This window comes from Callospermophilus lateralis, chromosome 18 (assembly GCF_048772815.1).
Source record: "Callospermophilus lateralis isolate mCalLat2 chromosome 18, mCalLat2.hap1, whole genome shotgun sequence".
Lineage (NCBI taxonomy): Eukaryota > Metazoa > Chordata > Mammalia > Rodentia > Sciuridae > Callospermophilus > Callospermophilus lateralis.
In genome coordinates, this window is record NC_135322.1 from 516,475 (window position 1) to 587,496 (window position 71,022).

Consider the following 71,022-nt stretch of genomic DNA (forward strand, 5'->3'; position numbering starts at 1 on the left):
GCCTCCTAAGGCTTCCCCCATTCTGTGATTGTCAGGGCCCAGTTTTGCTAAGCAGTTCGTTCTCATCCTCAACGCCAACTCCTTGTCCTTTAAGCAGTCTCAAGACTTGTTCCTGGGAGCATCCACATGCAAGAAATGTTTGTAATGGAGCTGTCTCCTTCAACGGCATCAATGTGTATTTTATTGTTTCTTTCTTTCAGGTTGGTGGTGTGGAATAGAGGATGAGGAGGCAACTTCTGAGCAGAGTGTTTCTGTAAGAGGAAGTGTCATAGATTATGACTCCCAAGTCAGTTCTCTCTCTCCAAGAGACCAACCTCTGTGAGATGTGTGGCCTTATCTTAAAAGACATCCTTCACTTGGCTGAGCATAAGGAAGCATACCACAAGCAGAAAATGTGCATGTGTTGAGCATGTGAGAAACAATTCTATTTCAGTACAAATTTTCAGCACAAGAATCGGCGTATTGAAGAGAAGCCATTCAGAAGTGATATGGGCAGAACCTCATTTGTGAAGAACTGTAAATTCCATGAACCAGGAAGGCCTTTATACACAGGGAGGTTGGAAGTGATTTCCTGACCAGCTTGGAATTTCTCCATCAACAGTCTTCTTCCTGTGGAAAAGTCAAATAGCAAAACCAAGTATGGTGCTGCCTCTCACAGGAGAAAGCTCATTGTAACTGGGAAGAATGTGATGAAGTGTTCATCCTCAAACACACACTTACTTGTTCAGCATTAGAGAGTCCTCACTAGAGAAAGATGTTACATGTGCAGAGAGTATGGGGAATCCTTTACCCACAGCTCCAGTCTCATTAGATACCAGAGTACACACTGGAGAAAGACCTTATAAGTGCTCAGAGTGTGGCAAGTCCTTTAGCCAAAGCTCTAACCTCTTTCAACATTGGAGACTTCACACTGGAGAAAGGCCTTATAAGTGCTGTGAATGCAGTAAATCCTTTAGCCAGAGCTGCAGCCTCAATAACCATTGGAAAGTTCACCCTGGATAGAGGCCTTTTGAGTGTGGGGAATGTGGGAAATCTTTATCCAAAGATCCAACCCAATCACATCACAGAATTCACACTGGACAAAGGCTTTTTAAGTGTAGTGAATGTGGGAAATTCTTTAGCCAGAGCTCTGCACTCCTGCAACAGCATAGTATTCACACTGGAGAAAGGCCTTATGAATGTGGGAAATTCTTTACCTACAATTCCAGTGTTCTAAGCCACCAGGACATTCACACTGGATGAAGGCCTTATTAGTGCAGTGAATGTAGGAAATCCTTTGGTCAGTACTGCAGCCTTATTCTACACCTGAGAGTTCACACTGGAGAAAGGTCTTCTGGGTGCAATGAATATGGGAAATCCTTTAGCCAAAGGTCTGCATTCCTTAAACACCACACAGTTCATGCTGAAGAAAGGCCCTATGAGTGCAGCAAATGTGTACTTCAACTTCAGTGACCATAGGAGAGTTGACACTGGAGAAAGGCCCTAGAGGGTCTTAAGTATGGAAAATCTTAGCCAAAGCCCTGGCCTCATTCAACACAGATTTCACTCTGGAGTAGGGCCTTATAAATGTTTTGAATATGAGAAAGCTATCAGCCAAATGCCTTTCCTCAGGTACCACAAAGTTCACATGGGGAAGACACCTTAATGACCTGGAAGTGGGGCGCTTTCTTGTTTAATGCAATGACACTGGAGGAAATCCCTTAGGATGCCATTTGCTTGAACTGAAGCTGATTCATTCACACGTCCACATTGATTCCAGGTGTGGGGGAAGCTTGAAGCTTTGTGCTGCACTTCTAAACCTGTCCAGGGTCTTTGCCCAAGCGTTAGTCACCTTCAGTACTGTAACTGAAGCCGTGTGGCCTCTATCAGGCGCCCACAGTGTGTGTTGGTACTCCTTTTGCATAGGGAAGTGGTTAGGCTTTGCTTTCCCATCCCAGAGCAGGATTTGTGAGATGACAGCATTCACTCCCAATGTGTTAAGGTCTGGGTCTGACTCAGGTTTGGCCCCAAAGACCTGTTCTGAGTCCTGCTTGTGAATTAAAAGATGGACCATGTTTTCCAGAGATATTGTCTTTCATGACCAGTGATGAGTTTTGTGGCCTTTACCTGACCAACCTGAGAAAAACCTGCCTCTTGTTTCTCTGCTTTGTGTGATGATAAATTTCTTTTTAAAAAAATTGTTTGTAGATGGACACAATACCTTTTTTCGCTTATTTATTTTTATGTGGTGCTGAGGATTGAACCCAGTGCCTCACACATGCTAGGCAAGTGTGCTACCACTGAGCTATAACTGCGGCCCCGATGTCTTATCTCTTAAGCCACCTTTAATCTTGGGAGCCCTATTCACTTTATTGAGTGATTTGAAAACAGTAGAGTTCTGTCATAATGAAAGCAGCAGCAGCATTTGAGAGCATTCCACATGTATGCCTCAGGGTATTATGGCAGAAAATAATTCTTCTGTTTGGGCCTGATTTGTGTTTCTCCCCAAGCCTCCAAGGAAAGCACCATGGACCTGACTTACAGCCTGGCTACTGTGGTACTGTGTGGCTTCTGAGCTCACTTGGGAGGTGTGACAGCCTTCAGTACTTATTTGAAATTTCAGTACAGTGTGAAATTTGTTCACAGGTGTTATTGTGTGATTCCCTTGAGAGAAATCTCTTTCCCTCGTCCTGCAAAGGAGCCATGAGTCCTAGGATAGCACCAATAGTTGCAGTGTGGGGCAAGGGGCCGTGATTGTTACATGAACACTGGATTAATAGGTAGTGGAAAGGGGAAGGAGCAGGTTGAGAGGGTGGGGTCAGGGCCAGTGACAGAGGGGATCGGGGCACTGGGATGCAGCTCAATGGCTAATGACCCCATGGGGCTGTAGTGGCTGGAGGGAGGGACAAGGGTGATGGGGCATTGCTTTTCAGGGCCTATCACCCCATCCAAGATGGCCTCTTACAGCTCTCTTCTCTCTTTCTGTGTGGGCATGGTGTTCCAAGCCATGTTTGCTCAAGCCCTCGGGGCCAGGCTGGGGCATGGTGGAGTCCTTTGAAATATGCTTGTTTTCCCCCACATATGTGGTCCTGTTGAGACCCTCAATTTTGGAGGGAGCCTAGTCACCAGGACTTTCTGTTTGGTAGTTTCTGCCCTAGAAGGGCTACTCCCCTGTCCTAGGTCCAAATGAAAAGTTATCGTTCTGCCTCCCCACCTTCATCCCTTGGAGTCAGCACTTTGGCCTCTTCTAACATGCTGTCCACTAGTTTCCTATGTGTGGCTTGGATGGATTACTTCTCTCCAGGACATACCTGGACCCAGGGTCACCTTGGGCATATAAGCAAGACTGGAGGTGTGGGAGTCTTATGATTGTACTGTCTGCATTTGAAATGCAATCTTTGAGGCAGGGAAGGATTCTGAACGAGCATTTGACTAGTCTGATAATTCAGTGACAAATTTAATTGGGGAGAAAGCACAGAGAAGTAGTTCCCTGAGTTTGCTTGTTTTTGCTAACATCACAGTTGCTATCTGATGTGGCCTCAAGGATGAGCTGGTACTTGACTTAGCCTTAGACTGGGAGCAGACATCTGAGCAGAATGAACTTGGTGAGTTGTGGGAGGAGATGTCCCTGGGCCCTTGGCGGCAGACAGCAGCTTTGGAAGCCCCAGTCTGACTTCACTCACCTGGCAGAACACATACTTGCTGATACACTGAGGCCTCTGAGTCACATCTGGATGGGGCCATTAAAAATTGAGAAGTGGCCCAGTCACCAATTTCAGGGACTCTGATGACACAACGGTAGCCAAATGGCACCCAGCTTTCAATGCCATAAAGAATAAGCAACATTCTTGGCACGAATCTGATTTCTTTACTGAAAATGCACTTTGTCACCACTCAGTTGCCAGCAGAAGGTGCCTGCCAGCCTTCAGAGAAACCTGAAAGTTCAGACTGGAGCTCTGAGAGAGGCTGCCTGTTCAAGTCTACTAAGGAGCAGTGTTGTCCTGCTGGAAGAATACTCCCTGGACCTCATTGGGCCATGGTTGTGTGAACCAGCAGAAAGCAGCACTTTCCTAAGCAAAATAGGAAGGAAATAAAGAATAGAGTATGAAGCAGATAAACAAAAAAACATATCAGAATGTGAAACCAGCAGTTTGTGTAGCAACAGTGCACTGGGCTCTTCATCAATAGTGAAGAATGGCAAGGAGACGAAGAGAGTCACTGTCCCTAATCTCCTGCCCAGTGGACTCCTGGTCATTGCTTAAGTAGAAAAAAATGGATTCTGAACTGGATAAATTTTTAGGTTCCACATTCCTTTTACTTTCTTGACCTTCTCAAAGAGGATACCATGCTGATTTGAATTGTGTGCCAGGAGCTGCAGAGCAATGCCTCAGAAAGAATTCAGAAGAATTCATCTGGTTCTTAGTAGTCTTTCTCATTTTTGCACATAATTGAAAGTGGCCATCACAAAGGATAGAATTCTAAGTTGAGGAAGATGAACTAAAGACCAGAAAAAACTTATTTTTAGGTGTGACTATGCATCAAAACATTAGAAGTAATGCTGGGTGCAGTGGTGCACACCCATAATTCCAGCTACTCAGGGGCTGAGGCAGGAGGATTGCAAGTTCAAGGCAAGCCTCAGCATAATTTGTTGCATAATAAGCAACTTAATAAGACCCTGGATAGGCATGTAGCTCAGTGGTAATGTGCCCCTGTTGTCAATTCACAGTGTGCGCGCATGTGCGCGCACACACACACACACACACACTTTCTAAACATATAGTTTGAGTAAATTATACCTCAAACTATTTTAAAGATATAAAAAAGCTTCTTATTCATTTCACTATATTTCATGATTTTCTATGCACTTGAGCTTTTTTGTGCCCACTATATAAATATGGTAGAAACAATACATTGGTGTGCTACTGATAACTTTCTCAAATTCCATGTTCTGCAGTGACATCATGTGACAAATGGAAATTAGCCTTGATGGGAGATTTTACATCAAGGAATGTGGCAAAAAATTCAAACAAATGCTTGATTTGTACTATGAATTATCTAGAATTAGAAAATGCTGGAGAATATGCTAATAATACAAATTAAACTTTAAAATATATGTAGATGTGATCATTGCATTGTGTATAAGGCATATACACAAAATTAGGCACTACACATTCAGGATTGCAGTTAAAAATTCACATTATTGAAGCATAGGGTCTAACATCTTTGTATTTTTTTCTATCAACTTATTTATTGATAAAAAGGGAATATAGCTAAAACTCATTTTTAGTTATACAAAAGTTATGAATATATTTTATCAAAAACATGCTGGTTGTAAATAAAAAATGCTCAGTATAATAAAACACCAAGGAAATGGTACTAAACTACATTATTACACTGCTACACATTTACTATTAAAAAACTAACCATATCCAGTGGATATGAAGAACCAGAACTCTCATACACTGCTCATAGGACTCCAAAGAAAACAAGCATGTGAGATCAGAGTTCAGCAATTGTTAAAAGGTTATACATTCACCTACTCTGTGACTCAGGCGTTAACACAAGAAAGAGTAAACACATCCTAGGGAAAGTGTTTGCAGCAACTTTATTTGCAATAAATCTAAAACTTGTTGTAAACAACAAAATATCTATGACCAGATGAATAAATAAAAAATAGGTTATAGCCATATAACCTCATACTTCTCAGCAATAAAAAATATCCAGTCATCCTCATGTTCCTATTGATGGGCAGAGTCACAGCTTTGGGGACAGGAGTACCCAGTGTTTCTTCTTTGTAGCAAAGCCACAAACCTTTTTCCTTTCTCTTAAAATTAACAAAAATCCCACCATATAAGCAATACTGATAAATCACATATATGCTGTTTGAATATACCCAGGGGAAAAAGCATGAGAACTTAAAATTATTTCAATAACATACAATTCCAGGATATGAATGAATCTATTGTTGTACAGGTGAAAGTCTGAATTTCTTTGTTTTTGAAAAATCAGGATTGACAATGTTGACTCCATCACCTTTCTCCTCGTGCCCTGGGGGACCTCTTGCCTCAGTGGTAACAAACATAGCTAAGAGGTGAAGACTGTTTCCTCTGGACTTGGCAGGAATACTGCCTGCTCACAGAGGCCATGTAAGTGGACCAAGATCTCCCTTCTTAGAATCCTTATTTTCCTGTCTGCACAGTATAGCCTTGAGATGAGCAGTCTCTGACAATAACTTCAGCTACACAAGATACAGAGTTCTGGAGGTCCTAAGTATTTCTGACCTGCTCATCTTTCATAGCCAGGGTGACTGTAACATTGTGGATACCCATGTATAAGAGGCACCTTCCAATCAGTTTGTGGTAGTCTCTCCCACTACCTATTAATCCAGTATTTCTGTAACAACTATAATCTTACAGCTTGTGATGCTATCCTATGAGACTCAGAATGTCAGGGCACACAGATCCATGCAGGGCCTGACAAACAGGTACCCCAGCCAATACTGAGCTTGAGGCAATATCCCTTTGAAAAGGAAAGCATCAGATTGTCACTACCTCTCCCAACTTCAAACAGCACCCTGCAGTTTTTCCTGGAAGCCTCAGGCAGCAATACAGAAGGCCCAAGCCAGAAAGAGCTGTATTCTGCCATCATTCCACTACCCTCCCTAGGGACACAAAGTTTGGGATCCCAACAAACTTGTTCACCCAAAAGATCCCAATTGTTTTCAAAGAACTACATTCAGTAAATAGAATTCCCCCAAATAACTGGTGCCTCAACCAATAAAGATATTATCAGACAACCGGAGCAATGAGACACAGGTGGTTCCCACACTTGGTGATTCTGTGGTTGGAAAAATTCCATCAAGAGTCACATGAAACCAACGATATTTCTGAAAAAGGTCCACCTTCCTAAGTCAACAGCAGTCCTTGTGGCATGGGCTAACTCATCAGAGAGAAATAGATGAAAAGGGGATGAATGCTTAGCCTACTTACAAATCCTTTCCACAGACAGGAGAGCCCTGTTTCACTGGGGTGGGTGAATGGTGCATACTGTGGGCACCTTCCAGGAGGTAGAGTTAAGCTTTCAGTGGCATGAATTTGGCATGGGGCCCAGGCAGATTAATGAGTGCAGCCTAGCTCCCACATACCTGGAATGTGAGTGGATGCTTGGATGTATGTGGTCCTATTCAGGCAGTGGCACCACCAGAACCCTTCAAGAGCTGGTATAATGAACAAGAAAATAACATATCCATGCAAATCAAAGGTATATTTCTCATATGAACTTTGTGGTATCCATTGAGATAAGGCTTTCAGCTGAATGTTTTCTCAAGTTCACTGTTCTCACAAGGACTTTTCTAAGGTGAATTTTCAAGTTTGTAGAGATTGGATCTTCAGCTAAAGGGTTTTCCACATTTCCCACAGGCCTTTATCGAGTATGAATTCGCCTGTGTTTAATGAGGCTAGAGCTATGGCTAAAGGATTTCCCACATTCGTTGCACTCATAAGGTCTTTCCCCAGTATGAACTCTCTTGTGTTTAATGAGACTGGAGTTTTGAGTAAAGGATTTCCCACATTCACTGCACTCATAAGGCCTTGAACCAGTATGAACTCTCTGGTGTTTTTGGAGACTGGAACTATAGGTAAAGAATTTCCCACATTCACTGCACTTATAAGGCCTTTCTCCAGTGTGAACTCTACGATGCTGAAGGAGTGCAGAGCTCTGGCTAAAGGATTTCCCACATTCATTGCACTTAAAGGGCCTTTCTCCAGTATGAACTCTCCTGTGTTCAATAAGGCTGGAATTTTGACTGAATGATTTCCCACACTCACTGCATTCATAAGGTTTTGATCCACTATGAACTTTCTGGTGCTTTATGAGACTGGAATGATATGTAAAGAATTTCCCACATTCACTGCATTCGTAAGGCCTTTCTCCAGTGTGCACGCTCTGGTGTTGAAGAAGTGCTGAGCTCTCACTAAAGGATTTTCCACATTCACTGCACTCATAAGGCCTTTCTCCAGTGTGAACTCTCTGATGTTTGATGAGGTTGGACTTGTTGCTAAATAATTTACCACATTCCTCACATTCATGAGGTCGCACTCCAGTGTGAACTCTCCGGTGCTGAATGAGGCTAGAGCTCTGCCTAAATGATTTCCCACACTGCCCACACTCATAAGGTTTTTCACCAGTGTGAACCCTCCAGTGGTCATTGAGGCTATAGCTTTTGCTAAAAGATTTCCCACACTCACTGCACATATAACATCTTTCTCTAGTGTGGGTTTTCTGCTGCTGCACAGTTGTGTGTTCAAGGCTGCATGTCTTTATGTATTCTCTATAGTCAAAATGAGTTTTTCCATTGTGACAGACAGTCCCCAAATTACTTTTGCCATTTGACTGTTCCTCAATGCAAGTGGCTGGTTGATGGAGAAATTCTGAGCCGGCCAGGAAGTCCTTCCCAACTTCTATGCAGGCAAAGGGTTCCCTTGATTCATGGAATTTGTACCTCTTCATAAATAAAGCTCTTCCCACATTGCTTTTGAAGGGATTCTCTCCAAAGTGCTGATCAGTGTCTGCAGAGAAATACAATTGTTTCCCAGATGCCCCACACCTGTACAGTTTCTGCTGACAATGTGTTCCCTGTTGGTGATGAGTTATGTGCAAAATGTCTCTCAAGACCAGGCCATACATCACACAGGGAGGAGCCTTCTGAGGAGACAGACCTTCATTTGAAGTCCTTACTTGGGACACATCTTCTAAAGAAATATCCTGCTCAGAAAGATCCTCCTCATTCTCCATTCCATGCCAACAATCTGAAAGCAAGAAATGCTAGTGAACTGCTAGTGGGAAGGGGCAACTGCTACAAGCCAAGGAACAAATCCATGGGATTGTTTGTAAGACAAGGGAGTTGGGTTCTGGTTGAGAATGAGGGGCTCAGCAATAGTGGGATATAAAGATGACAGAATGGGGGAGAGTTGATGAGGCAAGGGACACACCATGTGATGTGACAGAAAGAGAAGAGGGAGAATTTGAAAGTTTATCCTCTGCAAACAACTTCCTGCATAACCTTCTCTGCTGATGATACCTAAGTGCTGTATGGAATGGTGTATCCAGGCCCAAGAAAAATATATGCCTTTAGTAGAGCAGCTGGCCTTTATGGACAGTTTAAGGACGTATGCTTATTTCATGACACAATATATAAAGGCGAATGTTGGAGAGCACTGTAGAAGTGGGAGTTCAGAAATGTGTAAATTAGCTGCAGGCTGGATATGAGAGTAGAAGTGACAAGTAGTGGAGCTGACAAATTAACAAAGTATCAAAATGACAAAGGAAAAAACAGAAATGAGCTCCAGCCACTGGCACTGGCACCAAAACACTACTCAAACAGAATATATATCTGCTACGATGCGAGCACAGCTTTCACGTCATTTTCTTAACCTGGGGCAGTCTTCCTCTCAGTTCCTCTTGATGTTGTTTGTGAACCAATGAGGACTATTTACCTCAATTCCAAAATGATACAAAAACATGGCACTTAGGGATACAAGTACTAAGGGAAAGATGGGAAACAAGAGCAGCCAGCATTGACCCAGAAAAAATTTAGCACACGATAGCCCAGAGAAATAAAACAAATATTAGAAAGAAAATTTCAAAGAAAGGTCTTGTAAGAATAGTACAGTCCCTGTAAGTATGAGCATTTCAGTGGCATGATCCCTGGTACAGGCAGTCATAAGGAAACATTGGTTAGAAGAAGGAAGTAGAACCTGGCGCACATAGAGGTGTTAAAGCTGGACAAAGACATCGAATCATGGAGAGGGAAAGAAGGCAGGATGCAGCAACGTGATTGCAAGACTTCTGATCCTGAGTCTCTCCTTGTGAGGCTACAGGGAAACAGGAGTTGGGGATGCTTAGGCAAAGAGAAGCAGTACACATCTCAATCCTAGTAACCACAGAACCTACCCAGGGAGCAGAGAGGGAAGTAGAGCCAATGGTCGTGTGTGAGGACAGACCTGCCTCTCAGAAAAAGGACAAGAAAACAGACTTGCTCGGGGCTCATGGGTGGGTGTCAGGAACTTACCCAGGGAAGTTATAAGGACCAAGTTCTCCACCATCACATCACGGTACAGGCATTGTTGAGCCTGGTCAAGGAGATTCCATTCTTCACAAGAGAAGTGTATGGCTACATCTTCAAAAGTTATATTGCCCTGCCATAATGGAAGAAAATCAAACCACAAATAGTCCCTTCCCTGAGGACACACAATCCATTCCCCCACATATTTATCTCATGCCCATTCCATTCCCAAGTTTCCAATTGCCACTGTACTCTTATGGGTTCACTGATCACCAGGCACAGCATCAACAACAGGCAGGTGGACTGATAACTTAGCCAGGGACCTGGCACAGAAGTATCTGCCCTTGCCCCTTTGTACCCAAGATCATGTCAGTCTCAATACAGGACCCCAGGACAGTCAGAGTTACTTGCTGTCCAAGTCACATCATTCTTTACACTACACATCCCTCATAACTAGAGATACCAAAGTCTCATGGCCAAAACAACTTCACTGTCCTACACCACATCTTCCTGATTTCCTTACCTCCTTCTCTTCACACCATTGGTGAAGGTAAATTCTCACCCTAGGTTTATGGGGATGACCAAACATACAATATCTGATACTGGATAGATTGAAGACAATCCTTGTAGAGGACGATGTATATCACTTAAGACTACATAGAGGTGTGGTCCAGAAAAATTGAACCAGGGGCTGTGGGATGCAATTTTTTTAGGACCAAAAGGGTAAGATACTCCCTGGTCCCTTCAATTGATATGTTTGGGTAACTACGTGGGCTGGTAAGGAGGTGAAATCTGCTACAAAGGAATAAGCAGAAATTATGTCTGGTCCCCTTCATAAAAAGAATTGCTGTGTGGAGATACTATTAGCTGGAGAAGAGTGAGGAAAGGAACTTATATTCAGTTTACTTGATATCATCCGAATTTTACCAGCTGTCAGGACACCACACAACACTCTCAGTATGCTTGACAAATATGAACAGGATCAAAAACTGCCCTGCACTTCTTATAGTTTCCACTAGTGGTGGCAGACAAGGTTATATTAAGCCCCCTGCCTGGCCCCAGACTTAGCCACACTGGCCACGTGTTCATCTCAAAAACTCATGACCCTACTCTACTCATGTCTGTACCAGATATCCAACTTTTCTCTATATACCTAACACTTTAAGATCTGCTCCACTCTTCATTCAACCCCGGGCCAGTGACTCTCACAGACAGATGTGATTACATCTGCCCCTGGCTTTATCTTCCAGGCAGAATGAAACACTAGGCCCCACTGAAGTCACTACCTAAAATCCTAGCAATTCCACAGATTGGACACCAAGTCCAGCCAAGTGTCATCTTGCCTCAAATATACCTATACCTCACAACCACCCCACATCCATTCCTCCTGTGAAAGCCTATGCTACCTGCAAAACATCCTGTTTGCTACCTCCTACTTTCATGGCCACTCACCTCCTTTACCTCTATTCCCATAATGTATTTGTAAAGCCGATTGCCATCAACTGGAAACTGAACCAAGAGGCACTGTTCTTGGCTCCATTCAACCCTGCCCATGCCCCCTATGCCTTCCACCATGAATCCTCAATGTGACTCACAGCTCACTAACTTTAGTCCACAACAACCACATTTTGGATGTCTCCACTGTCAACCACTTACCAGATTTCCACACCAGCGTATTCAGCTCCCCACTTAATTCTACCTCTCTGGTGGAAACAACTCTACACTCTTAACATAGCCAAATCAAAACTCCTGATGTCCCAGTGAATATTATTATTAATACCATCTTCTCCATCTCAGTTAATTGAAACTGAATTCCCTCAAAAACTACAGGGTCATTCCTGAATCCTGTTTCCTCAATGTCCAAATTAGAAGTTGCCTTTTAAAAGAACTTCACATCCAAAATGTAATCTCTAATGGTGGCCCATCAGCCTCATCTGAGTATGGCCCTAGCCTCCACCCTGATCTTCCTTCCCTCAACCCCTGTCTGTTCTCCACTCTGCAGAGGGACGGAGACTAGTAAGACCTCTGACCCTAACTTCCCACTGCCTCAGCACAGTCACCCAGCTTTGCAGGCGGACATCACAATCCCTACCCGTGGCTCCCCGAACATTCCCAGGTCAGGTTCCCCTCCACTCATCCGCAACCTCCAGGTGTCCGTTCTAGGGATGGCCTCCATCAGGTCCTGGCGTGGCCTTAGGACCCTGGGCTTGGAGTTTACCCAAGGTCCCACACCCCGGACTAGAAAAGTGGCACTGAAGTCTCGCGAGGCAGGAGGCAGGCGCAGGCTGGCGGGGCCCAGCACTCCCTGAGGAGGTTCCTTAAGCCACGAGAAGGGGCAGCCTGACTTCCGGGATGGTGGGCCGGCTCCCCCTCGCACCCCTGGCCTTGAGATGGGGGCCTGGCTGGCTGCCTCCCACCTGGTGCTCACGGCCGCCGGACTAAGCAATACGACCCCGCGCCCCCACGAGCTCGTCGCCCTTCCACCGGTTCCTCCTGTGAAGTCGCTTCAGAGAAACGTCTGAAACCCTAACAGAAGGCGAGGCCTCTAAGCCCCGGGCCGCGCCGGCGGCTGGTCACTCCGCCCCGTCCCCACAGGACGAGGCGGGCCGCCCGCGGGGCCGCGCACGCAGCGGATACCCCCGCCGAGGCCGCGGCGCTCACCCGCGCGGGGTCCCGCGGCGCGGCCGCCGCCATTGCACTCTCCCCCGGCGGGCGCGGTCACGGCAGCCCCGGGACTCTGCGCAGGCCCGCGGGGCGCCCTCCGCCCCCGGGCCGGTGCCTCCACCCCACCCGGCGCTGCTGGACACACCCGAGAAACGTCAAAATGGCCGCCTCCTAGGAAACGCCGGAAGTCCCGCCCTCGCGTTATGCGTTCATGGAAACGCCCACTTCCCGAGCTGTCATTGGCTCAGGCGTAGCTGCTCAATGCAGAGCCTTCTGGGTAATGCAGTTTCCTAGCTCCAGAGGTCACTCATAGGGGTGGTGATCATTTGGAGTTCAGGCTAAGCTCCAGGAACCAGCACAGAGGAAAGGACTCCTCCCTTCTGAAAGCGGAAGGGGCAGTAGCTGGTAGCCCAAGTGTTTGGAAACTTAAAATTTTAAACTCTGTTAATGTTTATAGCAGCTCAATTCACAATAGCTAGACTATGGAACCAACCTAAGTGTCCCTCAATAGATGAATGAATAAAGAAAATATGGTATATATACTCAATGGACTATTACTCACCTTTAAAGAAGAGTGAAATTATGACATTTGTCAGTAAATGGTTGGAGTTTGAGAATATCATGCTAAGCAAAATAAGCCAATCCCATAAAACCAAAAGTTAAATGTTTTCTCTAATATGCAGAAACTAATTCACAATAAGGTGGGGGGCACTAGGGAAGAATAGTGTTACTTAGGTAGAGGGAAGTGATAGGAGGGGAGGGGATGTGGGGATAGGAAAGATAGTATATTGAAACAAACATTATTACTTTATGTATATATGTGACTGCATCACCAATATGATTCCACAACATGTGCACTCAGAAAATTGAGAAATCATATACCATCTATGTACATCAAAGTGCATTCTACTGTCATGTATAACTAATTAAGACAAATTTAAAAATTAAAAAAAACTCAGTATGCACCTAGAAGTCAAATTTATTATTTCAGAAGCTCCCAAAGGTTATGAATTCAAATACATATTTTATAGAGTCATTCACACAGAGAATGTGTGCCCTCCTTGGGAAGCTTAATAAAAATTATTGTATTGCAATTAAAATGCTTCATCCTGAAGCACTGAAGTCAGTTGGTCAGCTTGTGTGCTTTCTGTTAGGGGCAAGAATGAAAATAAAGAGTGGGGCTGGGGATGTGGTTCAAGCAGTAGTGCGCTCACCTGGCATAGGTGTGGCCCGGGTTTGATCCTCAGCACCACATACAAACAAAGATATTGTGTCTGCCGAAAACTAAAAAATGAATATTAAAAAATTCTCTCTCTCTCTTTAAAAAAAAAAAAGAGTGGCATAGACATGCCTGTATATGATAGAGGAGGAATTTGAGGCCACACTGAAGCAGTAGTACAAAAGTGGATTTGACTGTGGCTTGCACAGAAAACATCTTTCCTGCCTACACAGTCAGTAAACAGTGTCCAATTCATTGAGCAATGCTTTTTTCCACTTAAAAACTCTTACTTGAGATCTGAGACATAGTCACTTCCTTTCAGAAATCTAAGATTAATCTCAAAAAAAAGAAATGCTCTTTTTCTAAGGGAAAATGAGAGATGTGGTGCTTTTTAAGAGGGTCAGTGAGCATACATTTGAAGGAAGTGAGGGATGAGCTATGTGTGTATTTTGGAATGAGTTACAGGTAGAAGAAGCAGATGAGTGGGTGATCTATGTGGTGGAGATTTCACAGGACTATGTAGCAGTGGAAGGCTTGAGACTCCACTCTACTGAGCCTTTATCTGCCTTGTCCATTGCAGAGATATTCAGGGCATGTGGCTTAGAATCCTTGGCTTTGGCCCTTGGGACCTGCACATGTACACTATTGTGTTCGCTAGCCCTGGAACTAGACATCATCACCTTTCCTACTGCAGTGATTCTCCTAGTTTGATTCCTGGATGTTCGCCATCAATGTCACTAGAAGACTCAGTGGAAATATACATTCTCAGTTCTGAACCCAGACCCAGTGAATCAAGAACTCTGTGAGTCAAGTTCAAATGTCAATTCACTGAGAAGATTTTTATTCATTTAATAACTCTTACTTGCTATCTGAAACACACTTTAACCGGTTTTTAGATTATTTTGTTGAGCATTTAGTAAATTTTATTTTTTCTGGTGTGATTCCTGCAGAACCAGGTGCCTGAATTTCTGTAATTAGCAGGAATTCTGTATAAAGCTACAAGGAAGAAAAGTGATCTATTACATATTTGTTTTTCTAATAAGTTTTTCAATTGTTTATTGAAAGGATACTACACTATATAAACTTATACAATGGAATGTCAAAAGTCTCAGATATATCTACATTCTGAATAAAAATGTTAGTAGCATTGTGTCTGCACATGAATCCATTTCTCTCTGTGTGTATCCATATTGTTAAATGAACAGGAAGTCATTAGTCTGAGATTGTCTCTCTACTCTCCACATATAATAAACTACAACCTAACTTAATACACAAACAAACCAAAAACCTAAGCTACAGGTATCACAATGGCCAATCACATGCTGTTGGGTTTTATCCAATCATACTAGTCAAGCAACTCATCAGACTATGCCTAAAAAAGGCCAACTGGCCTACTAGAGCCAACAGGGACTTCTTTACTGACCTATGGAAGCTCACAGCTCACACTGCTAGGGAGAACCCTCTGAACGCATTCTACTAGTTCAGGGCCTGCTCCACTCATGAATCTTTATATCCTCAAATAAACTTCTTACTTTAATTTGTCTAAAGGTTTTCTTTCAGCAATACATTAAAATATGTCTACATAAAATGATTTTCTTAGTAAAAAATAAATCATATTTTATAGCTTTTTACTTTACTTTTCTTGCTAGAAGAAGAAATGTTGGAAAACTTAAAGCTACTTTCTCATTTTAGACCTAAAACATCCTTATTTACAAACTTAGACCTAAATCTGCCTCTTTTAAAATTCTGCTTTGTATTTCATTACCTGCTTGATCCATGTGGGCCAGTTGAAAGCGAGAAGCCAGGTCCAACATAATGGTCCCCCAGGTCTCCCTCAGATGACCTTTCAAGGCTCCAGAAAACTCCATGGGTGTCTTTTGCCCAAGCTGTTTCTTTTCAGAGCTTCCTGGGACAAAGTATGCCTAAGTGTAAGCCTGGAGACTGGGACCTGTTCCCACATTTAGGTTCAGCCTTGGTGTCTGTTGTGATGTCTAGGACCCGCAGGGGGGCCTCATCATCCTCAACGAGTCCTGCCATGTTGAGCAGTCTCAGGTGGGATGCAGTGCCTGGGGACAGCTCTCTGGACCTGACCTCTGATGTGAGGGTGAGGGTCTCAGCCTCTACACTGATGGAACCCAGAGGGCTGGCCTAACAAGGAGGGCCTGCTAAGAAGATGAAATAACAGACTGACTACTACCACCTCAGGCCTTGGCTCTGAGCTCAGGTGCCTCCACCCTCTGATATTTGGGCTCCTTTCCTCTGTGCAGGCCTCTGTGTTGTCTATTGTTCAAGATATCAAAGAAGCTGATTCAGATATTTTAGAAAGTTTTATAGTTATGCATAGCAGGAGTATAATTCAGCGAGCTAACTCAATTTCAGATATCTATATTAGTATATATTTTTGTGTTGTTCTCAGTGGTACATGTTAAATACATTTAATAAAATGTAAAGTTTGAGATATTTTGATATTATAAAGGTTTAAAAATTCTGTTCATTAATCAAAATGTTTTCATCATGTTTTCCCTTTTATGACCAGTGCTTCATGCAGTGTAATATCATTACAGTCAGTGACCAAGAGCTACCGCTCCCAAACTCTAGATAAAGTAGAATAGTAGTATCACAAGTCTCTCCATTTCAGTGAGCCTAAGCTTGTATATTCGTAATTAACCCAAGTCATATGTACAGATGCCAAAAAATAAGAACCACTGCTGTAGAGTATTCACTTTTCAAAATAATACCCAGCCTATCTGTTCTGCATTAGTGCCCCAGATGATGAACATACTACAAATACTGATATAGGATATAGTTGTAAATAATATAGGAAAACATATCATATATGTGAATTGGCATAATACATATTATTATATGATATATAATACAACATTAGCATAAATAATATAATAAGAATTATCTGATAAATTATCTGATAATAAGAATTATCTGATAAAATTTAGTGTGATTTTTGTGTGTGTATATGTATGTGTGTGTGTATACACACACACACACACACACACACACACACTAACCTCAAATATTCAAGAGAGTGCCTTAAATTCCCAAACTGAGTTCCAAGTATTGTCAACAAGACAGAGCCTGAAGTCATTGAATGAATCACTACAGAGCTACAGTGGCAGAACTTGCTTGAAATATGGTTTCTGGAACTTGTCAAAAATCCTCAATCTGGCTTTCCCCAGGAAGCTGTTCCCAGACAGGTGATTAAGTGGAGCCACACTGCTGGAAACCCACCTGCAGGAGTGTGGTGAGAAGAAGCTGCAGGCCAGAGGGCCTTGCTGAGAGATCCTCACTCCAGGTAGTAGACCCAGTGGAGAAGCCTGTGACCTGCAGGAGCCTATGTTGGTTAAGTCATCCACACCTAGGAAGTAGGACTGGAAAAGTCCAGTGCTCTTCAGGTCTTTCTGGACCATCATGAGAGCAAGCCAGACAATGACTTTTTTCTTCTATATCCTTGAACTTAACTTTCATTTGTTATCTCATAAATGTCTAATATCTCCACTGAAGATCATAACAAATTATATTAAATATCCTTATATAATTGTTCATGCTATCTTATTTTATGGGACAAAACAAGATCAATAATTCTCTTAAACACAAGGTATCACACACTTCCAGCAGAACATCTTGAACTTACTACTCACTTATAAATTGGGAAAGTAAAACTGGTTTTCTGGAAAGAATAGGAATATTTCAGATGTATAATCAGTTGCAAAAGATACAAATTTCTTTCTCCAGTAGGAAAAGTAAAACTGAGAGGCACAGGCATCATTGCTTGTTAACATAAAGTAGCCAAATGTCTGGAATCATGAAGCTGGAACAAAAGAGGGGAGCACTGGAAAGTGGATTGGATTCAAAACAGGAGAAATATAAAGAGTTAAATGGAGAAGAGGAGAAAAAGTAGACCACAGAATTCACCAGGGCCACAATGGTGATATATATATGGTGCAGAGACCAAAAATTGCCAAAAATCCTGTGACAAATTTAGAGAAAATTATCTTTTCCCCCAGCAAGAATAATAGAGTGTAGAGGCATAAGGTCCTTACTGAAGAAGGGGTTAAAAGTGGATATACAGGTTTTTACAAATGCAAAGATGCTTATCACCCATAGTCTTGGACTATCAAAAATGATACATAAAGTACCAGGAGGGAAAACAATGAGTGGACAGAAATGAAGTTACACACCAGGATCAGGATGGCCTGGGTGACTCTGAGGACACTCCAGGGGAGCAGTGGGCACTGTGAATATACTGGACTTGCCTCTTGTGCATGAGAAGGATGCTTGCCTTGGAGCCATGGACCCAAACACAGAACAGCAGTGAAGCAGAGCATGGACACATACAGTGGAGTTGCACCAGCGCCAGAAACAACCCCAAACAGGACCCAAAATTGAATCTCTTAGTGATATTTTTGCTGATATGAGGGCCAGTCACCCTCATGGTGATCACCATGTGTAGAAGCAGAGGCACAAGCCAGGTAGGTGAACAGAGGGATCAACAGACTTGGCAGCTCTATGTTTAAGCTCCATCCACCTGGTGCTGCTGGGGCTGACTACAACTGCTGGAAGCAACTTAGGAGGCAGGTGGTGTACAGAGACATCCCTTGGGCCACTTGATAAAGATAGATGGCAAGTTTACATCCAGTGCCACCCAAGAAATACTTCCACCCAGACTCTATCACTGTCTGAGAAATTCTTCTTGAGATAATAGTCAAGAAGTTGGTCAAAGCTAGTGCTTTACAGTCAGGTCTTTGGGTATCAAACTCTTTCCACTCAATAAAATAAATAATGAAATAGAAGTGAGGAATTGCCAAGATTCCCACTGTAGTCTGGAAGAAGACAACTCCCACTGCTAATTCCCTGAGAATCATTCTCTTATCTGTGAAGGGAAGATAAATTTATTAGGGTTCAAAGACCCTGGAGAGAAAAATAAAGTATGTGTTACTTTTATTAAAGTGGCTTAAAACAAATTTTCATCATTTTATTATATTTATAAATCTTTCCCACTGATGAATGTATTCTAAAGCTTTGTTTTTTTTATATTAATAGATGCTTTGTGTTGAGCTTAGAGGTACATCTCATATGTGTTTAATAAAATTTAAATGTTTGAGATATTTAAATATCATCAAGTTTAAAAAATTTGCTCCATTAATATGTTTCTTTCATTTATTTAAAGCACTTTGCATCTCTGTGACTAATTTATAGTTTCTTTAAAAAAAGCCTAATTTCACTTAAAAATAATTCAATGTGACATGAACAGTTTGATTATAATACTTGTTTAACATCATTTCATAAAATATTTTGATAAGATTTGCGGATTGTTTGAAGCTAGGATGTTGAAACAGGGTATCCATCTTTATTAAAGTCAGAAATAACATTACAATTGTTATCAAAACTGTAAATTTTCAAAGGTGTAACTGTGTAGACAATATAATGGGAAATTAAAATATGGCAAAATATTACTAAATAACCTTTATTTTTGAAATCTGTTGTACAATTTGTTAAATTTAATTAGCTGAATCAATTGTATTTAATGTAAAAATTGGACACTTACTAAATATGGGAAATAAATATAAAAATATTACACTGTAATGTCAGCTTATCAATTCAAAGATATTTTTCAGATTTAAAGGAATTAAAATAAAAATATGGGGAACTCAACAATCAGTATAATTTTTAGAAAATAATTAAAGATTAAATAAATGAAGAGATATACCATATCACTCTATGTGGAATCTTATTATCATAAAGCCAATGTTTTACAAATAAATGAAGTTCTGATTAATGTCCAAAGGAACTTAAATAGTTAACCACTTCTTTTGAAATTAACCCAGCTTAGATCTCAAAAATTTGGAAAAGAAATTGGAGAAAATATGTACAAATCATATATTTGATAAAGCATTCATATTCATAGTTTACAAACAACCACTAATGAAAAAGAAGAGAAAGAAAACCAAATAATCTGATTAAAATAGTACAGGGCTAAATATATTTTCTTCCAAACACAAATACAAGTGGCCCACAGACCTATGAAAAAATGCTTAAATTACTAATTATTAGATAGATGCAAATCGAAATCACAGTGAGGGATTGATGATATAGCTCCATGATGGAGTGTGCTTACCCAGCATGTGCAAGGTCCTGGTTGTGATCACTAGCACCACAAACTCAAAACTTCACGATGATTTGTCAACTCTCAATCAGTAGGGTGGATCCCAGTCCAAACAAACAATAATAAATGGATCTTAGCCCAAACAAACAATAAGAAAAAATGCGCCCCAAACAGAAAACAGCAAGGGCTGTCAGGGATGTGGACAAATTGGAACACTTCTGCCACATAGTGGGAATGTAAATTGATGCAGAAAGGAGGTTCCTGAAACATAGAAAGGAGATTTCTGAAAAAAATTATGAATAGAATTACCATGTGATCCCAGGAATTTCACTTTTTGCTATGTATTTAAAAATTGAAATTGGAGTCTTGAAGATATTTGAATGCCTATTTTTCCTAGCAGCATTATTCACAAAAGTCAAATGCAATCCAAAGTTTACCAAGAGATGAATGCATAAATGCAAAATGGTATACACATACAATGTAATATTATTTATCCTTAAAGAGGAAAGAAAAGTTTTAGAATATTATTTTAGTTGTTGATGGATATTTATTAATTAATTTATTTACGTGTGATACTGAGAATCAAACCCAGTGCCTCACACATGGTAGGCAAGCACTCTACCACTGAGCCACAACCACAGCCCAAAGGAAAAAACACATGCTACAACCTGGATAACCATCGTTGTGTGAGGAGAAAGAAGCCAGTCCCAAGTTGTTAAGGTCTGTAAACAAGTCAAGATGGCGCCTGGCATTTTGCCAGAGGGAGTGGTTTGTGAAGTAACGCCAGTGAGCCATTAAGTGTGGAGCTTCCTTATTGGTTGACTGCTGTATCTAGTTTATGTTAATTAAGATAAGCTGTGTGTAATGTATATATACCCCTCCGGTCCTACAATAAAGGGCTCCCACTCCTGCTGTATCAATCTACACAAGTTCCTCGTCACCCCCCGGTTATTTTGCTGCAGCTGGACTGTGGCACCAAGTACTATATGATTCCATCTGGGTGAGGCATCCAGAATGTTCAAACTGATAGACACAGAACCTATAATTATGGCTATTAGAAGCAAAGGGAAAAACTAATAAAAAGTTTTTGAATGGGTATAGGATTTCAGTTTTGCAATGAAAAAAGTTTCTGAAGATTGGTGGCAGACCAATGTGAATACTCCTCATGTTACTGTACTATGTAATTTAAAATGGTTAAAATAATCACTGTTTGGGTATTTGTATTCTACTACAATTTCAAAAATTTACTAGGGTATTTTTGTTAATCAGCATACAGCTATAAGGATGATGGTCAAATAGTAATAACACAGGTTTAGGCACACAGCTTCATGGTATAGATTTAAGGATCAGAAAAATGAACTTCTATCTATGTCTGTAAAAAAGTTAGAAAGGCATTAGACCAAGGTGTTACATGGAATGCTTTTGTGGTTTGAGATTCATTCAGCAGTAGCAGTGCCTGTTATGAAACTTTCATGTGAGAGGTGTTGATGCCCTGAACCATGAAAATGATACCAGGAATGGAGAAAGCCAATCATACTTATATGTGTCTTCTAGATGTGAAGGGGACATAACTCTCCAACCACAAGGGGTATCTGTGGTTTTGAACAGGACAAGTAAATTCAGATCTTTATGCCAACCTAACTAAAAGTTTTATATTTACTGAAAAAGAGTAATAGAATGAGGTCAAATATCTGTATTGCTTCAAATGGACTGAATTTTCAAGAAAATACCATTGTCCAACACTTTTTAGTGTGCCTCCCCGCATTTTTTAGGTAGTATAAACTTTGATTCTAGTCTTCATTTCCTTCACATTTTTTAGTTTCTAAACTGATAACTGCATTATAATTTATCATTTTTGAAAAACTGAATCGATTAATATAGATAATCCACCCAACACCTTCCTATAATCCAGTCACTCAAACTGAATTTAAAGACTCCTCAAAGGCACAGATATTTGTGAGCAGGGGGAATGAAAAGAGAAAATATATGTCAAGACACTTAGGATAAGATGAAATGTACATGAAATAGAATAAAAGACACTTAGAAAATAACTTGAATTTTTAAACTGATAAAATGGTCTACTTTTCCTTACTATAATAAAATGGCTGACACAGGTTACTGATGATAAAAAAGAGATTTACTTATATTACATTTTTGGAGACTGAAAGTCCAAATAGTATATTGCATGATCTGCAAAAGTGATCCCTTGGATGTCTTGCCTCATGGTATTAATAAAAATGGCAGGAGTCCATGAGGTAGCAACTAAATGATTACATTTTGAACCAGAAGCAGAAGAGATACCAGTTTTTAACATTCCCTTCTGAGGGCACACAGGCCTCTCTGGGGTAAGGTTCATTGAGCGACAGTGGTGCCTACTATGAGACTGTCGTATGAGAGCTACTCAACCCCTGGATCTTGACAATGATATGAAGAATGAGGCATCCAATCATAATCATGTGTGTTTTTTAACCTCTTAAAATTTCACCTCCAATACCAGCAACCTGAGCACCAAGCCTCTAGATACAAGAGACTATAGGGGACTCCAAAACTATAGTGTTACCCTTGAGATATTAAATAATTCAGTACTTTGAATTGCTATTTCCTATATTTAGGAGAGGAGGGGCGGGTTTTTTTCCTGTTAAGCAGGTCATCTATTTTTTTTTCCTGTATGAACACTACCTCACGAGAAGCATTGTTTGTGTTTTACAAAGCATCATGAGATTTAAAGTGTTAGCCTGAGTTGAGAGTCTCCCCCAAACAAAGTTATCTACAATTCTCTACTAGGGTGCACTTGTATTGTCCATGCTTTTCAATGTAAAGAGACAGCGCGAGTTTGCCTGACTGGTGGACCAGCATGTAAAGGAAATATAGCCTGTTATCACATTACAGAGACCAGGTTTTATAAATACATCAATAATCGCATGGCTCCATCGTTGATGTTTTCACTAAACACTATGAGAAAAGAGAGAGAGAGAGGGGGAATGTATGACATCCAGGACCTCTCGTAAGTTCAACTGAGGAACATTTCCTCAGCGTCTTGACATGAGTAAGTCCACACAGAGAAGGCTCCAAGTCTAGAAATCACTCTATATGCACCCTCATTCTCCTGTGTCCAGGGTCACACACTCATTTATAAATTTTCTGTGATTAGGTGAGATCATGAGATCATTGACCCTGCACACCTAGGGAGGGAGGAGGAGAACAGGGAAGAGAGTGGAAGAAGGGAGCAGTGAGAACACGTGTGATGCTGCACTACAGATAAAATCTTCCAGAAAGTATCATGCTTCTGGAACAGTAAGCTGCCATAATTATAGATGTGGCTTTTAAATATGGACAGAATAAACGAGTAGTATTTTATTATAAAAATAATATGGCAAGTAAGCTCTTCCTCAGTCTATGTAAAATGAGAAGCAATTCATCATAAAATGGGGCAGGGAAAGCTATAAAGAGAGGAACTAGAATCTAGAATTTAAAAACCTAGATTATGAGGCAGATGACAAAATATTAAGTCTTCAATAACATAGGAGGAAACTAGTATACTTACAGGTCAGAAATTGAACAACAGAACTCTTTCTAACATAAGGAAAAGGAGAGGACTTCAAAGGAGAATACTTTAAACAGAATTCTCATACAGGTTTATTTTGTTGAGCAAAAAAAGCCTCAGAGCCCTGATGTCAAAAGAGTTACAGGGGCAGTGTGTGGAAACGCAGTGGATTCACAGATGGGAGAAAACACCTTCAGGATAGTCGCTCCCACAGTGCCCTGTTGCTGGGCTCCATGTGCAGGGCCAGGTGGGCTCTGATCCTGGCTCTCCCACCCATGTTACTTTCCAGTTACTTACCATCTGTATGACCTGCAGGGGTCCACTGATGGACAGAGCAGGGGAGGGGCTGTATCTTTAGGATCTGTATATGACCAGGATTCCCCCTTCACCTTTCTTGTGAAAACCTACATTCATGTCCTAACACTCTTCTTAGCTTCATAGTATATCAAGGATAATAGTAGAATATGATCAGCTTGTAAAGAACCCCTGGGTTTATATCACAGCACAGGAGAAACAGGGCCACATCAATGTTTATAGCAGTTCAATTCACAAATGCTAGACTATGGAACCAACCTAGGTGTCCCTCAATAGATGAATGAATAAAGAAAATGTGGTATATATACTCAATGGAATATTACTCAGCTTTAAAGAAGAGTAAAATTATGGCATTTGCCAGTAAATGGTTGGAGTTGGAGAATAGCACTCTAAGCAAAATAAGCCAATCCTACAAAACCAAAGGCCAAATGTTTTCTCTAATATGCGGATACTAATTCACAATAAGGTGAGGGGGCACTAAGGAAGAATAGTGTTACCTTAGATTAGGTAGAGGAAAATGGTGGGAGGGAAGGAGAGGGGATGTGGGGACAGGAAATATAATAGAATGAAAGACATTATTATCTTATGTGTATACGTGACTTCATGACCAAAATGATTCTATAACAGGTACACTCAGAAAAATGAGAAATTGGGGCTGGGGTTGTGGCTCAGTGGTAGAGTGCTCGCCTAGCATGCACAAGGCACCAGGTTCCATCCTCAGCACCACATAAATGTAAAATAAAGATATTGTATCCACCTAAAGCTTAAGAATAAATATTTAAAAAAAGAGAAATCATATCCTATCTATGTATGATATATCAAAGAGCATAAATGCATTCTACTGTCATGTATAACTAATTAAAACAAATAAAAAATCAAAAAAACCTTTAAATCAATATTTTTGAGTTTGGTAATTAGATTTCACCTTTCATATTAATTATTTAAGTTTTATAACAAAGTTACATTAGGCTTATAGAACAGTTTCTTTCTCCTCCTCCTCCTTCATACTAAGGTTGAACCCAGGGACATGTAATCACTAAGCCACACCCCCAGTTCTTTTCAGTTTGAGACAGAGTCTCACCAAGTTGCTATGAATGGCTTTGAACTTGCAGTCATCCTGCCTCTGCTTCCTAATTGCTGGGATTAAAAGCATGTGCCACCATGCCTGGCCAGTTCTTTCTGTTCTTGAAGATGATTTGAACAATATTTATTATCTTATTGTTTGGTACAATTAAACTCTTCTGTCAGAGTCCATTATTTGACTTTGGAGGTTATTTTGAAATAGAAAACATAAGTAGTTGAGATTTATGATAGATTGTTCAGGAAAAGTCTGAGAGTATCACTTTATTTTATTTAAAAAATTCGCAGTTATTGATGGACAGCATGCCCTTTAAATTTATTTTTTAATGCCATGCTAAAGATGAAACCTAGTGTCTCACAGGTGCTAGGCAAGCACCTTGCCACTGAAGCACAGTCCCAGCCCTGAGAGTATAAATTTAGAGATATAAGAAAGATAAGAATTAATTTTTGTGGACTGTTCAACTCCAGGGCTGCAAATACCCCAGTGTACTGTTTGCCCATCCTGAAGGACTCTGAGGACTCAATGGAGAGGTATGAACATTTCATTAATTACTCACCCCTGGATTGTGATGGGAAGGGCTACAATGAAGGGAGCACTATACCTATAATCTAGTGGAATATACAGGATAGGCAGTAAGTCCAAACTGCAGGTGGCTTTCTTCAGCTGCTTTTTAGGTACATTCCTTTACTTTACAACAAGGGTCACTCTGTTTATATCCTCTTCTGAGAACTAGAGATAAGGAAAGAGGCAGGTCCTTCTCTCCCATTTCCCTAATTATCATCATTATAGAGACCTTCTTATCTCACTGCAATCTTTTCTAGGCACTGATTTTTAACTGAATAGTAGACATTGCATGTTAAAAAATTCTAGGAGGTTGAGATTATCAATGCAGTGTCCAAAATAGGAGTAGTTTTGGAGGCTCTGCATAGAGGTAGGTATAGTGTTCCAGGTATAGGGAACTGCAAGGGCAGAGACTGGATGTTGGGAAAGAGCATGGCACTTTTGAAAAAGTTAGACTAGAAGACAAGAGCAAAAGAGTAATACAAGGGCCTGGCAGTGATGCACAACTATAACCCCAGTGGCTTGCTGATTCAGAAAACGTGCAAGTTCAAAGCCAGCCTCAGCAACTCAGTGAGACCCTAAATGGCTGGGGATGTGGCTCAGTAGTTGAATGCCCTGAATGGTTCAATCCCCAGTACCAAAAACCAAAATAAAACAACCCCCAAATCCAGAGTAATTCAAGGACGGTGACAGAGATAGCCAGCCATTGCTGATGAAACAGCCTTGCAGAACATGCTGAGGTTGGGGGGTTATTTCCACTCTAAATCTGATCGATGCACCTGGAAGGAACAAAACAGGAGTTCATATGTCAGGGTGGGACACAGGTCATTAAGAAGGCAGCTGCTACCATCACATAAGTTGGTGTACAGACGTCTCCACTGAGTCTCACAATAAAAAGTACCATGTGCTATTAAAAAAAAAAAAAGCAGACCTCACTAAATAAATGAGCCAGATGTCAGACTCTAGGAGTTCTAATGTCACCATAGGGTGAAATCAGGTAACTGAAAAAGACTGGCAGGAAAAGACTGCACCTAGCAAGGGATAAAGCTAAGTAGAATGATTTTACTTGACCAAGGCTATCATGAGCGAAAAACGGTCACATACTAGAGAGTAAGCCAGAGTCAATTTGCACTTTCATCGCAAGGGACATGACGCTCCTGGCATGTGATCATTATTGAATGTTTCAATGGATTCGCTTTTCAGACATCAGTATCTTAAAGACAAAAAAAGAAGCCACTACCTCAGCCTAAATAGATGGTAACTGCAAAGATAGACCTAATGACACATTAAGCCCTCCTCCTTGCACATACCCATACAAACAGAAATTCCAAAACAGCTTGTTAGTTCGAACTCAGTCCAACCTCCACAGAGGAGCTGCGAACAGGGACTTCCAGGGCTCAGTCCAACCTCTATAGGGGAGCTGTAGGCAGGAAGTTCCGAAACTCCGCCCATCCGCCGCAGTGGAGCCCTGGACAGGAAGTTCCGGGACTCAGTCCAACCTCTGTAGGGGAGCTGTAGGCAGGAAGTTCCGAAACTCCGCCCATCCGCCGCAGTGGAGCCCTGGACAGGAAGTTCCGGGACTCAGTCCAACCTCTGTAGGGGAGCTGTAGGCAGGAAGTTCCGAAACTCCGCCCATCCGCCGCAGTGGAGCGCTGGACAGGAAGTTCCGGGATTCAGTTCAACATCTGTAGGGAGCTGTAGGCAGGAAGTTCCGGGACTCAGTCCAACCTTTGCTGCGGAGCTTCAGGCAGGAAGTTCCAGGTGGCACTGGTCCGCCTCCGCAGAGCTTGCCTCCAGTGCAGCTCCCTAGACAGAAGATGTTTTTAACCTTATCCCTGGAATTTAGCCTTCAGTCCCATGTGAGAACCCGTGCCAAAAGTTATGTGCAGGAAACGTTGCTGTGCTTGGACTCTGGATAGGACATAATGACCGACAGGTGGAAGTGGGCTAGACCAGGCGATGGTTTAGTCGATTTGTGATTCCTGTGAACAGCCAGGACCGGTTACTGTGGGAGCTGTGTGTCCTGGGGAATGGACAGGCGTGCGTTTCACCTACAGAATCCAAGCCTACCAACTGTGCAAGGGGGAAGGAGGCAAAGAGCTTTATTTGCCCCTTTATATTACCTGGAGACTCCAATAATTGTACTCAGGATCCAGGTATGAAAACCAAAGCTATCGCCATACTGAGTGTTGGAGAAGACATGGACATTCAGGATTTTTTTTTTTCTGCTGTCATGGATTCAAAAAGAAAAGGAAAAATAAAAGCTCACAAAATGTTTTTCTTTGCCTCATTTATTAAAGAAATGTTTTCCCTTGTGTACCAAGAATCATATGCAAAAATGTCCACAGTAGCAAAACACCTGGAGACAGTCCATGAAAGAGGATGAATAAATGAGTCCCACCCAATAGAGCACTGTACACAGCCCCATAGTTCTGTAGAGGGACCATTAGAGATGCACAATTCCCCCTTCCATGTTTTAGGGCATTCCTGCATGACATCCTCTAGTTAGTTAGTGGGTTTGAGCTCCAATTTCCTAGTGGAAAGCATCCCACCAATACATGCCAACAAGTCGATCTATATATGCCCATTCACCTCAGATCTGCACAGGATTTCTTTTTCTCCGAACTTCCTTTTAAAGCTGGTTCTGGAAATAAATTCCCCTTCCCTCCTTACCTGCCATTCTTGGAAGAAAATAATGGGAAATAGTTGTCTTTTTTTGTCATCTGTTCATAAAATTACCTTCTTCTGCTTTAAGTTATCAGTCATATTCAGTCCTAATTTAGTTATAAACATTTCCAGTAAATTGAAAAAGTCATCTTGCAAGACCTGCCTTCAAATATCCACCTCTGCTCAGGATGTTTTTAGGTGTCTGTGGTTACAGAATAGAGTGTGCTGGGATGATGGGGGCAATGGGTAGTGAAAGCCCCTCTGGACACTGTGAGGTGGTGGTGTTTTGTCCTCCAGGATAGATCTTTTCATGTGGGCACATTTTTTTTTATTTCTAAGCGGCTAATAGCATGAACATTACAGATTAATTTGTTTACTCAACAGATATTTATTAAACATGAAATATCAGTCACTTTTCTAAGCACTTGGGATACTTTAGTGAACAAAATTGACACATGTGGTGCCCTCTTTAACCTTACATTTTCATGGTGAGAGACAACATAATCAGGAAGTTACATTGTATGTTCTCCATGGATAAATACTATGGAAATACACATGTATGCAATATATGCATTCAAATTACATAGGGGCAGTAGTTGAGGAAGATTTTGGTGTGGAAGAAACACTTTTGAGTCTAATTTTCTGGTGAATCCTCAGGTGACGGTGGTATGTAGACGATTGGCGGTAGCTTCTCTGGCACAGGGAGCATGTATAGGGCTTTTCTCCTGTGTGAATTCTCTCATGGGCCCTCAAGTTGGTTTTGTGGCTGAAGGATTTTTCACATATGCTGCATTTGAAAGGCTTCTCCTTTGTGTGAATCATCTGATGCACATGTAGGTCTGACACCTGGAAGAAGCCTTTTTGACACTCAGCACAAACAAATGGCCTCTCATTTCTGTGTCTTCTCTGGTGGGCTAAAAAGTGACAGAGATACCTAAAAATCTTGGGACATTCCTTACATTTGTATGACTTTTGAGCTCCACGGTATTTTTCATGGTGTCCCCCACATGTGGAGTTTCCCTTATTGCTCTGGTGGGCAGGGACAAACTCGGAGGAGGGTTGGTCTGAGGTGGGGAGAAACTCTGGTTGCTCCTCCACAGGGACATTTTGGGAAGAAGGTCCCTCCAGGGGCCCTTTCTCAGAATTAGATGTGACTCCCCTCCTGGAGTCGTGTGGGTTCTTACAAGAAGCACCTCCATCTTCTAACCTAAGACAGTTATCTTCCTGGATAATGAGTAGGGAAGGTGTTTGAGTTCCTTGACAAGTAATACTGTCATTTACTTGAGTATTTTTCCAGAAGTTGTTGCATGCCTTTTCTTTATCTTCATTTCCTGTGGAGGTAAAGAAGCCATGAAATGAAGTTGTACTCAAGAAGGGCACACACAGAATAACCCTCAGGGTGCAGGTCTGCCTGCCGACTCACCTTGCCTTGTCTCCAGGGGAGAATCCTGAAGAGCCTGGAAGGATATCCCTTTATTCTCTCCTGTTGTGTTTTCTGCTGATAGCTGTTTTTTGAGATGAACAATAACTTCTTTTAAGGGCATATTCTCAGAAAAAAGGGCTTCCTGTCCTTGCATGTGAACACGTACCTGTAAAGAAAGCCATTTCATTTTTATCTGTGAGTCAGTTGTGTAAGGAAAAAAACTTTTTGGAAAACTTGCCCTCAATAGACTATCACAAGATTTCTCAACTCTGAGTTACCACACCTTGTCTAACCCTATCTCTGATGGTGCTATTTCCATTGTTCACAAGTTGTCATGCTTTATAAGTATCTATGAACATTGAATTTGTAACTATAGAATAATTATGCCTGGGGAAAATGCTGTTTCTGGTGAACTTCTGGCCACAATATTTTCATCAACTGGGCAACACATAACCTTGGTTTATGTGTATCTACTGAAAGCATCTCATTTAATATGCATTCTTGATTAGTTATCACTGATTAATAAAATTATATTTTTTCATGATTAATAATATTATATTGTGGATCCCTAAGGAAATAAAAGCTCCTGTCACAGTAATTCTTAATCCTTGAGGTCTTCACTCAAATGTTAATTTGTTATAGATTGCCACCACTTCTGCACAAACTGAATCTATTAACGTCAATTAATCAATGTGTTTGGCTCCTATATATCCTCAGAATAAACAGATACATATTTTCTGTTAAGTAGAACAGTGAAAATTCTCCTTGGTGAGAAAGAGTGGTTGGGAGAGAGTGTGATCTGAGGAGAAATCAGGTCTGCTAGGACTTTCTTCTATTTCCAGGAAACTGTACTAGACTGTGCTCCTTCCTGACTCTGCTCTGTCTCCCACCAGAGTCCGTGACCATCTACTCACCAAGACTGGTGGCTCCATGCAATCATCAGTCAGGTCTTCCATTAATTTCTCCAGGTTTCTTCCATTTGATTCCCATTTCTCTTTCAAAATGGATCTGTCCCTGCAGTTTCCATTAATCATAAACTGCTCCAGGACCAACTGAGAAATGATCTCATCCTTACTATGCTTTTCCGGCTGCAACCATGAGTGAAAAATCCCATGGAGTCTCTGCAGCTCCTTTCTTGCATTTGAGTCACCATTGTCTGGAAGTGAGCTGAGCTGAGAGCTTGAGAACTCAGAGATGATCTCTCCGTTCTGGACAGCAGATCCTTGGGTTCGTCTAAATTCTGTGTTTTCTAATTCAAAATCATTCTGGGATGTTTTACACTGAGACGAGTTTGTGAGATTTGAAGCCATTCTTAGCAAAAGTCCTCAGGCTCAACTTTGGCACATTAGTCTCTGCTGTCTCGTTTCCCTGAGAATCTGTTCCAGCGATTGGTGGATGCTTAGCAGATGTAAGCTAGAAACAGAAGAAACACACAGTTAGTTAAACACAAGTGAAGAGTGGAAAATTTCAGGGACAGATGCTTTTATGGATGAATTCTATCAGACATTGAAACACTGTAGGAAGAAACTCTACCTATTTTCATCAATGAGGTCATCACTTCTCAGATAATAAAATCTTACAAGTATGTTCAAATAATTCAAAGCAAGATATTTCCAAATCAAAATTTTCAAAATGCAAGAAGTTTTGATTAAGCTCCATATGGTGGCCCTGGAATCCCAGAGACTCAGGAGGCTGAGGCAGGAGGATTGCAAGTTTGAAGCCAGTCTCAGTAACTTAGTGACACTTTGTCTCAAAATAAAAAATAATAAGGGCTGGGAATATGACCTACTCCTAGAGCACCCCTGGGTTCACTCTCCAGTACCCCCCAAAAAAAGTTTGGGTTAAAAATCATCAACTGAATTTACCATGTTAATAGATTATAGAAGAATATAACATAATCATATTTTATAGTAGATGCATTTAAAATGAATGTTAGTACTCATTTCTGAAGAAGGCATTTAATAAACTAAAAATTTGAGGAAACATACTTGATGTGAGAGTGTTTTTGTAAAATTACAGAAAAATATTCTTAAAAGTTTTCTCCCTAAAGTCAAGAGGCACATATCCTATGTGATCTCTGAGACATTAGACTGTTTTTTAACCAGTAAAATAAGGAAGGAAAATCTATGAAATATCATTGTAACACTCCTTATTTTATTACAGAACAATGTTCAACAAATATTAGTCTTAATGAATTTAGCAAGGTGTCCAGTAGAAGGCTAATGTAACAAAATGAACTGATTTTGTATTATTGTGTTATCGATTATGGATAATAGTTAAAAATTAAAAAGAATAAACCTTTCCACTTACATTACCATGGATTGGAAGAATCAACAATACAAAAATGTCAGTTACATCCAAATGCCTTTATAATTCAATACAATCAAGAAAATTCAGCAATACAAACCCACTTTTTATCTTGTGTGTGAAATTTGACATGATGATTCTAAGGGCAACTCACTAAAATGAATATGCTTTTATTCTCATTGATGCATAAAGGAGATGTTACATTTACTTTAGAAAACCTGGAATTCAGAATTGTTTCTCAAACCCTTTGTGATGTATGTAAAAGATTTTAAAAGCCTAGTAAACCTTTTATAGGTCATACAATCCAGGAATGATTTTCTCAAGGATCCAGGAGCCTGGGAGATTGGGTGCATATTTCCCACTTCCTATGAGATGGAGCTAGCCTAACTCTTGGCTCTAAGTTGTAAATATCCCTCAAAGACATATAAGAAAAATTTGCATCCTCACAGTCTGTGACAGTCCTATGTTTCAACCTAAATATATAATGTTAGATGGCACAGATTATGACTTATTCATATAAAGGGATATTTGTCAGCAATGAAAATAGGCAAACAGCTGCTTCATTAAATTAAATTAAAGTTAAATTCAAATAATAACATGGACTGGAATAACCCATACACTAAATTTTGTTTATTATTATACAGTATATGGAATTCAGAAGTTATGTTATAAATATTAATACACATCATCACATGGAAATTCAGAAGTATATTATTGGTATTAATATATCATCCACACTATATGAGGGTATTGGTTACTTCTGCAGCTAAGGAGAAACTGGAATGGCACGTGGGGGCATCCCAAGAGGGCTCTATCGCCATGGTTTCCAGGTTCAGATGGTAGCACTTTATCTTTTCCCAAGGAAACTAGTTACACAGTAGTACTGGCTCTTCCCTGTGCTATAGACTATACTTCTTCTGTGGTGACCTTGTCAGGCAAGCACCTTACCAGTATCCCCCAATACCGCAGGATTTTTAAATTTCCTGTATTTGAATCAGACTTTAACAAAAGTGCTCATAAGAGTGTAAGTGTGGTCTTACATTATAATTACATTATAATTCATGCAATAAAGTTCAATAAAATTCATGCAATATGTTCTTTCAAAAATTACCAGAATTTATGAGAAAAGGTGGATAGTCCACAGTAGCAAAAACATGACAAAATGAAGACAATTTTGTCAACAGATAAATGGATAAGAATATGTAGGATAGATAGAAAGACAAATGGGGTGGGAGAGAGGGAGAGAGAATGGAATATTATTCAGCCTTTAGAAAAAAAATGTCCTACTGGGCTCAGTGGCACATGCCCATAATCCCAGCATCTCAGGAGGCTGAGGCAGAAGAATTGCAAGTTTGAGGCCAGCCTCAATACCTTAGTGAGGCCCTAAGAACTTGATGAGACCCTGTCTCAACATAAAAAATAAAAAGGGCTGGGGACGTGGTTCGATGGTTACATACCCCTGGGATCAATCCCTGGTGCCAAGAAACAAATAAAAAGGGCTGGAGATGTACCTCAGTGTAAGGTGCCTTAGGTCCAAGCCCTATCACTGCAACAAACATCTCACCATCACTTGTATACCTTAGATTTAAAAAATTTTCCCTTTCTAATTATACGCCAGGGAAGTTGAGCAGATGGGGAAAGAAAAAGAGGCCAAAATCCACATAAATGACATTTTCCTCTGGGCTGAACACCATATCAACATTTGTCCTTGCTTTTTAAAATTTGCGTATACCTTGAGAGTTTGGCATCCAGCAGAGGTGGAATTCTGTATGCATTTAATGAACTTGATTTGTGATCAAAAATCACATTACCTGAATAACAATAGGCACACCATTTGGAATAAGGATATAACATTTAATCACCACCTGTTTTGGTACTGGAGATTGAACCCAGAGGCACTTTACAAGCTACATCCCCAGTTGCTGTTGTTATTATTATTTTGGTAGCAAGGATTAAACCCATGGCACTCAACCATTGAGCCACATCCCCAGTCCTTCTTTTGTGTTTTACTTAGAGACAGAGTCTTACTTAGGTGCTTAGGGTCTTACTAAATTGCTGAGGCTGGCTTTGAACTTGCTATCCTCCTGCCCCCACCTCTTAGTTGCTGGGATTAAAGGCATAAGCCACCACACCTGGCCTAATCCCTTTTTAAAATCCATGACAGCAGAATGCCTTACAATTCTTATTGCACATATAGAGCACAGTTTTTCATATCTCTGTTTGTATATAAAGTATGTTGACACCAATTCATGTCTTCATACAAACTTTGGATCCTGATGCCCATCACGTTCCACCATCATTTCTAACTCCCTGCCCCCTCCCTTCCCCTCCCACCCCTCTGCCCTATCTAGAGTTCATCTATCCCTCCCATGCTCCCCCTCCCTACCCCACTATGAGTCAGCTTTCTTATGTCAGAGGAAACATTTGGCATTTGGTTTTCTGGGATTGGCTAACTTCACTTAGCATTATCTTCTCCAGCTCCATCCATTTACCTGAAAATGCCATGATTTTATTCTCTTTTATTGCTGAGTAATATTCCATTGTGTATATATATACCTCATTTTTTTTATCCATTCATCCACTGAAGGGATTATAGGTTGGCTCCACAGTTTAGCTATTGTGAATTATGCTGCTATAAGCATTGATGTGGCTGTGTCCCTGTAGTGTGCTGTTTTTAAGTTCTTTGGGTATAGACCGAGGAGAGGGATAGCTGGGTCAAATGGTGGTTCCATTCCCAGATTTCCAAGGAATCTCCATACTGCTTTCCATATTGGCTGCACCAATTTGCAGTCCCACCAGCATGTGTGAGTGTGCCTTTCCCCCACATCCTCACCATCACTTATTGTTGTTTGTCTCCATAAGAGCTGCCATTCTGACTGGAGTGAGATGTTAGAGTAGTTTTGATTTGCATTTCTCTAATTGCTAGCGATGCTAACATTTTTTCATATATTTGTTGATTGACTGTATATGCTCTTCTGAGAAGTTGGACACAATACCTTTATTTTATTTATTTATTTTTATGTGGTGCTGAGGATGGAACCCAGGGCCTTGCATGTGCCAGGCGAGTGCTCTACCACTGAGACACAACCCCAGCCCTCTCATCCCTTTTCTATATCATTGCTTTATTTTTTTGTATCTCTCATTTTATATAGGGTTAGCATTTCAACAATTTATATTTTTTAAAAAAGCAATTTCATAAAATCAAAAGTGAGGCTTTTTGGCGGGCGTGACACTGGGTATGTGCATGTCTAATTGATCTGTTAGATGATGTTATTTGACATTTCGGTGGGGACCATGTTGGGACCCATGACCGAACACCCCGATCCCATCAGGGTTGCAGGCGATCACCTCAAGACATTGTAGGCAAGCTCTGAACACTCTTGCTTCTCCCTAAGCCATTCATCACTGAGCTAGTCAACTCCAGAAAGGGCTGATCTGCCCTCACACCCTCCCTCCCTCCCTCCCTCCCTCCCTCCCTCCCTCCTGCCCTTGGGAATGTGCAAAGCCGTTCCTTATTCTACCAGGGCTTCTGGAGGCGGCTCTAGGTCGCACCAGTTCCGTTTTAGAGTTTGTGTCTGAGTAAGTTGAGTGCTCTCTTTTTAGGCACTGGAATCTAACCCAGGGGTGTGCTACCACTGAACTACATCCCCAGCCCTTTCAGCTTTTGATTTTGAGCTAAGTTGCTGAGGCTGGTCTTGAACTTGCAGTCCTCCTCCTCCCTCAGCCCCAAGGAGGCGTTGGGGTTCCAGGTGTGCCCCACAGCACCCAGCTTTGTCTCTCTCTGTTGGACCCATGCCTTATTCGCTCCAACCTCACAAAAGTTCTATCCTGGGATCAGAATCTGTAGGCCAGCCTCAGTAACTTAGTGAGATCCTCAGCAATTTAGCCAGATGTTCTCTCAAGATGAAAAAAAAATTAAGGTATGGGGACTTTGTTCAGTGGTAAAGCACCCTTGGGTTCAATCCTCAATACCAAACAGAAACGTTCTGTCCTCCTCGCCGACCACCTTCCTCCTCCCCCCAAACGCACACATGCCCTCAGCATATGGCAAAGTCCTCGAAATTCGAGCCAGGCTGCTGGGGTCCTAGTTTGGAGTCTGGTGCCACATGACCTGTGGCCCAGGCTGTTACCCACCAAGTCTCCATCTGGTCAGGGAGGCTCTGAGCTCCAAAGGCACTTTGCTCCCAACTTGTCATGGAAGCTCAGTTAGCACCAAGGAAGCCCTCAGACCAGCCGCTGGCCAGGGGTGGGCCCTCCACAGGAGTTTGCTAAACACAGTGCCCTTGCCAAAGGGCTAGCTGTTCAGTTCCTGCTATCTGTGGTCAAGCACCGTCTGAAAGGGTTAAGTGGAAAATTCCAGAAATAAATAATTCACATTTTAAACTGCATGTCACTGAGAGTGGCAGGGTGAGCGCTTGTGCTGTGCCGCTCTGTTCTGTCTCCTGTGCATCACCCTTTCTCCCGGGTGCCTGGAGGACACTGGCGTGCTGGCCACCCCTCAGCCTTCTAAGTTCCCAGCTCAGCTGTCACAAGCTGCGGGGCTTGTGTGCAAGTAACTCTCACTTTACTTAGTAATGACCCCAAAGTGCAAGGGTGGCGATGCTGGAGGTTGAGACACACCAAAAAGAGGCTGAAAAGTGTTTCCTTTGATTGAAAAGGTGAAAGGGGGGCTGGGCTGGGGCTCAGGGTGGAGCAGCGCTTGACTAGGATGTGCGAGGCCCTGGCTTCCATCCTCAGCACCACACAAAAATAAATTTTAAAAATAAAGGTATTGTGTACATCTACAAGTAAAATTTTAAAAAGAAAAAAAAAGGTGAATGTACTTGACTTAATAGGGAAAGAAAAAATAGCATGGTGAGGCTGGGTACGGTGGCCCAGGCCTCTAATCCCAGTGGCTCAGGAGGCTGAGACAGGAGTTCAAAGCCAGCCTCCACAACTTAGTGAGGCCCTAGGCGGCTCAGTGAGACCCTGTCTCTAAATAAGTACAAAATAGGGCTGAGGTTGTGGCTCAGTAGTTGAGAGCCTGAATTCAATCCCTGGCATCAAAACCAAAACAAACCAAAACAAACAAAACAAACAAACAAAAAACACTCCAAGGATGCTAATATCTGTGGTAAGAAAGGTGATATCGGGTTCAGTACCGGGGCCTGGGGGTGCTGCCCGGGCAGACAGAAGCATCGTGTTAGCCCCACGCCACTCTGATCCGCTGGAGCAACCTTTCCTTGAGATACAATAAAGAGGAGTCCTGGAAACACGAACCGCACAGCGCTCTCCCAGAGCCACCTCCTTCCGTCTCCCCAGGCCTTTACACGGAGCTCCCAACATCAAGTCCTTTGTGTCAGAGCAAGAGGTCTCTCCTGGGAGACCCCCACAGCTTTGTCACTAGGAATTTCTACCCAGTCCCTGTGCCTACACGTGGATGCACACTCACACACACACCAGGAATTGTTTTCCATCCTGAAAACTTACCTCCTTCTCAGGTGAGCTTCAGACGGGACACTCCCGGCTGCTCAGGAGCTTCTGCTCAGCATCAATCTGCCTCCCAAGCTCCTCCCTTTTATAGAGCCTGGGAGCCACACTGGGCTTAAGGTGTGATTGGATGAAGCCCGTTGATTGGATCACCACCACGGTTTCACCCAGGTCAGATTGAGGCTGAACTTAGGTCAGATTGAGAGGTGAAAGAAAAAGATCTTGTTACCTGTCACTGCAGTAATATCCACGTGGCTGACTCAGCCACGTGGATATCACTGCAGTGACATGTAACAAGATTCACACCAGCGGGAATGTAAAGTCCAGCCTCAATCCGACATCAATTCTGGTCAGGTCTCATGTCAAAATTTTATCAAATTTGTTGTGAGTGATTCATTACAAACTTACTAAAACTTTTTTAAAAAATTTCAGAGATTCATGGATTACAAATGGGGTAGAGAAACCCAGTATTCTCTCTCCTCCTGGGTCAGTTCCAAACAGAGGGGGCTCCAGGACTCTGGAGAAGGAATTCTGAACCCAGCAAAAAGACGGCAGGGGCCAAGGACGGGCACTTAGGAGGGAAGGAGAGGTGAGGCACATTTCATGTTTGAAAGATGCCACCTGAGGGCTGGGGGGTCAGGACTGTGGATCTGGTAGAAGGCTCCACCCTGCGCCTCCAGGAGGCCCCGATTTTCCGTGCTATTCTTGCTCTACATCTTCCCTGGGGCCAGGAGGAAGTAGGCTTCACAGGAGCTCATCCGTCAACACGGGGGCAGCAAACAGTCTCCCACATGGAGCTTCGGTGTTTGTCTTTTGGCAGTTGGGATTGAACTTTATCACTTAGCTACATCCTCAGCCCTTTTTATTGAGACAGGGTCTTGCTAAGTTGCTTAGGGCCTCATGAAGTTGCTAAGGTTGACCTTGAACTTGCTGACCCTTCAGCCTCCTGAGTTTCTGGGGTTACAAATGCGTACCACCAAGCTGAGCTCCAACATGGAACTTTGTAAACATTTTATATAATGAAATCATCCTGTTTTACTTCAGAGTTATGAGTTTTATACCCATGAATTGTTTTATCATGTAAATGAGCTTATGTCTTGATGTACTGATGACATATGAGCAGCCACCATAGAGATTTCCATTCTTTCACGGTAATGGGAGAGGTGGAAGGTATTCATCATATATGGTTTCTTTGGATTTTTAATTACAGGATAACCCATTTGAAAAGAGTCAAACAGTGCAAACACCTCGAATCTGCAAACACCTCAGTTTTCGTTCTGTTGGGGAAGCTGGATGGGCAGGTTTGGACCAGGGGGCATCTTGCTTCTCTCCCATGAGAACTTGCCTCCTCAGTGAGTCAGGCCAGAGGCAGCCTCAATCCCAGCTGGTAGGGAGGCTGACGCAAGAGGAGTCACAAGTTCAAGGCCAAACTGGGCAATGGAGCAAGATTGATGTAGCTCAGCGGTAGAGTGCTCCTGGGTTCAGTCCTCAGTTCTGCAAAAACTAAAATAAAAGATTTTCTCCTTCTTAACCAGATGGTCGGATTTCCAGGCGCTTTACTGGATCATCTTTATGATTCCTTTTCATTTTGGCGTTTCCTTCTAGAGCGCGTTCATCAGCGTCACCACAGAGGGACGTGGCAGTCGCGGCTCCCTGGGGCAGGACAGGGCCCCAGCATGTGACCCGAAAGGCCGCCGTGGGAGGGACGGGATGGTGCTCCCAGGATCCCGGAGGGTGGGTGGCTGAGGCTCGCGGGCCTGCGCCGTGGGCGCGGGAGGCTGCCACCGCTGTGGGGGGCGACAAAGGTCGGGCCTTGCACCTCCTTCCCCCGTCGCACCCGGTGGACCTCTGGGGGACTAGAGTGTCACGGGTGACCTCGCCGAGGGTCTTGGCCGATGGCAGCACCCGGAGGCTCGCTGTGTGAGGAGGAGACCTGGGCGACTTCCCGGGGCCTGTCCCTGGGCAGGAGCTGGAGAGGTCCCTGCGGCGGGGGTGGGACTCAGCTCGGCCCTCGCCGCGGTGGTGCCTGGACTTCGGGGCGGAAAAGACCTCGCAGGCGCCCGGGGGCCAAGCACGAGCCCAGTTCGCTGAAGGGCAGCGGGCAGGGGGCAGGGGGCAGGGGCAGTGGGCAGGGGGCAGGGGGCAGGGGCAGCGGGAGGTGGGCAGGGGCAGCGGGCAGGGGGCAGTGGGCAGGGGGCAGGGGGCAGGGGCAGCGGGCAGGGGGCAGGGGGCAGGGGCAGCGGGAGGTGGGCAGGGGCAGCGGGCAGGGGGCAGGGGGCAGCAGGCAGGGGGCAGGGGCAGGGGGCAGGGGCAGGGGGCAGGGGCAGCGGGCAGGGGCAGCGGGCAGGGGCAGGGGGCAGGGGCAGGGGGCAGGGGGCAGGGGCAGTGGGTGGCCGGCAGCGGGCGGGGGGCAGAGGGCAGCAGGCAGGGGGCAGCTGGCAGGGGCAGCGGGCAGGGGCAGGGGGCAGGGGCAGCGGGAGGTGGGCAGGGGGCAGGGGCAGGGGGCAGGGGCAGCGGGAGGTGGGCAGGGGCAGCGGGCAGGGGCAGGGGGCAGGGGGCAGGGGGCAGGGGCAGTGGGTGGCCGGCAGCGGGCGGGGGGGGGGCAGAGGGCAGCAGGCAGGGGGCAGCTGGCAGGGGCAGCGGGAGGTGGGCAGGGGCAGTGGGCAGCGGTCAGGGGCAGCGGGCAGGGTCAGGGGGCAGGTGCAGTGGGTGCCGGGCAGCGGGGGGGCAGGGGCAGTGGGCAGTGGGCAGTGGGCAGGGGGCAGTGGGCAGGGGCAGCGGGAGGCGGGCAGCGGGGGCGAGAGGGGGAGGCCGTCGAGGCCGGCGCGGGCCTCCCTCCCCCGGAGGCCCCGAGGCCGGCCGCCCAGAGCAGCCCCTCCGCAGCCTCCGAAGCCGCCGTGTCCTCCGCGACGTCTCCTGGGCAGGACTCGGGGTCCCAGGAGGCGGGAGAGGCAGGTGGTGTCGCCTCGGCGCCACCAGGAAAGCTGGACGGCCGCAGGCGCCCGGACCCTCGAGCCCTGGCGGAGGCCCGTCAGGACCGCGAGCTGCGGGGCGGGAAGGACGTCGGCCCTTCCCCGGGGGCGCCTTCTGGAGGCAAAGGCTCCGACTGCCGACTCGGGGGACTCGGGGGACTCGGGGACACGGTTTCTCATTTGAAGGACATTAAGGACACGGTTAGACTCTGCGCAGCGCTGACGGCCTCCTGGGGACCCGCCTCCCATCAGGTCCCCAGATGCCACTAGCTTGGTGGCGTTGGAGGCAGGGGAGGGCTGGGCCTGGCGTCTGACCCGCGAGGGCCTCCCTGAGCCGCAGCTCGCGCGGCCTCGCTGGGCGCATCCCTGGGCAGACTCCTTGCAGCCTCCTCCCTGGCGCCTCCTCCAGGGCGGCGCAGGCCAGTCGCCGGGTCTGCAGACTGCGCGGGCGGCCTGACCCGCTGCTTCAGCGGCCTTTCTTAGTTGGGGCGTCTGTTTCCCTTCGGTGTAGGAGAATGTTTTGTTCACTCCTGGAACCATTTCCCCATCCCATTTCTTCCAAACACTCCCTTGTATAAATTTATTTTAAAAAAATTTTAAAGTTGTTAAAAATATTTTCTCCTTTACTGATTTTAATTTCCTTCTTTGGATTTGCGGATAATAGATATTATACTTCAGATCATTGTTTTAATGTTGCTTTTCCCCAAGGATATCAGTCACTGAGTTAAACGGTGGCTGGTAAGAGAAAAATTATGAGAAATTGGATTGTTTTAAGGCTTTTCGGTCAACAGAAAGGGCTGGGGCTGTAACTTGGTGGTGGAGCCAGGATTCCAGCCCCAGTCCAAAAAAAAATTAATAAATAATAAATAAATAAATAAATAAATAAACAAACAAACAAACAAACAGAAGCCGTGAGAACTTAATGATGCTAAGAAACCAGGAAAAGCATTTTCAACTAATCTTTTCAAATCTGGAAACTTAAAAAAAGAAAAGTGTAAGACTCCTATTGTACCCATTGCGTTTTGGTCAAGGTTTACCTGCTGCGGCTCCGGAGGCCGCTCTGGGTTAAGTTGGCAGGACACAGCTCAGGATGGCTCTCTGTTATCTCACATACTCATCCTTCCGGCCGACTGAAGTGTTGTCAGGACCTACAAGTACTGTATTCATTGATTTTTGAGGTTCTGAGGATTGGCATGCTCTAACACTGAACTACATCCTTAGCCCCCTTTAAAAGCATTTTTTAAAACTTTGAGACAGGGTCTTGCTAAGTTGCTGAGGCTGGCTTTGAACTTGGAATCCTCCTGCCTCAGCCTGTGGGTTGATGGGGTTACAGGCGAGCGCCACCACGCCTAGGTAGGACCTACAAATTAAAAACAATACGGTCACAACCTCATGTCTGGATTCTAGGCTGGGACTGATTCCCACACCCCTCCCCAACTTTACTGGGGATGGAACCCAGTGGTGCTGAAACATTGAGTCACACCCCCAGCCCTTTTTATTCTGAGACGGGGTCTCAGTTGCTTAGGGCCTTGCAAAGTTGCCTGGGGTGCCTGGAACTTGCCATCCTCCTGCCTCAGCCTCCCGAGTCCCTGGGATCCAGACATGCACCCTCCACCCAGAATAAGGGCGGTTTCAATACCCAGGCTCTTTGGTACCACGTGATCCAGGACCCTGGCCTGTCCTGGGCAGAAGAGAAGCAGAGTCACGTGCAGAGCCCTGTTGGTGACCTCGCTCAGCTGTTTCTTTACTGGGTGCTGCTGGGTTTGATGCTGTGCCTTCAGAATTTAAGTTGGAAGTGAATGTCCACGGCCCACGTGCTGGGGGCTGCTTCAGGAGACCTGCGCATCGGAAGTGCCCTCCCTCAGGAAGGGGCCAAGGGCTTGTAAGAGGCTTCACACGCCCCACCCTCTGCTCCACCAGGTCACATGACAACAGGGAGCAATGTTCCTCCCCCAGATACTTAGGCTATTCATTTTCTGGGATTACAGAATGTACCAGTATAAAGTATGTGCAGCTCTGAAGCGGTCATCAATAAACCCTAATGTACACACACTGGCAGCCACTGGGACTGAGGGGCTGGTAGTTTGTGAATGTGATCGTACAGTCAAGGGCATAGTGCTTTATAAACATGCCCCCTCTGAGTGTTCCAAACAGGAAATTCTCATCACTTTATAGAACCTCAGACTGAACTGTTAGATTATTTTAAGGCTCTTCAGTCAACAAAAACAAAATTCCAAGACTCATGTAAGAATGGACTTTTGACTCCAAATAAATCTTATTAATATATTAATAACATTCTTTAAATTGATATAAAAAACATTAAAATTGTACATCTTCATGGGATGGTGTGGGATATTTCAATAAATGTATACATGTGGAATCATAATGACTTCATTTATCACAACATTTTTTTAGGGGGTACTGGGGATTGAACCCAGAAGTGCTTAACCCCTGAGCCACATCCTCAGCCCTCTTTATATTTTATTTAGAGACAGGGTCTTGCTGAGTTGCTTGGGGCCTTGCTTTTGCTAAGGCTGGCTTTGAACTGGCAATCCTCCTGCCTCAGCCTCTGAAGCTGGAATTACAGGTGTGTGCTACCGTGCCCCAGCCATCATTTACCATTTTTTGATGAAATCATTCAAAATCCCTTTTTCTAGCTTTTTGAATATGCAGTATACAATTACACCCACTATGTAACAGCACTCCAAGCAACTCAATCCCATCTGACTGCAACTTAGATCACTCTTTCCAATCCTTTGTGAGGAAAATACCTTCAAAGTTTGATTTCCTTCCTTCCTTCCTTTCCTGGGGATTGAACCCAGGGGCACTCTACTCCTAAACTATAACCCCAGTTTCTTTTATTTGAGACAGGGTCTCACTAAGTTGCTGAGGCTGGCCTTGAACTTGCAATCCTCCTGCCTTAGCTTCCGAGTTGATGGGATGACAGGCATCCATCCACCTGGCTTAAGTTTATGATTTTCTTTTCAAGAACGGATTGAATTACAAACAACCTAACTGAATCACTGCCAATATCACACATTTTGCTTTCAACGGATTTTTAAAAATATTTATTTTTTTTTAGTTTTAGATGGACACAATGTCTTATTTTTTATGTGGTGTTGAGGATCGAATCCAGTGCCCCACACATGCCAGGCAAGCACACTACTGCTTGAGCCACAATCCCAGCCCTTCAATGGATTTTTAAAATTTCAGGTATAAACAGCAAAACGTCCAAACACATTTTAAATATTTATGCTTTGTCATTTATACATGCATCACAGTTTTTAAAACAAGCATTAAAACTTGCCCCTTGCTAACCACTTCACTGTTCCTCACTGGATCTCAGAGGGCAGGTGCAGCTACTGGAGCTGCAGTGGGACAGAGTGGCATGTCCCTGGCAGCCCTTCCCGGTTGGCTCCTGTCCAGTGACTGCAGTTGGAGTTTGAAATCATCCATGATTGGAGGCCAAACACTTCCAACCATGGCCTGGTTTATGACACCACAGAGTTGTCTAGACTGACACAACAGAGAACAGCTGAATAACACAGATTTTAAAAGTGTGTGACGTAGGTGGTTGTTCACTGTGTGGCAGGAAAAAAATTGTGGGACAAAAATTAGCTGCTTGCTAATGAAAAGTGAAACAGAATAACTGTTCATGTTTCTTCTTTCATAACAAAGAAAACAGGCAAAACATATGAACAGAATCTTTCCAAAGAATACATAAGGGTCACAAATCCATGAAAAAGGGTCCAGCGTTATGAATGCTTAAGGAAAAGCAGTTAAAACTACACACCTATTGATGTAGTGAATCCCAAGGACCACACTGAGTATCGGCAAGGATGTGGAAGAACCGAAATCCCCACAGGCCCAACAGGCCCCCCCCCCCCCCCCCCCCCCGCTCACAGCCTGGTGGCTTCTTAACAAGCTGACTGTCGCCTGCTCTGTGTCTCAGCCTTGCACCTGAGTCACTGACCCCAAAGTAGCTGACATAAATATGTAAACAACTGCACATGCTGTAGCAGCTTCACTGTTTTGGCATTAGCCAGAACCCAGAAATAACCTAAAGGAATGGACGAATGCAATAAAAATGAACAGCTCACACAGCAGAAGAATCTCAAAATAATAATCATGAATGAAACTAGAAAAATAAACATTTTGTGAATCAAGTCATCTAACGTCCTGCTGATAGAATCTAAGACATCGGGGAAGACAGAGTAAAGGTGGCCTGGCGGCCAGGGATGGCATGGGCCAACGAAGGGTGCAGAGCATTCAGGTAATAACTGCAGTGAGTCTAGTGGTTCACTGTGAGGTCCGGTAACCCCACACGAACTCCACCCCCTTCTTGATGACCTTATGGGGACAACCTTGCCTCAGTCGCAGAAAATATTAGTGACCGGTGATGTTCACTTCTACACAGGATGGTGGCTGGTCACAAAGCCACCTTGCTAGAGTGGGGATCTCCCTTCCCTCCATACTTGTTTTCCTGGCCTTTAGGGAAATTCCAGAAAGGCTACCTGAGTGGAACACACAAAATTTTTTTTTTTTTTCCTGACAATGACCGCAGATATGAAGGTGCACATCCCTGGAGACCGTGAGAATCTGGGCACACCTCAAACCTGCACCATCACTAGAATCTAGTTCTGCGATCTCCTCCAAGTCCTGTGATCCCAGTGTTTCTGTCCCAATCACAGATTCCCCAGGCACAAGCCCACAGAATGACGGGGATCAGGTACTCGACTCTCTGTAGTCGGCCTCCACGGTGCTAGGCATCACGTGATGTCCTGTGCCACAGTTCACGCTGCTCCGGGCAGCACTGGGAGTCGTCAGAACTTCCTGTCTCAAGGTGTCCCCAGCCCACAAAACATCCTGCATATACTCCACCACGTAGGACCAGAAAGCCCTGAAGCTCCTAGGGGCAACAATTCTTACTAGGACAAAACTGGGAAGAGAGTCGCATTCTTCCATTAAACCAATGTCTCTGAGGCAAGGAATTATGTGACCTCCCTGTGCCACCCCCACACACCACAGCTGTTTAATGCTGGCTGGGACCAATCCTGTTTTTAAGCCATCTCACACAGTGAACAGAATCCCAAGATTACATGTGCTCCAGACAATAAATGACAGTCCTCAAAACAAAACAAATGTGAGGCAAGTAGTTCCCAGGTTAGTGTCTTAGAGGCTGTGGAGAAAACCCAACCAACCACCCAAACAAAAAACCCCAACATCGTCACAAGAAATGTGTCCCTGAAAGTTTACTTTTATCAGGATCTCTGGTACAAAACTGGGTCAGGTTCATGCCCCAGCTTTTTGGAGAGAAGGGAATGTGGGCTCAGACTACTCATCTCCTCCAGCAATGGGAGAACACAGATCAGCTTCCCTGAACATGGTGGCGTGGTGACTGACACAGCTGGACTTAGCAAGTGGCAGTGAAATGGCTTCTGTCTCAGAAACTGTCAGTAACCTAAACTGCAAGGGTTCTGGACGCTAGGAACTGTAACACAGATCCTTGGAGCTTCCACAAACCTGAACTTAAGGGAATCTCTCTGCCACGCACCTTCAGTTGCTGGGCTTCAATCCAGGTAGGCTGCTCTTACAGGTGTTCTCCTCCAATGACTCCACTAAAAAAAAGTGCACATTCCCTATATAGCTAAGACCTTTCTCCACTGTGAACTCTCTGGTGTTGAACAAGGACAGATTTGCAGCCAAAGGATTTCCCACATTCACTGCACTGATAAGGCCTTTTTCCAGTGTGAATTCTCTGGTGTTGAATGAGGCTGGAGCTTTGGCTGAAAGATTTCCCACATTCACCACATTTATAAGGCCTTTCTCCAGTGTGAACCCTCAGGTGTTTAATGAGGTTAGATTTGCAGCTAAAGGATTTCCCACATTCACTACACTCAATAGGCCTTTCTCCAGTGTGAACCCTCTGATGGTTCTTAAGGTTGGAGCTGTGGCTGAAGGATTTCCCACATTCCTCACATACATAAGGCCTTTCTCCTGTGTGGACTTTCCGATGTGAACTGAAGCTGGAGCTTTGCTTAAAGGATTTCCCACATTTACTGCACTCATAGGGCCTTTCTCCAGTGTGAAGTCTCCGATGGTGAATGAGGCTGGAACTTCGGCTAAAGGATTTCCCACACTCACTGCACTCATGAGGCCTTTCTCCAGTGTGAACTCTCTGGTGGTAAATGAGGCTGAAGTTTTGGCTAAAGGATTTCCCACATTCACTGCACTCATAAGGTCTTTCTCCAGTGTGAACTCTTTGATGTTGAATGAGGTTGGACCTTTGGCTGAAGGATTTCCCACATTCCCCACACTCATAAGGCCTCTCTCCAGTGTGGACTTTCCTATGGCTGTTGAGGCTGTAGATCTGACTGAAGGCCTTCCCACACTCACTGCACTCATAAGGCCTTTCTCCAGTGTGCACTCTCTGGTGGATAATGAAGCTGGAGTAGTAGGTGAAGAATTTCCCACACTCACTGCATTCATAAGGCCTGTCTTCACTGTGGACTTTCTGGTGCTGAATGAGATTACATCTCCGAGTACAGGCTTTCCCACACTTGCTGCACTCAAAAAGCCCTTCACTTGTGAGTGCCCTCTGGTACTGAACGAGTGTATCTGTGTGGCTAAAAGCTTTCTTGCATTCCCCCCAGTGGTGAAGACTTTTTCCATTGTGAAAGGCCACCCCACACTTGTAACTGGCATTTGGTTTCTCCCCTGTGTGAGTGGCCTGTTGATGGGGAAATCCCATGCTGGCCAGAAAACCCTTCCCAACCTCTTTGCAAGTATAAGGCTTCCCTGACACATGGATCATGCAGCTCTTTATAAACAAGGTTCTGTCAATGTCACCTCTGAAGGTAACCCCTTTAATGTGCTGCCTCTGATGCTGTTGAAGATTTGCAGCAAAATAGAATTGTCTTCCACATGTGCGTGGCTTCTGCCCATGATGTGTTGTTCTGTGGTGCTGAGCCAACTGCAAAATGTTTCTCAAGACCAGGCCACATATTTCACAGGTGTAGGCATTCTGGGATGACGACCCCTCTTTGGGAGTCATGACACGTGACAATCCTTCAGATATGCTTGGTTCAGAAGGTGCTTCCTCTTGCTCTACTCCATGCAAACAACCTGAAAGCAGACATCAGAGGAGTAATGGTGAAGGACATGCTGCCTTAATTAGGATGTGGCAATGAATCACCAATGTACATCCAACAAGCAAAGAACCAGTCTATGCAACTGTTTTCAGGCTGAGGAAGCAGCTGCTAGACCCCAAGGTCCCCCAGTGGAATAGGCCTTACCAGCTGAGCACTTAAGGGTGAGAGACATGTTTTACACCTCATCCCTTTGTCAATGACTTCTAGCAGGACCATACCTGCTGGTGTCATGTGGTGCTATGAAGGGACCTCTAGACCCAGAAGAACTGGACTGGAACAGTAACTGGTTCAGGCTCTGTTAAAGGATACATGTACACCTCAGACCACAACATCAGAAGACACACAGGAGGCAATGTGAGTCCAGAGACAAAGGGATTTGCACTGGTCTGGATTGTAGAAAGGAAAAGATGGTAAAATGTCAAGAATATACAAGGGAAGGTAAAAGCAAGCTGCCACAAGCAATGACATAAAGACAAGGGCTGAAGAGGCAGGCTCCTAGCTTGACCTGTGTGTAACCCCAATGCCATCCCTTCCCTTTGTCCAGGCCCTCTCTGAACCCATCCTGCTAGGACTGGGATCACGAACATCCTGGGAAGCATGGAGGCTCTGTCACTAACCCCGGGAGGATAAAGGAAGAACAGGACATGTGAGCAGCTAACGCAGGTCCAGAACAATCCAGCAAATGGCCGAACACAGGAAAAGTAAGGAAGTTACGTGGTATAGATTCAAATACTGTACTACAATGTTAAATGCAATCTCCATGGTAACTACACACAGATAAATAAATAGCCATAGAAGTACATAAAAGAAAAGACAAGGAATTAAAGTTTCACTATAAAAATCAACTGAACACAAAATCAATATAGGAAATTGGAAACAAAAAAGCTATGAGGCATACAGAGTACAAATGGCAAAATGACAAAGCCAGTCCCTCTTGTCAGTGATTATTCTAAACATAAGTAGATGAGACTTTCTGAGCATAAGACAACAGACCATCAAAACTGAAGGGAGAAGGACTGGGGTTGTGGCTCAGTGGTAGCTGGCTGTGTGAGGCCCTGGGTTCAATCCTCAGCACCACATATACACAAAGTAAAAAAAATAAATAAATAAAAATTGAAGGGAGGAAGATAGTTTTACAATAATATACAGTTTTACAACAACAGTTGGAAACATTTACACCCAAATCTCAACAACAGACTAACCAGGGAAGAAAGAAATGAGGACCTGAACAGCCCAGTAACCCAACTAGACCTAACAACCACACAGAAGCACTCTGCCCAACAAGAAGGAACACTTCAAGTGCACCCGAGGCATTCCCCAGGACAGACTGGGTTGGGTGGAAAACTAAGCCTGCTAGATTTAAACAGACAGAGGGCGTCATACAAAGAATATTCTCCAATCCACTGGGACGAAGCTGGAAACAACAGAAGGAAAACTGGAAAATTTACAAATGTGTAGAAATTAAACAACATGATCTTAGATCTTAAACCAATGCAACAGAGAAGAAATAGGAAATAAAAACATAATATATGCAAATTTATGGGATGCAACAAAAATAGTAATAAGGGGGAAACATATGGCATAACCACTTATATTAAAAAAGAAGAAAGATCTCTACTTATCAGCCTACTTTGACATCTTAAGGAACTTCAAAAAGAAGCACAAGCCTGGAGATGGCACACGCGTGTAATCCCAGCAACTCAAGAGGATGAGGCAGGAAGACTGCAAATTTAGGCCAGCCTGGGTGACTTAGCAAGACACCGTCTCAAATGGATGAGGACATTGCTCAGTGGTAGAGCACGCTGGGTTTAATCTCCATTACCATAAAAACAAAACAAAAACAAAAACAAAAAACAATAAACTAAAGCCAAAGCTAGCAGGAAAAAGAAAAAAAGGAAGAGAAGTTAATATGTGAAGATAAAAACCAAATAAAATCATGAAACAAAAAGGTAGTTCTTTAGAAAGGTTGTCAATACTGACAGACCTTTACCTAGATAAGAGGAAAAAAAGAAAGTCAAATTACTAAAATCAGAAATGAAAGTAGGGGATTCTCAATCTTCAAAAATAGAAAGCAATAAAATTAGTAGTAAAACAACTGGATAACAGAAGAACTGAAAAATTCCCAAGTACATAAAACCTACCAAGAGTAAAAAAATGAAGAAACAGAAAACCTGAACAGTCCCATAAGTATTTAGGAGATTAAACTAATAACCAAAAACCAACCAAAAAAAGCTCTAACCTAATGGCTTCACTGGTGAACTCTACTACCATTTACTGAAGAACTCTTTTTAATCCTCCCCCAAAAGGTGAAGCAAACACTTCCAAACACATTCTTTAAGGCCAGTGCTATTGATTCCAATTCTGACAAAGACAAATCAATTTTCTTGATGACAGCTGATGCAAAAATTATCGGCAAAATATCATCAAATATCTGAATTCTGCAGCATTCAAAAAGGATTACACACCATGACCAACCAGAAGTTATTCCTGTAATGCAATAATGATTCAATGTAAGAAAATCAATTTTTTAAAAGGCAAAAAAGCACATGATCATCTCAACTGATACACAAAGAGCATTAAATGAAATGAAACATGTTTTTATGAGGAAAACATTCAGCAAACCAGGAACATTTTATAAAATTATAAAAGTCAAACAAAGAAAACACTAGATCGTGAAAGCTGAGAACTTTTCCTCCAAAAGCAAGAAGGAGAGGAGTATGCCTCTTTCTATCACCATATCACTAGAAGTTATGCAAGAGGGAAAAAAAATAAAAAGGATCCGAATGGAAAAAGAAGGATCAGAAGAGGAAAAAAAATGATCTCTGTTTACAGATGATATATGTGGAAACCTCTAAAGATTTCACTAAAAAAACTTATAGCTAATAAACAAATTCAGCAAACAGATGGATACAATACAACATGCAAAAATTGGTTGCATTTCTATATACTAATAATAAAAAGACAGGAAAGGAAACTAATAATTGTGGTTATTATGGCATCAAAGAGAATAAAAAAGCTGGATGCAGTGGTGCATGCCTGTAATCCCAGTGACTAGGAGGGCTGGGGCAGGAGGATCCCAAGTTTGAGGTCAGCCTCAGAAACTAAGACACTGTCTCAAAATAGGATGGAGCTCAGTGGATACAAGGGACTTACCCAGTGAGGATATAAGTGCCAAGTTCTCCAGCATCACCTCGAGGTGCAGGTGTCTCTGAGCCTCATCAAGAAGATCCCACTCCTCCCAAGAGAAGTACACAGCCACATCTTGAAAGGTCACGCTGCCCTGGCAGGACAGAGACTGATGAAATCATGAACAGCTCACTCTGGAAGACCCATGATCCTTGTCCCACACATCTGCGCCCATGTCCACCCTCCTCCCAAGCTCCTCAATTCTGAAGGGACACCAGACCCTGGTGTCACTGGTGCCTGCTCTCCTGGTGTTCCCAACAGTCACTGCATTCATTCGTTCTATTTTCCATTCTGCAACCAGATAAAACCTGTCAACACTTGGGTACGAAAACCTCCCTCCTCTAAACCCAACCTCCCACTGCCTCCACCTAACAGTGTGACACTCCAAGCCTGGCTCTGCCTCCTGCCTCCCCTCCACCTAACAGTGTGACACTCCAAGCCTGGCTCTGCCTCCTGCCTCCCCTCCACATAACAGTGTGACACTCCAAGCCTGGCTCTGCCTCCTGCCTCCCCTCCACATAACAGTGTGACACTCCAAGCCTGGCTCTGCCTCCTGCCTCCCCCTCCACATAACAGTGTGACACTCCAAGCCTGGCTCTGCCTCCTGCCTCCCCTCCACCTAACAGTGTGACACTCCAAGCCTGGCTCTGCCTCCTGCCTCCCCTCCACATAACAGTGTGACACTCCAAGCCTGGCTCTGCCTCCTGCCTCCCCCTCCACATAACAGTGTGACACTCCAAGCCTGGCTCTGCCTCCTGCCTCCCCTCCACCTAACAGTGTGACACTCCAAGCCTGGCTCTGCCTCCTGCCTCCCCTCCACATAACAGTGTGACACTCCAAGCCTGGCTCTGCCTCCTGCCTCCCCTCCACATAACAGTGTGACACTCCAAGCCTGGCTCTGCCTCCTGCCTCCCCTCCACCTAACAGTGTGACACTCCAAGCCTGGCTCTGCCTCCTGCCTCCCCTCCACATAACAGTGTGACACTCCAAGCCTGGCTCTGCCTCCTGCCTCCCCTCCACATAACAGTGTGACACTCCAAGCCTGGCTCTGCCTCCTGCCTCCCCTCCACATAACAGTGTGACACTCCAAGCCTGGCTCTGCCTCCTGCCTCCCCCTCCCGGAGTTTGTTGCCATCAGAACGGCAGGAGACTGTAGTTCCCGGGACACATTCCCCTGCAAGCAGTTCCAAGTGCTGATATCTGCACCGGGATAAGCTTCCACACCTCCCTCCTTGGGAGGTCCTAAACGGGAACTCCCCAAGTAACTGCCCACACAGATGCGGGACCCTAAGCTGGGTGAACACAGGGCTGGGGAAATGGCAGGCGAAGTCCAAGAGACCCGAATGCAGAGAAAATGTAGGTGGAAGTCAGGAGCCATAAGACCGGGGCGCCCTGCACTTACCTGTGAGGTTCCAAAGGGTCGGTGCCGCCGTGGGGACCTTGGGAAAGGCAGAGCCCAGGCGGAGTGAGCACGGCTGTGCTCGCCCTGCACGGGCCTCCCGGGTCCCCCTGCCCGCCAGGCCTGGCAACTGACCTCCAGCTGAGGGCCACCTCTGCGCCTGGGTTCAGGGGCGACCTCCGGTCAGCGGCTGGCCTCGGCGGGGCTTTCTCTCCCTCCGCCTCCGGGGCGCACCACCCGCGGGTTCCCGGAACAGCCTTCGGCAGCCTTTCCACACCCCACGCCGCCTCTCGGGCTGGGCCTCCCCCAAGCTCCGCGCCCTGCGGTGACGGCGCGCACCCCACGTCCCCGCGCCCTCCGCCCGCCGCGCCCCGCGCTGACCCGGGCCGGGGCCGAGGACGCGGCGCTCACCCCGGCCGGGCCCCTCGGCGCGGCCGCCTCCATCCCACTCTCCTGGGGGGGCACCGGGGCGGCGACCGCGCGCTGCCGCTCTCAGCGGCGTCACAGTCTGCAGCGCCCGATCCTCGCGCCCTCCTCCGGCGCCTTCTCGCGCGTCACTCAGGTCCCAGCGCAGCACACAAGACTGACAGAACCCGCCCGAGAGCCGCCGAAAAGATCTCCAGGAAAACTCCGGAAGTCCCGCCCCAAGGGAGACGCCCTGCACGGAAACGCCTCTCCTCTGGACCTTCATTGGATCAGCCCTCTGCCACTGGGCGCAAGCGCTTCTGGGTAATGTAGTTCCCACGGCCACGCCGCTCGCGCCCAGAGAAGCCAGGAACAGCAACCTCGCGGGAAAGGTCCCCGCAGCGCCGCCAGGGACCCCAGCCGGTGTCTGGGGAGTGCCAGTCTCCAGTACAACTGGCCCCTTAAATATGTGGACATTATTTCAGACCCAAGAAGCCGACGCACACAGAGCCCCGCAGCTAGCTAGAAGCGTTCCCACGGCCGCATTGCTCTTCCAATGCGTGGGAGCACGCCATCAGCTCAGACTGGCGCCAAGAAGGGACCAAAGGCGGTGGCGGGGGGCGGGGGGACGGAGCCAGGGTAGACAGCGCACGGTGCACGGACCTGGGGCGTCTATTCCTGTCCCCTGAAACGTGCCTTTGGCCTGTGACGTCTGGGCCTTCACAAAGCATAGACTTTTGCTTACGCCCTGTGTTCCTAATTTACACCGGAAGCTTCTAAGTCATAAAATCCACTTTATTGTTTGTTGAGGATTATTGTCACACTCTATATATTTGTAAAACGGCGAAAAGTCTCCTTCTGTACCCGTCGGATTAGCCGCATCTGAAAGACAGCTTCTTTCCAGGACTCTGCACCAGGCACGCCCTCTACCTGCATACTACCTGCATCCCACAGGCATCCCACAGGCATCCCACCTGCATCCCACAGGCATCCCACCTGCATCCCACAGGCATCCCACAGGCATCCCACCTGCATCCCACAGGCATCCCACAGGCATCTCACAGGCATCTCACAGGCATCCCACCTGCATCCCACAGGCATCTCACAGGCATCCCACCTGCATTCAACAGGCACCTCACAGGCATCCCACCTGCATCCCGCCTGCATCCCACCTGCATCCCACAGGCATCCCACCTGCATCCCACAGGCATCCCACCTGCATCCCACAGGCATCCCACAGGCATCCCACAGGCATCCCACAGACATCCCGCCTGTATCCCACAGGCATCCCACAGGCATCCCACAGGCATCCCACCTGCATCCCACAGGCATCCCACAGGCATCCCACAGGCATCCCACAGGCATCCCACCTGCATCCCACAGGCATCCCACAGGCATCCCACAGGCATCCCACAGACATCCCGCCTGCATCCCACAGGCATCCCACAGGCATCCCACAGGCATCCCACAGGCATCCCACAGGCATCCCACCTGCATCCCACAGGCATCCCACAGGCATCCCACAGGCATCCCACAGGCATCCCACCTGCATCCCGCCTGCATCCCACAGGCATCCCACAGGCATCCCACCTGCATCCCACAGGCATCCCACAGGCATCCCACAGGCATCCCACAGGCATCCCACAGGCATCCCACAGACATCCCACAGGCATCCCACCTGCATCCCACAGGCATCCCACAGGCATCCCACAGGCATCCCACAGGCATCCCACAGGCATCCCACAGACATCCCACAGGCATCCCACCTGCATCCCACAGGCATCCCACAGGCATCCCACCTGCATCCCACAGGCATCCCACAGGCATCCCACAGGCATCCCACAGGCATCCCACAGGCATCCCACAGGCATCCCACCTGCATCCCACAGGCATCCCACAGGCATCCCACAGGCATCCCACAGACATCCCGCCTGCATCCCACAGGCATCCCACAGGCATCCCACAGGCATCCCACAGGCATCCCACAGGCATCCCACAGGCATCCCACCTGCATCCCACAGGCATCCCACAGGCATCCCACAGGCATCCCACAGGCATCCCACCTGCATCCCGCCTGCATCCCACAGGCATCCCACAGGCATCCCGCCTGCATCCCACAGGCATCCCACAGGCATCCCACAGGCATCCCACAGGCATCCCACAGGCATCCCACAGACATCCCACCTGCATTCTCCCACAGCCATCCCGCCTGCATCCCACAGGCATCCCACAGGCATCCCACAGGCATCCCACAGGCATCCCACAGGCACCCCACAGACATCCCACCTGCATCCCACAGGCATCCCACAGACATCCCGCCTGCATCCCACAGGCATCCCACAGGCACCCCACAGGCATCCCACAGGCATCCCACAGGCATCCCACAGGCACCCCACAGGCATCCCACAGGCATCCCACAGGCATCCCACAGGCATCCCACCTGCATCCCGCCTGCATCCCACAGGCATCCCACAGGCATCCCACCTGCATCCCACAGGCATCCCACAGGCATCCCACAGGCATCCCACAGGCATCCCACCTGCATCCCGCCTGCATCCCACAGGCATCCCACAGGCATCCCACCTGCATCCCACAGGCATCCCACAGGCATCCCACAGGCATCCCACAGGCATCCCACAGGCATCCCACAGACATCCCACAGGCATCCCACCTGCATCCCACAGGCATCCCACAGGCATCCCACAGGCATCCCACAGGCATCCCACAGGCATCCCACCTGCATCCCACAGGCATCCCACAGGCATCCCACAGGCATCCCACCTGCATCCTCCCACAGGCATCCCGCCTGCATCCCACAGGCATCCCACAGGCATCCCACAGGCATCCCACAGGCATCCCACCTGCATCCCACAGGCATCCCACAGGCATCCCACAGACATCCCACCTGCATCCTCCCACAGGCATCCCGCCTGCATCCCACAGGCATCCCACAGGCATCCCACAGGCATCCCACAGGCATCCCACCTGCATCCTCCCACAGGCATCCCGCCTGCATCCCACCTGCATCCCACAGGCATCCCACAGGCATCCCACAGACATCCCACCTGCATCCTCCCACAGGCATCCCGCCTGCATCCCACAGGCATCCCACAGGCATCCCACAGACATCCCACCTGCATCCCACAGGCATCCCACAGACATCCCGCCTGCATCCCACAGGCATCCCACAGGCACCCCACAGGCATCCCACAGGCATCCCACAGGCATCCCACAGGCATCCCACAGACATCCCACCTGCATCCTCCCACAGGCATCCCACAGGCATCCCACAGGCATCCCACAGGCATCCCACAGGCATCCCACAGGCATCCCACAGGCATCCCACAGACATCCCACCTGCATCCTCCCACAGGCATCCCGCCTGCATCCCACAGGCATCCCACAGACATCCCACCTGCATCCCACAGGCATCCCACAGGCACCCCACAGGCATCCCACAGGCACCCCACAGGCATCCCACCTGCATCCTCCCACAGGCATCCCACAGGCATCCCACAGGCATCCCACAGGCATCCCACAGGCATCCCACAGGCATCCCACAGGCATCCCACCTGCATCCCACAGGCATCCCACAGGCATCCCGCCTGCATCCCACAGGCATCCCACAGGCATCCCACAGGCATCCCACCTGCATCCTCCCACAGGCATCCCGCCTGCATCCCACAGGCATCCCACAGGCATCCCACAGACATCCCACCTGCATCCCACAGGCATCCCACAGACATCCCGCCTGCATCCCACAGGCATCCCACAGGCACCCCACAGGCATCCCACAGGCATCCCACAGGCATCCCACAGGCATCCCACAGACATCCCACCTGCATCCTCCCACAGGCATCCCACAGGCATCCCACAGGCATCCCACAGGCATCCCACAGGCATCCCACAGGCATCCCACAGGCATCCCACAGACATCCCACCTGCATCCTCCCACAGGCATCCCGCCTGCATCCCACAGGCATCCCACAGACATCCCACCTGCATCCCACAGGCATCCCACAGGCACCCCACAGGCATCCCACAGGCACCCCACAGGCATCCCACCTGCATCCTCCCACAGGCATCCCACAGGCATCCCACAGGCATCCCACAGGCATCCCACAGGCATCCCACAGGCATCCCACAGGCATCCCACAGACATCCCACCTGCATCCTCCCACAGGCATCCCGCCTGCATCCCACAGGCATCCCACAGGCATCCCACAGGCATCCCACAGGCATCCCACAGGCATCCCACAGGCATCCCACAGGCATCCCACCTGCATCCCACAGGCATCCCACAGGCATCCCACAGGCATCCCACAGGCATCCCACCTGCATCCCACAGGCATCCCGCCTGCATCCCACAGGCATCCCACAGGCATCCCACAGGCATCCCGCCTGCATCCCACAGGCACCCCACAGGCATCCCACAGGCATCCCACCTGCATCCCACAGGCATCCCACAGGCATCCCGCCTGCATCCCACAGGCATCCCACAGGCATCCCACAGGCATCCCACAGGCACCCCACAGGCATCCCACAGGCACCCCACAGGCATCCCACAGGCACCCCACAGGCATCCCACAGGCACCCCACAGGCATCCCACAGACATCCCACCTGCATCCCACAGGCATCCCACAGGCATCCCACCTGCATCCCACAGGCATCCCACCTGCATCCCACAGGCACCCCACAGGCATCCCACCTGCATCCCACAGGCACCCCACAGGCATCCCACCTGCATCCCACAGGCATCCCACCTGCATCCCACAGGCACCCCACAGGCACCCCACAGGCACCCCACAGGCATCCCACAGGCATCCCACCTGCATCCCACAGGCATCCCACAGGCATCCCACAGGCATCCCACCTGCATCCCACAGGCATCCCACCTGCATCCCACAGGCACCCCACAGGCATCCCACAGGCACCCCACAGGCATCCCACAGACATCCCACCTGCATCCCACAGGCATCCCACAGGCATCCCACCTGCATCCCACAGGCATCCCACAGGCATCCCACCTGCATCCCACAGGCATCCCACCTGCATCCCACAGGCACCCCACAGGCATCCCACAGGCACCCCACAGGCATCCCACAGGCATCCCACCTGCATCCCACAGGCATCCCACAGGCATCCCACAGGCATCCCACCTGCATCCCACAGGCATCCCACAGGCACCCCACAGGCATCCCACAGGCATCCCGCCTGCATCCCACAGGCATCCCACAGGCACCCCACAGACATCCCACCTGCATCCCACAGGCATCCCACAGGCACCCCACAGGCATCCCACAGACATCCCGCCTGCATCCCACAGGCATCCCACAGGCATCCCACCTGTATTCTGCCTGCTCCCACCTGTGTTCCTTCTGGGTCCTAGTGCGCACTGCTCAGTGACACTTCGGTCCTCCTGCAGGCGGGTTCTAACTGGCCTCGCTGGCCCTGTGGATCTAGACAGCCCCAGACACCTTCCTCACCGCACACCTGATAGACTGCTCCTGCTCTCGGGGACATGTGGCACAGTCTGTGTGCACCCTGGATGTTGGGGGCTTGCGACATCCACTCTGTCTGGCAGAGAGGACCAGGTGACAGTAATGGGCTGCGGGACTGACCTGGCCGCGAGCAACCAGTGGGACATGGCTTCGGGACAAACCCAGGCCCAGACTGGATGGGCCCTTCCCCACACGTCGCTCCTGTCCCATCTGTGACAGGGCCCCTTTGTTATGGGGAGTCTCTCCAGAAAGCACTCTGAGTCCAAATTTCAAATCGAAAGAGAGAGCTGTATTTATCTGGCCAGGGACTGTCCCCCACTGCAGCTCTGTGGGAGGACAGCAGTTCCTGGTCCACTAAGGAGAATGTAAGCACAAAACCCACAACTCAGTGACCTGCTTATGTCATGCAAGGTAACCAATCATAGAAATTCAAACATTGATAAGGGGACCTGTGGGCTCTAGGTAGGACTGCAGTTAGCAAGCAAGCGATAAACAGACGCTAAAAAAGCATTAGGTTTGCCATTCAGTTGACCACTGTCCTTTGGGTTCAAGCAGGTGTTGGATAGTCATTGGGTGGAGGTTGGTGGGTGAGAATTTACTTCAAAATCATGGAGACCCACAAGGACATTCAAACCAGGGATGTAGTTCACCACGACCACCACTGCATCCTGAGTGGGTACAATTTGTGGGGTACAAAGTACAGAAAGACAATTTTTTAAAATAAGAAAACAGCTTCCATTTCAGTTGCTAAGAAATATCTCTTGCATGTTTTTTTATAGAAGGCAGCAAAATGGGGTCTTAGACCTGCCCATGACAGTTCTTGCTTTATAATTGTCTTTTTATTAATTGTTTTTTTAAAAAAATAAATGATAGGGAATGCATTGCAATTCTATATCACACATCTACATCACAATGTTTCATATCTCCTGTTGTATATAAAGTATATTCACACCAATTCATATCTTCATACATACTTTGGATCCTGATGCCCATCACATTCCACCATCATTGCTAACTCCCTGCCCCCTCCCTTCCCCTCCCACCCCTCTGCCCTATCTAGAGTTCCTCTATTCCTCCCATGCTCCTCCTCCCTACCCCATTATGAATCAACCTCCTTATATCAGAGAAAACACTCAGCATTTGTCTTTTTGGAATTCACTTAGCATTATCTTCTCCAACTCCATCCATTTACCTTCAAATGCCATGATTTTATTCTCTTTTATTGCTGAGTAATATTCCATTGTGTATATATGCCACATTTTTTATTCACTCATCTACTGAAGGGCATCTAGGTTGGCTCCACAGTTTAGCTATTGTGAATTGTGCTGCTATAAACATTGATGTGGCTGTGTCCCTGTAGTATTCTGTTTTTAAGTCCTTTGGATGTAGACCGAGGAGAGGGATAGCTGGGTCAAATGGTGGTTCCATTCCCAGTTTTCCAAGGAATCTCCATACTGCTTTCCATGTTGGCTGCACCAGTTTGCAGTCCCACCAGCAATGTATGAGTGTGCCTTTTCCCCACATCCTCACCAACACTATTGCTGTTTCTCTCCATAATAACTAACATTCTGATGGGAGTGAGATGGTATGTTAGAGTAGTTTTGATTTGCATTTCTCTAATTGCTAGAGATGATGAGCATTTTTCATATATTTGTTGATTGATTGAATATCCTCTTCTGAGAAGTGTCTGTTCAGGTCCTTGGCCCATTTGTTGATTGGGTTATTTGATTTTTTGGTGCTTAGCCTTTTGAGTTCTTTATATACCCTAGAGATTAGCGCTCTATCTGATGTGTGAGGGGTAAAAATTTGCTCCCAGGATATAGGCTCTCTGTTCACCTCACAGATTGTTTCTTTTGCCGAGAAGAAACTTTAGTTTGAATCCACCCCATTTATTGATTCTTGGTTTTAATTCTTGCACTATAGGAGTCTTATTAAGGAAGTAGGGGCCTAATCCTACATGATGTAGATTTGGGCCTACTTTTTCTTCCATTAGGCAGAGTCTCTGGTTTAATTCCTAGATCCTTGGTCCACTTTGAGTTGAGTTTTGTGCATGGTGAGAGATAGGGGTTTAATCTCATATTGTTGCATATGGATTTCCAGTTTTCCCAGCACCATGTGTTGAAGAGGCTATCTTTTCTCCAATGCATGATTTTGGCACCTTTGTCTGATATAAGATAATTGTAATTTTGGGGTTAGTTTCTGTGTTCTCTATTCTGTGCCATTGGTCTACCAGTCTGTTTTGGTGCCAATACCATGCTGGTTTTGTTACTGTTGTCTGTAGTATAGTTTAAGATCTGGTATAGTGGGGCTGGGGATGTGGCTCAAGTGGTAGCGCGCTCGCCTGGCATGCGTGCGACCCGGGTTCGATCCTCAGCACCACGTACAAAGAAAGATGTTGTGTCCGTCAAGTACTAAAAAAAATAAATGTTAAAAAATTCTCTCTCTCTCTCCCTCTCTCACTCTTTCTTAAAAAAAAAAATCTGGTATAGTAATGCCACCTGCTTCACTCTTTCTTATAAGGATTGCTTCAGCTATTCTGGGTCTCTTATTTTTCCAGATGAATTTCATGATTGTTTTTTCTACTTCTATGAGGAGTGCCATTGGGATTTTGATCAGAATTGCATTAAATCGTATGGTCATTTAGATTATATTAATTTCGCCTATCCAAGAGCAAGGTAGATCTTTCCATCTTCTAAGGTCTTTTGAATTCTTTCTTTAGGGTTCTGTAGTTTCATTGTATACATCTTTTACCTCTTTCATTAAGTTGATTCCCAAGTATTTTATATTTTTTTGAGGCCATTGTAAATGGGGTAGTTTTCCTCATTTCCCTTTCTGAGGATTTGTCACTGATATATAGAAATGCCTTTGACTTATGGATGTTGATTTTATATCCTGATTCTTTGCTGAATTCATTTAATACTTCTAGAAGTTTTCTGGTGGAGCTTTTTGGGTCTTCTAGGTATAGAATCATATCGTCAGCAAATAGTGCTAGTTTAAGTTCTTCTTTTCCTATACACATCCCTTTTATCTCTTTCATCTGTCTAATTGCTGTGGCCAGTGTTTCAAGAACTATGTTGAATAGAAGTGGTGAAAGAGGGCATCCCTGTGTCTCATTCCAGTTTTTGGAGGAAATATCTTTAATTTTTCTCCATTTAGAATGATGTTGGCCTGAGGCTTAGCATAGATAGCCTTTATGATGTTCAGATATGTTCCTGTTATCCCTAGTTTTTCTAGTGTTTTGAACATGTAAAGGTGCTGTATTTTTTGAAGTGCTTTTTCTGCATCTATTGAGATAATCATATGATTCTTATCTTTGAATCTATTGATGTGATGAATTACATTTATTGATTTCTGTGTGTTGAACCAACCTTGCCTACCTGGGATGAGTCCCACTTGATCAAGTTGCACGATCTTCTTGATATGATTTTGTATTCGATTTGCCAGAATTTTATTGAGAATTTTTGCATCTATGTTCGTTAGAGATATTGGTCTAAAGTTTTCTTTCTTTGATGTGTTTTTGCCTGCTTTGGGGATCAGGGTGATATTGGCCTCATAGAATGAGTTTGGAAGTGCTGCCTCTTTTTAAATTTCTTGAAATATATTGAAGAGTATTGGTATTAGTTCTTCTTTAATGGTCTTGTAGAACTCAGCTGTGCATTCATCCAATTCTGGGCTTTTCTGGTTGATAGGCTTCTGATGGCGTCTTCTATTTCATCACTTGATATCAGGCTGTTTAAATTGTGTATATCTTCCTGATTCAATTTGGCAAATCGTATGACTTAAGAAATTTGTTGATGTCTTCAATTTTATTGGAGTATAAATTTTCAAAATGATTTCTAATTATTCTTTGTATTTCTGTAGTGTCTGTTATGATATAACTTCTTTTTTATCACGTATGCTGGTAATTTGAGTTCTCTCTCTCCTTCTGTTTGTTAGCATAGCTGTCAATTTTATTTATTTTTTTCAAAGAACCAACTTTTTGTTTTGTCATTTTATTGTTTCTTTTGTTTCAATTTCATTGATTTTGGATCTAATTTTAATTATTTCTTGCCTCTACTTCTTTTGCTGCTGATTTGTTCTTATTTTTCTAGGGCTTTGAGATGTAGTGTGAGGTCATTTATTTGTTGACTTTTTTTTTTCTTTTAAGGAATGAGCTCCATGCAATGAGTTTTCCTCTTAGCTGCTTTCCTAGAGTCCCAGAGATTTCGCTATGTTGTGTCTGTGTTCTAAATTACCTCTAAGAATTTTTTAATCTCCTCCTCAATGTCTTCTGCAACCCATTGTTCATTAAGTAGCATATTGTTGAGTCTCCAGGTGATGGAGAAATTCTTATTTTTTATTTTGTCATTGATTTCCAATTTTATTCCACTATGACCTGATAAAATGTATGGTAGTATCTCTACTTTTTGTATTTTCTAAGAGTTGCTTTGTATGTGGTCTATTTTAGATAAGGATCCATATGCTGCTGAGAAGAAAGTGTATCTGCTTGATGCAGGTTGAAATATTCTATATATGTCAGTTAATTCTAAGTTATTCATTGTATTATTCAGTTCTGTAGTTTCTTTGTTCAACTTTTGTTTGGAAGATCTATCCAGTGATGAGAGAGGTGTGTTAAAGTCACCCAAGATCATTGTGTTGTGGTCAACTTGACTCTTGAACTTGAGAAGAATTTGGTTGATGAACATAGCTGCACCATTGTTAGGGGCATATATATTTATGATTGTTATGTCTTGTTGGTGTCTGGTTCCCTTGAGCAGTATGTAATGTCCATCTTTATCCCTTTTGATTAACTTTGGCTTGAGGTCTACTTTATTTGATACAAGGATGGAAACCCCTGCTTGCTTCTGCAGTCCATGTGAGTGGCATGATTTTCCCAACCTTTCAGCTTCTGTCTGTGGATGTCTTTTCCCATCAGATGAGTCTCCTGGAGGCAGCATATTGTTGGGTCTTTTTTTGAAATATGGCCTGCTAGCCTATGTCTTTTGATTGGTGAGTTTAAGCCATTAACATTCAGGGTTATTACTGAGACATGGTTTGTATTTCCAGCCGTATTTGTTCATTTTTGTTACTGAACTTGACTTGATTTTCTTCTTTGATTAGTTTTTCCTTTAGGGTGTTACCTCCCTCTGCTGATTTTCATTGTTGTTTTTCATTTCCTCTTCATGGAATATTTTGCTAAGAATGTTTTGCAGTGCCGGTTTTCTCGCTATAAATTCTTTTAACTTTTGTTTATTGTGGAAGGTTTTTATTTCATCTTCAAATCTAAGCTTAATTTTGCTGGATACAGGATTCGTGGTTGGCACTCATTTTCTTTCAGAGCTTGATGTATGTTGTTCCAGGACCTTCTAGCTTTCAGGGTCTGTGTTGAAATACCTGCCATTATCCTAATTGGTTTCCCCCTATATGTAATCTGAATTTTTTCTCTCATGGCTTTTAAAATTCTCTCCTTATTCTGTATGTTGGGCATTTTTATTATAATGTGGCTTGGTGTGGATCTGTTGAGAATTTGTATATTTGGCATCCTATAGGCTTGTTGAATTTGGATTTCCAATTTATTCTCCATGTTTGGAAAGTTTTCTGATGTTATTTCATTGAATAGATTGTTCATTCCTTTGGTTTGGACCTCTGTGCCTTCCTCTAGCCCAATGATTCTTAAATTTGGTCTTTTTATGCTATCCCATATTTCTTGAATGTTGTGCTCATGGTTTCTTACCATTATCACTTGTGGTCTATGTTCTTTTCAAGATTATATGTTTCATCTTCATTGTCTGAGGTCCTGTCTTCCAAGTGGTCTACTCTGTTGGTGAAGTTTTCATTTGAGCTTTTAATTTGGCTTATTATTTCATTTCAAGGATTTCTGTTTGGGTTTTGTTAGATCCCCTATCTCCCTGTCGAGGTGATCTTTCGTTTCCTGTATTTGCTGTCTTATGTCTTCCTTGAGTTCACAGCACATTTTAACCATGCACACCCTGAACTCCTTCTCCATTACTTCTTCTGATGTGGCTGCCAATGATTTTAATGAGGTGGTGTCTTGGTTTGTTTTTGGTAAATTCTTCCTTTGTCTTTTCATGTTACTGATGTGTCATGTGAAGGAGAAATCTAATGAAGAGGGTTAGTAGCAAGAGAATAGACAGGAAGTAATTGAGGGTAGACAAAAATGTGGGAAGGCAGTATTGTACAAAAACCAAACACACATGTATTAAGAAAAATACAGGATGTTAAAATCATAAAATTTGGAGGGGGAAAGAAAAATGAAAGATAAAAAGAGACAAAATGGCATATACAGCACCTCTATATTATATTCTTCAGATGACTCAGTCCTCAAAATCCTATCACATGCAAAGTTCTTGGTTTCACACATGTTGGGTATGGGAGGGCCAGAAGATAGAGGGGTAGAAGAGAGAGAGAAAAAAATACTCAAAAGAAGTAACCAGGGTTGTGGCTAGGTTTAGAGATCCATATCTTTCCTGTTTCTCTTCTCATCCAATAGGTGGGGTTGTCTGTTGTGAGCTTTGCCCTCAGGAGGGTGGAGGTAACCAGGTGGGAAGACTGGTCCCGGTGTAGGGCGTCTGGAAGCAGGGAGTGCCACCCGCCAGTCCCTGCAGGGAGACTGCACTTCTTTTGGGGTCTGCTTGTCTGTCTTGAGTGCGCGGTATCACCTCCCTCTGTTGCCTGGAGATCTCCCAGTTCCAGGTCTCTCTGTTACGCTCCACACTTCAGTCCCATCTCCCTCTCACTTACCAGTTCCCAACTCTGGGACCTCTCACACAAAGGCTCACACCAGGTGGGCAGTGCCCTGGTTGCACTGCCACTGCCCAACTGAGAGCTGTTTCTGTGTTGGGTGGTCACTGTGCTCAGTTATCACCTCTGCGGTAAGGGAGTTGGATACCTGGTACCTGGCCAGATGGAGATCCAATCAGAGAGCTGCCTCCAACAAATATAGTGAGAAAGGTTATCCAAGAAGCAGGGTTTCTCTGCAGGGAGAGTAGGGTGAGACCTGTGCTCTGACATGGGTGCACCCTCAGGGTAAAGGGTGTCTAGTAGGGTGTCTTTACAGGGAGCGGGGAGAGCCCTGTGCTCTGACAGGGGTGCACCCTCAGGGTGGAGGGTGTCTAGTAGGGTGTCTTTACAGGGAAAAGGGAGAGTCCTGTGCTCTGACAGGGGTGCACACTCAGGGTGGAGGGTGTCTAGTAGGGTGTCTGTGCAGGGAGGAGGGAGAGTCCTGTGCTCTGACAGGGGTGCACCCTCAGGGTAAAGGGTGTCTAGTAGGGTGTCTTTACAGGGAGCGGGGAGAGCCCTGTGCTCTGACAGGGGTGCACCCTCAGGGTGGAGGGTGTCTAGTAGGGTGTCTGTGCAGGGAGGAGGGAGAGTCCTGTGCTCTGACAGGGGTGCACCCTCAGGGTGGAGGGTGTCTAGTAGGTGTCTGTGCTGGGAGGAGGGAGAGCCCTGTGCTCTGACAGGGGTACGCCCTCAGAGTGGAGGGTGTCTAGTAGGGTGTCTGTGCAGGGAGGAGGGAGAGCCCTGTGCTCTGACAAGGGTGCACAATCAGGGTGGAGGGTGTCTAGTAGGGTGTCTTTACAGGGAAAAGGGAGAGTCCTGTGCTCTGACAGGGGAGTACCCTCAGGGTGGAGGGTGTCTAGTAGGGTGTCTGTGCAGAAAGGAGGGAGAGCCCTGTGCTCTGACAAGGGAGCACACTCAGGGTGGAGGGTGTCTAGTAGGGTGACTGTGCAGGGAGGAGTGAGAGCCCTGTGCTCTGACAGGGGTGCACACTCAGGGTGGAGGGTGTCTAGTAGGGTGTCTTTACAGGGAGGAGGGAGAGTCCTGTGCTCTAACAGGGGTGTAACCTCAGGGTGGAGGGTGTCTAGTAGGGTGTCTGTGCAGGGAGGAGGGAGAGTCCTGTGCTCTGACAGGGGTGCACCCTCAGAGTGGAGGGTGTCTAGTAGGGTGTCTGTGCAGGGAGGAGAGAGAGCCCTGTGCTCTGACAGGGGTGCACACTCAGGGTGGAGGGTGTCTAGTAGGGTGTCTGTGCAGGGAGGAGGGAGACCCCTGTGCTCTGACAGGGGTGCACCCCCAGGGTGGAGGGTGTCTAGTAGGGTGTCTGTGCAGGGAGGAGGGAGAGTCCTGTGCTCTGACAGGGGTGTACCCTCAGGGTGGAGGGTGTCTAGTAGGGTGTCTGTGCAGGGAGGAGGGAGAGCCCTGTGCTCTGACAAGGGTGCACACTCAGGGTGGAGGGTGTCTAGTAGGGTGTCTGTGCAGGGAGGAGTGAGAGCCCTGTGCTCTGACAAGGGGTGCACTCTCAGGGTGGAGGGTGTCTAGTAGGGTGTCCTTACAGGGAGGAGGGAGAGTCCTGTGCTCTGACAGGGGTGTACCCTCAGGGTGGAGGGTGTCTAGTAGGGTGTCTGTGCAGGGAGGAGGGAGAGCCCTGTGCTCTGACAGGGGTGCACCCTCAGGGTGGAGGGTGTCTAGTAGGGTGTCTGTGCAGGGAGGAGGGAGAGCCCTGTGCTCTGACAGGGGTGCACACTCAGGGTGGAGGGTGTCTAGTAGGGTGTCCTTACAGGGAGGAGGGAGAGTCCTGTATTCTGACAGGGGTGCACCCTCAGGGTGGAGGGTGTCTAGTAGGGAGTCTGTGCAGGGAGGAGTGAGAGCCCTGTGCTCTGACAGGTATGCACACTCAGGGTGGAGGGTGTCTAGTAGGGTGTCCTTACAAGGAGGAGGGAGAGTCCTGTGCTCTGACAGGGGTGCACTCTCAGGGTGGAGGGTGTCTAGTAGGGTGTCCTTACAGGGAGGAGGGAGAGTCCTGTGCTCTGACAGGGGTGCACTCTCAGGGTGGAGGGTGTCTAGTAGGGAGTCTGTGCAGGGAGGAGTGAGAGCCCTGTGCTCTGACAGGTATGCACACTCAGGGTGGAGGGTGTCTAGTAGGGTGTCCTTACAGGGAGGAGGGAGAGTCCTGTGCTCTGACAGGGGTGTACACTCAGGGTGGAGGGTGTCTAGTAGGGTGTCTGTGCAGGGAGGAGTGAGAGCCCTGTGCTCTGACAGGTATGCACACTCAGGGTGGAGGGTGTCTAGTAGGGTGTCCTTACAGGGAGGAGGGAGAGTCCTGTGCTCTGACAGGGGTGTACACTCAGGGTGGAGGGTGTCTAGTAGGGTGTCTGTGCAGGGAGGAGTGAGAGCCCTGTGCTCTGACAGGTATGCACACTCAGGGTGGAGGGTGTCTAGTAGGGTGTCCTTACAGGGAGGAGGGAGAGTCCTGTGCTCTGACAGGGGTGCACCCTCAGGGTGGAGGGTGTCTAGTAGGGTGTCTGTGCAGGGAGGAGTGAGAACCCTGTGCTCTGACAAGGGTGCACAATCAGGGTGGAGGGTGTCTAGTAGGGAGTCTGTGCAGGGAGGAGGGAGAGCCCTGTGCTCTGACAGGGGTGGACCCTCAGGGTGGAGGGTGTCTAGTAGGGTGTCTGTGCAGGGAGGAGGGAGAGCCCTGTGCTCTGACAAGGGTGCACACTCAGGGTGGAGGGTGTCTTGTAGGGTGTCTGTGCAGGGAGGAGTGAGAGCCCTGTGCTCTGATAGGGGTGCACTCTCAGGGTGGAGGGTGTCTAGTAGGGTGTCTGTGCAGGGAGGAGGGAGAGTCCTGTGCTCTGACAGGGGTGCACTCTCAGGGTGGAGGGTGTCTAGTAGGGTGTCTGTGCAGGGAGGAGGGAGAGTCCTGTGCTCTGACAGGGGTGCACCCTCAGGGTGGAGGGTGTCTAGTAGGGTGACTGTGCAGGGAGGAGGGAGAGTCCTGTGCTCTGACAGGGATGCACACTCAGGGTGGAGGGTGTCTAGTAGGGTGTCCTTACAGGGAGGAGGGAGAGTCCTGTGCTCTGACAGGGGTGTACACTCAGGGTGGAGGGTGTCTAGTAGGGTGTCTGTGCAGGGAGGAGTGAGAACCCTGTGCTCTGACAAGGGTGCACAATCAGGGTGGAGGGTGTCTAGTAGGGTGTCTTTACAGGGAGGAGGGAGAGTCCTGTGCTCTGACAGGGGTGCACACTCAGGGTGGAGGGTGTCTAGTAGGGTGTCTTTACAGGGAGGAGGGAGAGTCCTGTGCTCTGACAGGGGTGCACCCTCAGGGTGGAGGGTGTCTAGTAGCGTGTCTGTGCAGGGAGGAGGGAGAGTCCTGTGCTCTGACAGGGGTGTACACTCAGGGTGGAGGGTGTCTAGTAGGGTGTCTTTACAGGGAGGAGGGAGAGTCCTGTGCTCTGACAGGGGTGCACACTCAGGGTGGAGGGTGTCTAGTAGGGTGTCTTTACAGGGAGGAGGGAGAGTCCTGTGCTCTGACAGGGGTGCACACTCAGGGTGGAGGGTGTCTAGTAGGGTGTCTTTACAGGGAGGAGGGAGAGTCCTGTGCTCTGACAGGGGTGTACCCTCAGGGTGGAGGGTGTCTAGTAGGGTGTCTTTACAGGGAGTAGGGAGAGTCCTGTGCTCTGACAGGGGTGTACCCTCAGGGTGGAGGGTGTCTAGTAGGGTGTCTTTACAGGGAGGAGGGAGAGTCCTGTGCTCTGACAGGGGTGCACACTCAGGGTGGAGGGTGTCTAGTAGGGTGTCTTTACAGGGAGGAGGGAGAGTCCTGTGCTCTGACAGGGGTGCACCCTCAGGGTGGAGGGTGTCTAGTAGCGTGTCTTTGCAGGGAGGAGGGAGAGTCCTGTGCTCTGACAGGGGTGTACCCTCAGGGTGGAGGGTGTCTAGTAGGGTGTCTGTGCAGGGAGGAGGGAGAGCCCTGTGCTCTGACAAGGGTGCACACTCAGGGTGGAGGGTGTCAAGTAGGGTGTCCTTACAGGGAGGAGGGAGAGTCCTGTGCTCTGACAGGGGTGGACCCTCAGGGTGGAGGGTGTCTAGTAGGGTGACTGTGCAGGGAGGAGTGAGAGCCCTGTGCTCTGACAGGGGTGCACCCTCAGGGTGGAGGGTGTCTAGTAGGGTGTCTTTACAGGGAGGAGGGAGAGTCCTGTGCTCTGACAGGGGTGTAACCTCAGGGTGGAGGGTGTCTAGTAGGGTGTCCTTACAGGGAGGAGGGAGAGTCCTGTTCTCTGACAGGGGTGCACTCTCAGGGAGGAGGGTGTCTAGTAGGGTGTTTGTGCAGGGAGGAGGGAGAGTCCTGTGCTCTGACAGGGGTGCACTCTCAGGGTGGAGGGTGTCTAGTAGGGTGTGTCTGCAGGAAGGAGGGAGAGTCCTGTGATCTGACAGGGGTGCACCCTCAGGGTGGAGGGTGTCTAGTAGGGTGTCTGTGCAGGGAGGAGTGAGAGCCCTGTGCTCTGACAGGGGTGCACCCTCAGGGTGGAGGGTGTCTAGTAGGGTGTCTGTGCAGGGAGGAGGGAGAGCCCTGTGCTCTGACAGGGGTGCACTCTCAGGGTGGAGGGTGTCTAGTAGGGTGTCTGTGCAGGGAGGAGTGAGAGCCCTGTGCTCTGACAGGGGTGCACCCTCAGGGTGGAGGGTGTCTAGTAGGGTGTCTGTGCAGGGAGGAGGGAGAGCCCTGTGCTCTGACAGGGGTGCACTCTCAGGGTGGAGGGTGTCTAGTAGGGTGTCTGTGCAGGGAGGAGTGAGAGCCCTGTGCTCTGACAGGGGTGCACCCTCAGGGTGGAGGGTGTCTAGTAGGGTGTCTCTGCAGGGAGGAGGGAGAGTCCTGTGATCTGACAGGGGTGCACCCTCAGGGTGGAGGGTGTCTAGTAGGGTGTCTGTGCAGGGAGGAGTGAGAGCCCTGTGCTCTGACAGGGGTGCACCCTCAGGGTGGAGGGTGTCTAGTAGGGTGTCTGTGCAGGGAGGAGGGAGAGTCCTGTGATCTGACAGGGGTGCACTCTCAGGGTGGAGGGTGTCTAGTAGGGTGTCTGTGCAGGGAGGAGGGAGAGTCCTGTGATCTGACAGGGGTGCACCCTCAGGGTGGAGGGTGTCTAGTAGGGTGTCTGTGCAGGGAGGAGTGAGAGCCCTGTGCTCTGACAGGGGTGCACCCTCAGGGTGGAGGGTGTCTAGTAGGGTGTCTGTGCAGGGAGAAGGTAGAGCCCTGTGCTCTGACAGGGGTGCACCCTCAGGGTGGAGGGTGTCTAGTAGGGTGTCTGTGCAGGGAGGAGGGAGAGTCCTGTGATCTGACAGGGGTGCACTCTCAGGGTGGAGGGTGTCTAGTAGGGTGTCTGTGCAGGGAGGAGGGAGAGTCCTGTGCTCTGACAGGGGTGCACTCTCAGGGTGGGAGGGTGTCTAGTAGGGTGTCTGTGCAGGGAGGAGTGAGAGCCCTGTGCTCTGACAGGGGTGCACCCTCAGGGTGGAGGGTGTCTAGTAGGGTGTCTCTGCAGGGAGGAGGGAGAGTCCTGTGATCTGACAGGGGTGCACCCTCCGGGTGGAGGGTGTCTAGTAGGGTGTCTGTGCAGGGAGAAGGTAGAGCCCTGTGCTCTGACAGGGGTGCACCCTCAGGGTGGAGGGTGTCTAGTAGGGTGTCTGTGCAGGGAGGAGGGAGAGTCCTGTGCTCTGACAGGGGTGCACTCTCAGGGTGGAGGGTGTCTAGTAGGGTGTCTGTGCAGGGAGGAGGAGAGCCCTGTGCTCTGACAGGGGTGCACTCTCAGGGTGGAGGGTGTCTAGTAGGGTGTCTGTGCAGGGAGGAGTGAGAGTCCTGTGCTCTGACAGGGGTGCAACCTCAGGGTGGAGGGTGTCTAGTAGGGTGTCTCTGCAGGGAGGAGGGAGAGTCCTGTGATCTGACAAGGGTGCACCCTCAGGGTGGAGGGTGTCTAGTAGGGTGTCTGTGCAGGGAGGAGGGAGAGCCCTGTGCTCTGACAGGGGTGCACCCTCAGGGTGGAGGGTGTCTAGTAGGGTGTCTCTGCAGGGAGGAGGGAGAGTCCTGTGCTCTGACAGGGGTGCACCCTCAGGGTGGAGGGTGTCTAGTAGGGTGTCTGTGCAGGGAGGAGTGAGAGCCCTGTGCTCTGACAGGGGTGCACCCTCAGGGTGGAGGGTGTCTAGTAGGGTGTCTCTGCAGGGAGGAGGGAGA

The 71,022-nt window shown here is 46.4% G+C and overlaps 3 protein-coding genes and 2 pseudogenes across 5 annotated transcripts; 2 read left to right on the forward strand and 3 right to left on the reverse strand.

Annotated features, from left to right (window-relative positions):
* The first annotated feature begins 215 nt into the window (after positions 1–215).
* LOC143384368 (uncharacterized) lies at positions 216–2,198 on the forward strand (annotated as a pseudogene).
* Positions 2,199–2,506: 308 nt separating this feature from the next.
* LOC143384146 (G patch domain-containing protein 2-like pseudogene) lies at positions 2,507–4,431 on the forward strand (annotated as a pseudogene).
* Positions 4,432–5,570: 1,139 nt separating this feature from the next.
* On the reverse strand, positions 5,571–12,618 carry LOC143384357 (uncharacterized). The gene is made up of 3 exons (XM_076839399.2): positions 12,135–12,618; positions 10,049–10,175; positions 5,571–8,786 (listed from the first exon to the last, which is right to left on the reverse strand). The coding sequence occupies exons 1-3, from the start codon at positions 12,216–12,218 to the stop codon at positions 7,402–7,404; spliced, it is 1,596 nt and encodes a 531-aa protein (XP_076695514.2). The 5' UTR covers positions 12,219–12,618; the 3' UTR covers positions 5,571–7,401.
* Positions 12,588–30,947, reverse strand: Zscan4 (zinc finger and SCAN domain containing 4). Its single transcript, XM_076839206.1, has 4 exons — positions 30,552–30,947; positions 29,638–29,803; positions 28,798–29,545; positions 12,588–12,939 (listed from the first exon to the last, which is right to left on the reverse strand). Exons 1-4 carry the CDS (start codon positions 30,945–30,947, stop codon positions 12,588–12,590), a joined length of 1,662 nt encoding a protein of 553 aa, XP_076695321.1.
* Positions 30,948–44,303: 13,356 nt separating this feature from the next.
* Positions 44,304–52,717, reverse strand: LOC143383716 (uncharacterized). 3 transcript variants are annotated; one of them, XM_076838573.2, is made up of 3 exons: positions 52,533–52,717; positions 50,690–50,816; positions 44,304–47,510 (listed from the first exon to the last, which is right to left on the reverse strand). In XM_076838573.2, exons 1-3 carry the CDS (start codon positions 52,563–52,565, stop codon positions 46,033–46,035), a joined length of 1,638 nt encoding a protein of 545 aa, XP_076694688.1. In that variant the 5' UTR covers positions 52,566–52,717; the 3' UTR covers positions 44,304–46,032. The 3 variants fall into 3 exon arrangements, with proteins under 3 accessions (XP_076694688.1, XP_076694690.1, XP_076694691.1); XM_076838575.2 differs by having other exon boundaries at positions 50,690–50,811; positions 52,533–52,670; XM_076838576.2 differs by lacking the exon at positions 52,533–52,717 and adding an exon at positions 52,125–52,275.
* Between the last annotated feature and the right edge of the window lie 18,305 nt (positions 52,718–71,022).

Coding starts and splice junctions, on each gene's coding strand:
- LOC143384357 (XM_076839399.2), bottom strand. CDS start 12,218: ATGGAGGCCATCCCTAGAACGGACACCTGGAGGTTGCGGATGAGTGGA. Junction 10,176..12,134: donor GAATGTTCGGGGAGCCACGG/GTAGGGATTGTG, acceptor CCATTATGGCAG/GGCAATATAACTTTTGAAGA. Junction 8,787..10,048: donor GGTCCTTATAACTTCCCTGG/GTAAGTTCCTGA, acceptor TCTTGCTTTCAG/ATTGTTGGCATGGAATGGAG.
- LOC143383716 (XM_076838573.2), bottom strand. CDS start 52,565: ATGGAGGCGGCCGCGCCGAGGGGCCCGGCCGGG. Junction 50,817..52,532: donor CGCCGAGGGGCCCGGCCGGG/GTGAGCGCCGCG, acceptor CTGTCCTGCCAG/GGCAGCGTGACCTTTCAAGA. Junction 47,511..50,689: donor GGCACTTATATCCTCACTGG/GTAAGTCCCTTG, acceptor GTCTGCTTTCAG/GTTGTTTGCATGGAGTAGAG.
- Zscan4 (XM_076839206.1), bottom strand. CDS start 30,947: ATGGCTTCAAATCTCACAAACTCGTCTCAGTGTAAAACATCCCAGAAT. Junction 29,546..29,637: donor TCCCCTGGAGACAAGGCAAG/GTGAGTCGGCAG, acceptor TTACCTCCACAG/GAAATGAAGATAAAGAAAAG. Junction 12,940..28,797: donor TCCTCAACTACTGCCCCTAT/GTAATTTGAATG, acceptor AGCCAATGACAG/CTCGGGAAGTGGGCGTTTCC.